Raw genomic sequence first — 72,089 nt, forward strand, 5'->3', positions numbered from 1 at the left:
TGTGCAAGGTTTTTTGTCTACATGTCACCATTATACAAATTATTGTATACTCCATTAAAAGAAATAACCGATCTGCAAGGTACTTCACCTGCATGTAACCATACAGACAATTTAATGTAAGTTCTAACAAAAAGACAGAAATACCCGATGTGCAAGGTTTTTTGTCTACATGTCACCATTATACAAATTATTGTATACTCCATTAAAAGAAATAACCGATCTGCAAGGTACTTCACCTGCATGTAACCATACAGACAATTTAATGTAAGTTCTAACAAAAAGACAGAAATACCCGATGTGCAAGGTTTTTTGTCTACATGTCACCATTATACAAATTATTGTATACTCCATTAAAAGAAATAACCGATCTGCAAGGTACTTCACCTGCATGTAACCATACAGACAATTTAATGTAAGTTCTAACAAAAAGACAGAAATACCCGATGTGCAAGGTTTTTTGTCTACATGTCACCATTATACAAATTATTGTATACTCCATTAAAAGAAATAACCGATCTGCAAGGTACTTCACCTGCATGTAACCATACAGACAATTTAATGTAAGTTCTAACAAAAAGACAGAAATACCCGATGTGCAAGGTTTTTTGTCTACATGTCACCATTATACAAATTATTGTATACTCCATTAAAAGAAATAACCGATCTGCAAGGTACTTCACCTGCATGTAACCATACAGACACTTTAATGTAAGTTCTAACAAAAAGACAGAAATACCCGATGTGCAAGGTTTTTTGTCTACATGTCACCATTAGACAAATTATTGTATACTCCATTAAAAGAAATAACCGATCTGCAAGGTACTTCACCTGCATGTAACCATACAGACAATTTAATGTAAGTTCTAACAAAAAGACAGAAATACCCGATGTGCAAGGTTTTTTGTCTACATGTCACCATTATACAAATTATTGTATACTCCATTAAAAGAAATAACCGATCTGCAAGGTACTTCACCTGCATGTAACCATACAGACAATTTAATGTAAGTTCTAACAAAAAGACAGAAATACCCGATGTGCAAGGTTTTTTGTCTACATGTCACCATTATACAAATTATTGTATACTCCATTAAAAGAAATAACCGATCTGCAAGGTACTTCACCTGCATGTAACCATACAAACAATTTAATGTAAGTTCTAACAAAAAGACAGAAATACCCGATGTGCAAGGTTTTTTGTCTACATGTCACCATTATACAAATTATTGTATACTCCATTAAAAGAAATAACCGATCTGCAAGGTACTTCACCTGCATGTAACCATACAGACAATTTAATGTAAGTTCTAACAAAAAGACAGAAATACCCGATGTGCAAGGTTTTTTGTCTACATGTCACCATTATACAAATTATTGTATACTCCATTAAAAGAAATAACCGATCTGCAAGGTACTTCACCTGCATGTAACCATACAGACAATTTAATGTAAGTTCTAACAAAAAGACAGAAATACCCGATGTGCAAGGTTTTTTGTCTACATGTCACCATTATACAAATTATTGTATACTCCATTAAAAGAAATAACCGATCTGCAAGGTACTTCACCTGCATGTAACCATACAGACAATTTAATGTAAGTTCTAACAAAAAGACAGAAATACCCGATGTGCAAGGTTTTTTGTCTACATGTCACCATTATACAAATTATTGTATACTCCATTAAAAGAAATAACCGATCTGCAAGGTACTTCACCTGCATGTAACCATACAGACAATTTAATGTAAGTTCTAACAAAAAGACAGAAATACCCGATGTGCAAGGTTTTTTGTCTACATGTCACCATTATACAAATTATTGTATACTCCATTAAAAGAAATAACCGATCTGCAAGGTACTTCACCTGCATGTAACCATACAGACAATTTAATGTAAGTTCTAACAAAAAGACAGAAATACCCGATGTGCAAGGTTTTTTGTCTACATGTCACCATTATACAAATTATTGTATACTCCATTAAAAGAAATAACCGATCTGCAAGGTACTTCACCTGCATGTAACCATACAGACAATTTAATGTAAGTTCTAACAAAAAGACAGAAATACCCGATGTGCAAGGTTTTTTGTCTACATGTCACCATTATACAAATTATTGTATACTCCATTAAAAGAAATAACCGATCTGCAAGGTACTTCACCTGCATGTAACCATACAGACAATTTAATGTAAGTTCTAACAAAAAGACAGAAATACCCGATGTGAAAGGTTTTTTGTCTACATGTCACCATTATACAAATTATTGTATACTCCATTAAAAGAAATAACCGATCTGCAAGGTACTTCACCTGCATGTAACCATACAGACAATTTAATGTAAGTTCTAACAAAAAGACAGAAATACCCGATGTGCAAGGTTTTTTGTCTACATGTCACCATTATACAAATTATTGTATACTCCATTAAAAGAAATAACCGATCTGCAAGGTACTTCACCTGCATGTAACCATACAGACAATTTAATGTAAGTTCTAACAAAAAGACAGAAATACCCGATGTGCAAGGTTTTTTGTCTACATGTCACCATTATACAAATTATTGTATACTCCATTAAAAGAAATAACCGATCTGCAAGGTACTTCACCTGCATGTAACCATACAGACAATTTAATGTAAGTTCTAACAAAAAGACAGAAATACCCAATGTGCAAGGTTTTTTGTCTACATGTCACCATTATACAAATTATTGTATACTCCATTAAAAGAAATAACCGATCTGCAAGGTACTTCACCTGCATGTAACCATACAGACAATTTAATGTAAGTTCTAACAAAAAGACAGAAATACCCGATGTGCAAGGTTTTTTGTCTACATGTCACCATTATACAAATTATTGTATACTCCATTAAAAGAAATAACCGATCTGCAAGGTACTTCACCTGCATGTAACCATACAGACAATTTAATGTAAGTTCTAACAAAAAGACAGAAATACCCGATGTGCAAGGTTTTTTGTCTACATGTCACCATTATACAAATTATTGTATACTCCATTAAAAGAAATAACCGATCTGCAAGGTACTTCACCTGCATGTAACCATACAGACAATTTAATGTAAGTTCTAACAAAAAGACAGAAATACCCGATGTGCAAGGTTTTTTGTCTACATGTCACCATTATACAAATTATTGTATACTCCATTAAAAGAAATAACCGATCTGCAAGGTACTTCACCTGCATGTAACCATACAGACAATTTAATGTAAGTTCTAACAAAAAGACAGAAATACCCGATGTGCAAGGTTTTTTGTCTACATGTCACCATTATACAAATTATTGTATACTCCATTAAAAGAAATAACCGATCTGCAAGGTACTTCACCTGCATGTAACTATACAGACACTTTAATGTAAGTTCTAACAAAAAGACAGAAATACCCGATGTGCAAGGTTTTTTGTCTACATGTCACCATTATACAAATTATTGTATACTCCATTAAAAGAAATAACCGATCTGCAAGGTACTTCACCTGCATGTAACCATACAGACAATTTAATGTAAGTTCTAACAAAAAGACAGAAATACCCGATGTGCAAGGTTTTTTGTCTACATGTCACCATTATACAAATTATTGTATACTCCATTAAAAGAAATAACCGATCTGCAAGGTACTTCACCTGCATGTAACCATACAGACAATTTAATGTAAGTTCTAACAAAAAGACAGAAATACCCGATGTGCAAGGTTTTTTGTCTACATGTCACCATTATACAAATTATTGTATACTCCATTAAAAGAAATAACCGATCTGCAAGGTACTTCACCTGCATGTAACCATACAGACAATTTAATGTAAGTTCTAACAAAAATACAGAAATACCCGATGTGCAAGTTTTTTTGTCTACATGTCACCATTATACAAATTATTGTATACTCCATTAAAAGAAATAACCGATCTGCAAGGTACTTCACCTGCATGTAACCATACAGACAATTTAATGTAAGTTCTAACAAAAAGACAGAAATACCCGATGTGCAAGGTTTTTTGTCTACATGTCACCATTATACAAATTATTGTATACTCCATTAAAAGAAATAACCGATCTGCAAGGTACTTCACCTGCATGTAACCATACAGACAATTTAATGTAAGTTCTAACAAAAAGACAGAAATACCCGATCTGCAAGGTTTTTTGTCTACATGTCACCATTATACAAATTATTGTATACTCCATTAAAAGAAATAACCGATCTGCAAGGTACTTCACCTGCATGTAACCATACAGACAATTTAATGTAAGTTCTAACAAAAAGACAGAAATACCCGATGTGCAAGGTTTTTTGTCTACATGTCACCATTATACAAATTATTGTATACTCCATTAAAAGAAATAACCGATCTGCAAGGTACTTCACCTGCATGTAACCATACAGACAATTTAATGTAAGTTCTAACAAAAAGACAGAAATACCCGATGTGCAAGGTTTTTTGTCTACATGTCACCATTATACAAATTATTGTATACTCCATTAAAAGAAATAACCGATCTGCAAGGTACTTCACCTGCATGTAACCATACAGACAATTTAATGTAAGTTCTAACAAAAAGACAGAAATACCCGATGTGCAAGGTTTTTTGTCTACATGTCACCATTATACAAATTATTGTATACTCCATTAAAAGAAATAACCGATCTGCAAGGTACTTCGCCTGCATGTAACCATACAGACAATTTAATGTAAGTTCTAACAAAAAGACAGAAATACCCGATGTGCAAGGTTTTTTGTCTACATGTCACCATTATACAAATTATTGTATACTCCATTAAAAGAAATAACCGATCTGCAAGGTACTTCACCTGCATGTAACCATACAGACAATTTAATGTAAGTTCTAACAAAAAGACAGAAATACCCGATGTGCAAGGTTTTTTGTCTACATGTCACCATTATACAAATTATTGTATACTCCATTAAAAGAAATAACCGATCTGCAAGGTACTTCACCTGCATGTAACCATACAGACAATTTAATGTAAGTTCTAACAAAAAGACAGAAATACCCGATGTGCAAGGTTTTTTGTCTACATGTCACCATTATACAAATTATTGTATACTCCATTAAAAGAAATAACCGATCTGCAAGGTACTTCACCTGCATGTAACCATACAGACAATTTAATGTAAGTTCTAACAAAAAGACAGAAATACCCGATGTGCAAGGTTTTTTGTCTACATGTCACCATTATACAAATTATTGTATACTCCATTAAAAGAAATAACCGATCTGCAAGGTACTTCACCTGCATGTAACCATACAGACAATTTAATGTAAGTTCTAACAAAAAGACAGAAATACCCGATGTGCAAGGTTTTTTGTCTACATGTCACCATTATACAAATTATTGTATACTCCATTAAAAGAAATAACCGATCTGCAAGGTACTTCACCTGCATGTAACCATACAGACAATTTAATGTAAGTTCTAACAAAAAGACAGAAATACCCGATGTGCAAGGTTTTTTGTCTACATGTCACCATTATACAAATTATTGTATACTCCATTAAAAGAAATAACCGATCTGCAAGGTACTTCACCTGCATGTAACCATACAGACAATTTAATGTAAGTTCTAACAAAAAGACAGAAATACCCGATGTGCAAGGTTTTTTGTCTACATGTCACCATTATACAAATTATTGTATACTCCATTAAAAGAAATAACCGATCTGCAAGGTACTTCACCTGCATGTAACCATACAGACAATTTAATGTAAGTTCTAACAAAAAGACAGAAATACCCGATGTGCAAGGTTTTTTGTCTACATGTCACCATTATACAAATTATTGTATACTCCATTAAAAGAAATAACCGATCTGCAAGGTACTTCACCTGCATGTCAACATATATACAATTTAATGTAAGTTCTAACAAAAAGACATAAATAACCGATCTGCAAGGTACTTCATCGGAATTTCACTATATTTACAATTTATTGTCTGCACCATCCAGAGTTGGGGTAATTGTAATTGTAATCGTTAATCAGCTGTAATTGATTACAATTCTTCAAGTAATCATTGTAATCATTAATCAGCCAAAAATCTGATTACTTGTAATTTAATTTAATCAATTACTTTCAAAATACCCTGTAATCCTGATTACTTTCTGATTACATTCTGATTACAATGAAAAAATCTTAAACTGTGTTTATGGTCAATAAAGGAAACTTTTTGTTTTTCTTATTTAATTTATATTGAACATGTTAAGATAGTTTGGTTTACTTTATTTTTTATAAAACATGAACATTGGTTTGTATACTTCAGTAAAAAATAAACTGTTACAGTATTGAAAAGTCATCAATAGCCTAAGAAGAGACATATAATACAATTATATGTTTCTGGCCTTAGTAAAAGATATTGTACATAGTATTCACAATTTAAAGATGTTGATAATAACTGTTATATTCAAGTAATACTTTTCTTTAACCCTTAATTATAATCTTTTGTTAATGTTGTGATTTTTGCCATCTTTGAATTGACAGGTAGGAAATCAATTAAGGTTTGTTTTTATTGCAATTACCAACTGAGTATAGCTGTAGGACAATATACATGTATATGGTAAAAGATAAATCAGACAAGTGATAATTTATCCAATTAGCACAAAATTAATTAAAAGTTGGACAAATATCTTGTTCAAAATAAGCAAATTTTTGTATGTATTTGGACTTGACATGTTAAATGCAATGATTTATAGCACTTGTATTTTGTTTACAATTTGATTAAACTGGTACAATTTCATCCATATTTTAACTACCATAAACTGTACCTTGAAACAAATATAAATTAAAGTCTAGAATATGTCAGAAGACAAACAGCAAATGCTTTTTATAAAGCTATATTCAATTGTGAAGTCAAAATAATTCAGAGATTAATGATGATAAAGTGCATTGGGTCGTAACCAGTGACACAATGTTCATGTATTTATGAAGTTAACTTTTGAGGTTTATTAAATAGATGAAGTTTGAAGTTATCATTTTATAATATAGCAAACACAATACTTTCTAAAAAATGTTATATATAAAACGTTTATTCATTCACATCATGCAAAATGTTTTTTTTAATTCATTGTAATCAGATGTAATCATGATTACTTTGCCAATGTAATCATTAATTTAATCAAACACTTTCAGAAATGATGTAATCATTAATTTAATTTAATCGTACAAATGACAAAGTAATTGTAATTTAATCAATTATATTGAAAGTAATCGGACCCATCTCTGGCACCATCAAAAGGAAAGAAATAACCGATCTGCAAGGTACTTCACTTGCATGTCATCATATATACAATTTAATGTTTGTTCCATCAAAAGTACAGAAGTAATTGATCTGCATGTTATCCATTCACTTGTCACCATATACTATACCGTGTAGAACGCCACATGCGGAGTGTCTGCTATGTTTGACACGGGGTGGCAATTTCGAAGCGTAGAAAAATTATCAAAGTTCAAGTATCAACATTTCTTAATTTAGAAGTCTTAGTACCATATAATGTACTGCACGGAAGGAACTGAAACACAATCTATTTCCTGCAAGCAAAATCATTCATTTGCTAATTTCTGGATAAAAAAACTACTTTAGACGACTTCCCTCTGCATCATTTATATAGAATTGGATTTCTATTATGGAATTAAACCAAATACTAGCTTCATACTCAACATTAATTGGTTTTAAAACTAGTTTTTCATCAAAATATAAAGTGTCGCTCGGGGTGTCAGATTTTGCATCTCAAGGGGTAGAGGCTTCCAATACAAAACGAATAGATTTGCAGATAAATCATGTATATCGGTCTTCATCTGATACTTTTTTATACAAACACATCTGCTGTATTATGATAAAAAATAAAAAAACTGAAAGTACTTCATTTTGCCCGTGTTTTAATCATATAAGACAGGTGCTTTTGATTTCACAAATAGTAAAAATTGACTCAAAATTAAAAAATTAAAGTCAGAAATTTATTCCTTTTTTTCCAGTCACTATATATCATAGTCAGATAAAAGTCACTGATGTGGCTCAATGCACTGCAACATGAAGAAAAATCATAGAGCAGACCTTCATATAAGATTTTGCCGAAGCCACCAACAGTAAAACTCATTGGCATCCTCATCAGGTTCCACTCAAAAGCGCGTGTGCATGCTGCAAACACTACTCACTCCGAAACGAAATTGATTACTCTTGCAATGAAATACTCATCGGCATCTATATCATCAAATGACAATACTGCTTGAAGGAGACCTGAAGCTGATGACACTCTATTCTCAATAATATTAAAAAGCGATTCAAAATCTTAAAACAATTGTGAATGGCTGTTGATTTTCTATCTTTTATCCGCATGGTAAAAGCAAATAAGTATCCTTTCGACAATATTTCTCTTCGACGTTTCTTTGGAAAGGTCAGATTTATAATAAAAAGAAATTATAACATCGGAAATGTGTTCGGGAAACAACTAAGAGGTTTTGGAAAACTGGCTTTTTCTCGGTAAATTTTATATTTTAAGGGTGGACCAAAAATTATTGTATACATCACCGAAAACTTGTGTGAACGCGATATGCGCGATCCCCAAGATTCAAGAATTAATTATGCAGTTCCAAGACAAAAGATACTATCTGACTTCATCGCCATGGACATTGATATCCTAAAGTGTGACCCCTGCTTAAGATATATTGGTTTTAATTTTCTCCAGGCATTCTTTATCCTGTATTGAATGTGTTAGGTAACCAACAAAATTATGAGTTTATGATATATACATGTATGTGCTGACGGTTTCGAAGATGAAAGAAAAATCAACGAAAGAAAAACACTACTTGAAGACCAAATAAATTCAAAGCAAACAATTATTGGGTAAAGACAAGTTTTTGGAACGTTTTCTTTATAAAAGAGCATATGAGGCGTTTACAGATTTAGGTCTACGGTTGAAGGCCCGTAAAGAGCAGGCAAAAATTTGGTCTTAAAAAGTTTGAAGGAATGGTGGGTGACAATTGGCATTGATCGAAATTTTTGTTTGTGGTCAGAGGTTCATTTTTGCAGTTAACGGAACTTGGCAACTCGGTTCTTTTTAGTGCCAGTGACATATTTGGAACACAATTACATTATGTAAATGAAAGCACTGTAGACATCTTGTATCAAAGAAACCATGTCAGCCTCATGGAACATGATGAAATGTTTCAATGTTAGAACCAAGAAATCTTAAACAGAGGTCAGACGTTATGATACTAAGTATTAAGGTCAATGGCGATGACGTCTGATAGTATATTTTGGCTTGGAACTGCAATACTTATTTCTTCGTCTTAAGGGTCGGCCATTCTGCACTCACATAAGCTTTCCGTAATATGTTCAATACTCTTTGGTCCACCTATAAAATTTACCATTTGGATAAAAGTAAGTGGCTTCGGCAAAATCTTATATGGAGATCTGCTCTATGATTTTCTCCATGTTTCGGTGCATAAAGCCACACCAGTGACTTCTTATCTGACTATGTTAATGACTGGAAAGGAAACGGAATCGAAAAATGTCTCGATATATACAATTGAATGTATGCTCCACCAAAAAGACAGAAATAACCTATCTGCATGGTACTTCACCTACACGCCTCCATATTTACAATTGAATGTATGCTCCACCAAAGGACAGAAATAACCTATCTGCATTACATCACCTACACGCCTCCATATTTACAATTGAATGTATGTTCCACCAAAGGACAGAAATAACCTATCTGCATGGTTCTTCACCTACACGCCTCCATATTTACAATTGAATGTATGCTCCACCAAAGGACAGACATAACCTATCTGCATGGTACTTCACCTACACGCCTCCATATTTACAATTGAATGTATGCTCCACCAAAAGGACAGAAATAACCTATCTGCATGGTACTTCACCTACACGCCTCCATATTTACAATTGAATGTATGCTCCACCAAAGGACAGAAATAACCTATCTGCATGGTACTTCACCTACACGCCTCCGTATTTACAATTGAATGTATGCTCCACTAAAAGGACAGAAATAACCTATCTGCATGGTACTTCACCTACAAGACTCCATATTTACAATTGAATGTATGCTCCACCAAAGGACAGAAATAACCTATCTGCATGGTACTTCACCTACACGCCTCCGTATTTACAATTGAATGTATGATCCACTAAAAGGACAGAAATAACCTCTCTGCATAGTACTTCACCTACACGCCTCCATATTTACAATTGAATGTATGTTCCACCAAAGGACAGAAATAACCTATCTGCATGGTACTTTACCTACACGCCTCCATATTTACAATTGAATGTATGTTCCACCAAAAGGACAGAAATAACCTATCTGCATAGTACTTCACCTACACGCCTCCATATTTACAATTGAATGTATGCTCCACCAAAAGGACAGAAATAACCTATCTGCATGGTACTTCACCTACACGCCTCCATATCTACAATTGAATGTATACTCCACCAAAGGACAGAAATAACCTAGCTGCATGGTTCTTCACCTACACGCCTCCATATTTACAATTGAATGTATGCTCCACCAAAGGACAGAAATAACCTATATGCATGGTACCTCACCTACACGCCTCCATATTTACAATTGAATGTATGCTCCACCAAAAGGACAGAAATAACCTATCTGCATGGTACTTTACCTACACGCCTCCATATCTACAATTGAATGTATACTCCACCAAAGGACAGAAATAACCTATATGCATGGTACCTCACCTACACGCCTCCATATTTACAATTGAATGTATGTTCCACCAAAAGGACAGAAATAACCTATCTGCATAGTACTTCACCTACACGCCTCCATATTTACAATTGAATGTATACTCCACCAAAGGACAGAAATAACCTATATGCATGGTACTTCACCTACACGCCTCCATATTTACAATTGAATGTATGTTCCACCAAAAGACAGAAATAACCTATCTGCATAGTACTTCACCTACACGCCTCCATATTTACAATTGAATGTATGTTCCACCAAAGGACAGAAATAACCTAGCTGCATGGTTCTTCACCTACACGCCTCCATATTTACAATTGAATGTATGTTCCACCAAAGGACAGAAATAACCTATCTGCATAGTACTTCACCTACACGCCTCCATATTTACAATTGAATGTATGTTCAATCAAAAGGACAAAAATAACCTATCTGCATGGTACTTTACCTACACGCCTCCATTTTTACAATTGAATGTATGTTCAATCAAAAGGACAAAAATAACCTATCTGCATGGTACTTCACCTACACGCCTCCATATTTACAATTGAATGTATGCTCCACCAAAGGACAGAAATAACCTATCTGCATGGTACTTTACCTACACGCCTCCATATTTACAATTGAATGTATGCTCCACCAAAGGACAGAAATAACCTATATGCATGGTACTTCACCTACAAGCCTCCATATTTACAATTGAATGTATGCTCCACCAAAGGACAGAAATAGCCTATATGCATGGTACTTCTGCTACACGCCTCCATATCTACAATTGAATGTATGCTCCACCAAAGGACAGAAATAACCTATCTGCATAGTACTTCACCTACACGCCTCCATATTTACAATTGAATGTATGCTCCACCAAAGGACAGAAATAACCTATCTGCATAGTACTTCACCTACACGCCTCCATATTTACAATTGAATGTATGTTCCACCAAAGGACAGAAATAACCTATCTGCATAGTACTTCACCTACACGCCTCCACATTTACAATTGAATGTATGTTCAATCAAAAGGACAAAAATAACCTCTCTGCATAGTACTTCACCTACACGACTCCATATTTACAATTGAATGTATGCTCCACCAAAAGGACAGAAATAACCTATCTGCATAGTACTTTACCTACACGCCTCCATATTTACAATTGAATGTATGCTCCACCAAAAAGACAGAAATAAACTATCTGCATGGTACTTTACCTACACGCCTCCATATTTACAATTGAATGTATGCTCCACCAAAAAGACAGAAATAACCTATCTGCATGGTACTTCACCTACACGCCTCCATATTTACAATTGAATGTATGCTCCACCAAAAAGACAGAAATAACCTATCTGCATGGTACTTTACCTACACGCCTCCATATTTACAATTGAATGTATGTTCCACCAAAAGGACAGAAATAACCTATCTGCATAGTACTTCACCTACACGCCTCCATATTTACAATTGAATGTATGCTCCACCAAAAGGACAGAAATAACCTATCTGCATGGTACTTCACCTACACGCCTCCATATCTACAATTGAATGTTTACTCCACCAAAGGACAGAAATAACCTATATGCATGGTACCTCTCCTACACGCCTCCATATTTACAATTGAATGTATGTTCCACCAAAAGGACAGAAATAACCTATCTGCATAGTACTTCACCTACACGCCTCCATATTTACAATTGAATGTATGCTCCACCAAAGGACAGAAATAACCTATCTGCATGGTACTTCACCTACACGCCTCCGTATTTACAATTGAATGTATGCTCCACTAAAAGGACAGAAATAACCTATCTGCATGGTACTTCACCTACAAGACTCCATATTTACAATTGAATGTATGCTCCACCAAAGGACAGAAATAACCTATCTGCATGGTACTTCACCTACACGCCTCCGTATTTACAATTGAATGTATGATCCACTAAAAGGACAGAAATAACCTCTCTGCATAGTACTTCACCTACACGCCTCCATATTTACAATTGAATGTATGTTCCACCAAAGGACAGAAATAACCTATTTGCATGGTACTTTACCTACACGCCTCCATATTTACAATTGAATGTATGTTCCACCAAAAGGACAGAAATAACCTATCTGCATAGTACTTCACCTACACGCCTCCATATTTACAATTGAATGTATGCTCCACCAAAAGGACAGAAATAACCTATCTGCATGGTACTTCACCTACACGCCTCCATATCTACAATTGAATGTATACTCCACCAAAGGACAGAAATAACCTAGCTGCATGGTTCTTCACCTACACGCCTCCATATTTACAATTGAATGTATGCTCCACCAAAGGACAGAAATAACCTATATGCATGGTACCTCACCTACACGCCTCCATATTTACAATTGAATGTATGCTCCACCAAAAGGACAGAAATAACCTATCTGCATGGTACTTTACCTACACGCCTCCATATCTACAATTGAATGTATACTCCACCAAAGGACAGAAATAACCTATATGCATGGTACCTCACCTACACGCCTCCATATTTACAATTGAATGTATGTTCCACCAAAAGGACAGAAATAACCTATCTGCATAGAACTTCACCTACACGCCTCCATATTTACAATTGAATGTATACTCCACCAAAGGACAGAAATAACCTATCTGCATGGTACTTCACCTACACGCCTCCGTATTTACAATTGAATGTATGCTCCACTAAAAGGACAGAAATAACCTATCTGCATGGTACTTCACCTACAAGACTCCATATTTACAATTGAATGTATGCTCCACCAAAGGACAGAAATAACCTATCTGCATGGTACTTCACCTACACGCCTCCGTATTTACAATTGAATGTATGATCCACTAAAAGGACAGAAATAACCTCTCTGCATAGTACTTCACCTACACGCCTCCATATTTACAATTGAATGTATGTTCCACCAAAGGACAGAAATAACCTATCTGCATGGTACTTTACCTACACGCCTCCATATTTACAATTGAATGTATGTTCCACCAAAAGGACAGAAATAACCTATCTGCATAGTACTTCACCTACACGCCTCCATATTTACAATTGAATGTATGCTCCACCAAAAGGACAGAAATAACCTATCTGCATGGTACTTCACCTACACGCCTCCATATCTACAATTGAATGTATACTCCACCAAAGGACAGAAATAACCTAGCTGCATGGTTCTTCACCTACACGCCTCCATATTTACAATTGAATGTATGCTCCACCAAAGGACAGAAATAACCTATATGCATGGTACCTCACCTACACGCCTCCATATTTACAATTGAATGTATGCTCCACCAAAAGGACAGAAATAACCTATCTGCATGGTACTTTACCTACACGCCTCCATATCTACAATTGAATGTATACTCCACCAAAGGACAGAAATAACCTATATGCATGGTACCTCACCTACACGCCTCCATATTTACAATTGAATGTATGTTCCACCAAAAGGACAGAAATAACCTATCTGCATAGAACTTCACCTACACGCCTCCATATTTACAATTGAATGTATACTCCACCAAAGGACAGAAATAACCTATATGCATGGTACTTCACCTACACGCCTCCATATTTACAATTGAATGTATGTTCCACCAAAAGACAGAAATAACCTATCTGCATAGTACTTCACCTACACGCCTCCATATTTACAATTGAATGTATGTTCCACCAAAGGACAGAAATAACCTAGCTGCATGGTTCTTCACCTACACGCCTCCATATTTACAATTGAATGTATGTTCCACCAAAGGACAGAAATAACCTATCTGCATAGTACTTCACCTACACGCCTCCATATTTACAATTGAATGTATGTTCAATCAAAAGGACAAAAATAACCTATCTGCATGGTACTTTACCTACACGCCTCCATTTTTACAATTGAATGTATGTTCAATCAAAAGGACAAAAATAACCTATCTGCATGGTACTTCACCTACACGCCTCCATATTTACAATTGAATGTATGCTCCACCAAAGGACAGAAATAACCTATCTGCATGGTACTTTACCTACACGCCTCCATATTTACAATTGAATGTATGCTCCACCAAAGGACAGAAATAACCTATATGCATGGTACTTCACCTACAAGCCTCCATATTTACAATTGAATGTATGCTCCACCAAAGGACAGAAATAGCCTATATGCATGGTACTTCTGCTACACGCCTCCATATCTACAATTGAATGTATGCTCCACCAAAGGACAGAAATAACCTATCTGCATAGTACTTCACCTACACGCCTCCATATTTACAATTGAATGTATGCTCCACCAAAGGACAGAAATAACCTATCTGCATAGTACTTCACCTACACGCCTCCATATTTACAATTGAATGTATGTTCCACCAAAGGACAGAAATAACCTATCTGCATAGTACTTCACATACACGCCTCCATATTTACAATTGAATGTATGTTCAATCAAAAGGACAAAAATAACCTCTCTGCATAGTACTTCACCTACACGCCTCCATATTTACAATTGAATGTATGCTCCACCAAAAGGACAGAAATAACCTATCTGCATAGTACTTTACCTACACGCCTCCATATTTACAATTGAATGTATGCTCCACCAAAAAGACAGAAATAAACTATCTGCATGGTACTTTACCTACACGCCTCCATATTTACAATTGAATGTATGCTCCACCAAAAAGACAGAAATAACCTATCTGCATGGTACTTCACCTACACGCCTCCATATTTACAATTGAATGTATGCTCCACCAAAAAGACAGAAATAACCTATCTGCATGGTACTTTACCTACACGCCTCCATATTTACAATTGAATGTATGTTCCACCAAAAGGACAGAAATAACCTATCTGCATAGTACTTCACCTACACGCCTCCATATTTACAATTGAATGTATGCTCCACCAAAAGGACAGAAATAACCTATCTGCATGGTACTTCACCTACACGCCTCCATATCTACAATTGAATGTTTACTCCACCAAAGGACAGAAATAACCTATATGCATGGTACCTCTCCTACACGCCTCCATATTTACAATTGAATGTATGTTCCACCAAAAGGACAGAAATAACCTATCTGCATAGTACTTCACCTACACGCCTCCATATTTACAATTGAATGTATGCTCCACCAAAGGACAGAAATAACCTATCTGCATAGTACTTCACCTATACGCCTCCATATTTACAATTGAATGTATGTTCCACCAAAGGACAGAAATAACCTATCTGCATAGTACTTCACCTACACGCCTCCACATTTACAATTGAATGTATGTTCAATCAAAAGGACAAAAATAACCTCTCTGCATAGTACTTCACCTACACGCCTCCATATTTACAATTGAATGTATGCTCCACCAAAAGGACAGAAATAACCTATCTGCATGGTACTTCACCTACACGCCTCCATATTTACAATTGAATGTATGTTCAATCAAAAGGACAAAAATAACCTATCTGCATGGTACTTCACCTACACGCCTCCATATTTACAATTGAATGTATGTTCCACCAAAGTACAGAAATAACCTATCTGCATGGTACTTCACCTACACGCCTCCATATTTACAATTGAATGTATGCTCCACTAAAAGGACAGAAATAACCTATCTGCATAGTACTTCACCTACACGCCTCCATATTTACAATTGAATGTATGTTCCACCAAAGGACAGAAATAACCTATCTGCATGGTACTTTACCTACACGCCTCCATATTTACAATTGAATGTATGTTCCACCAAAAGGACAGAAATAACCTATCTGCATAGTACTTCACCTACACGCCTCCATATTTACAATTGAATGTATGCTCCACCAAAAGGACAGAAATAACCTATCTGCATGGTACTTCACCTACACGCCTCCATATCTACAATTGAATGTTTACTCCACCAAAGGACAGAAATAACCTATATGCATGGTACCTCTCCTACACGCCTCCATATTTACAATTGAATGTATGTTCCACCAAAAGGACAGAAATAACCTATCTGCATAGTACTTCACCTACACGCCTCCATATTTACAATTGAATGTATACTCCACCAAAGGACAGAAATAACCTATATGCATGGTACTTCACCTACACGCCTCCATATTTACAATTGAATGTATGTTCCACCAAAAGACAGAAATAACCTATCTGCATAGTACTTCACCTACACGCCTCCATATTTACAATTGAATGTATGTTCCACCAAAGGACAGAAATAACCTAGCTGCATGGTTCTTCACCTACACGCCTCCATATTTACAATTGAATGTATGTTCCACCAAAGGACAGAAATAACCTATCTGCATAGTACTTCACCTACACGCCTCCATATTTACAATTGAATGTATGTTCAATCAAAAGGACAAAAATAACCTATCTGCATGGTACTTCACCTACACGCCTCCATATTTTCAATTGAATGTATGTTCCACCAAAGGCCAGAAATAACCTATCTGCATAGTACTTCACCTACACGCCTTCATATTTACAATTGAATGTATGCTCCACCAAAGGACAGAAATAACCTATCTGCATGGTACTTTACCTACACGCCTCCATATTTACAATTGAATGTATGCTCCACCAAAGGACAGAAATAACCTATATGCATGGTACTTCACCTACAAGCCTCCATATTTACAATTGAATGTATGCTCCACCAAAGGACAGACATAACCTATATGCATGGTACTTCTGCTACACGCCTCCATATCTACAATTGAATGTATGCTCCACCAAAGGACAGAAATAACCTATCTGCATAGTACTTCACCTACACGCCTCCATATTTACAATTGAATGTATGCTCCACCAAAGGACAGAAATAACCTATCTGCATAGTACTTCACCTACACGCCTCCATATTTACAATTGACTGTATGTTCCACCAAAGGACAGAAATAACCTATCTGCATAGTACTTCACCTACACGCCTCCACATTTACAATTGAATGTATGTTCAATCAAAAGGACAAAAATAACCTATCTGCATGGTACTTCACCTACACGCCTCCATATTTACAATTGAATGTATGTTCAATCAAAAGGACAAAAATAACCTATCTGCATGGTACTTCACCTACACGCCTCCATATTTACAATTGAATGTATGTTCCACCAAAGGACAGAAATAACCTATCTGCATGGTACCTCACCTACACGCCTCCATATTTACAATTGAATGTATGTTCCACCAAAGGACAGAAATAACCTATCTGCATAGTACTTCACCTACACGCCTCCATATTTACAATTGAATGTATGCTCCACCAAAAGGACAGAAATAACCTATCTGCATGGTACTTCACCTACACGCCTCCATATTTTCAATTGAATGTATGTTCCACCAAAGGACAGAAATAACCTATCTGCATAGTACTTCACCTACACGCCTCCATATTTACAATTGAATGTATGCTCTACCAAAAGGACAGAAATAACCTATCTGCATGGTACTTCACCTACACGCCTCCATATTTACAATTGAATGTATGTTCCACCAAAGGACAGAAATAACCTATCTGCATTTTACTTCACCTACACGCCTCCATATTTACAATTGAATGTTTGCTCCACCAAAAGGACAGAAATAACGTATCTGCACGGTACTTCACCTACACGCCTCCATATTTACAATTGAATGTATGCTCCACCAAAAGGACAGAAATAACCTATCTGCATGGTACTTCACCTACACGCCTCCATATTTACAATTGAATGTATGCTCCACCAAAAGGACAGAAATAACCTATCTGCACGGTACTTCACCTACACGCCTCCATATTTACAACTGAATGTATGCACCACCAAAAAGGACAGAAATAACCTATCTGCATGGTACTTCACCTACACGCCTCCATATTTACAATTGAATGTATGCTCCACCAAAAGGACAGAAATAACCTATCTGCATGGTACTTCACCTACACGCCTCCATATTTACAACTGAATGTATGTTCAATCAAAAGGACAAAAATAACCTATCTGCATGGTACTTCACCTACACGCCTCCATATTTACAACTGAATGTATGCTCCACCAAAAGGACAGAAATAACCTATCTGCATGGTACTTCACCTACACGCCTCCATATTTACAATTGAATGTATGCTCCACCAAAAGGACAGAAATAACCTATCTGCATGGTACTTCACCTACACGCCTCCATATTTACAACTGAATGTATGTTCAATCAAAAGGACAAAAATAACCTATCTGCATGGTACTTCACCTACACGCCTCCATATTTACAACTGAATGTATGCTCCACCAAAAGGACAGAAATAACCTATCTGCATGGTACTTCACCTACACTCCTCCATATTTACAATTGAATGTATGCTCCACCAAAAGGACAGAAATAACCTATCTGCATGGTACTTCACCTACACGCCTCCATATTTACAATTGAATGTATGCTCCACCAAAAGGACAGAAATAACCTATCTGCATAGTACTTTACCTACACGCCTCCATATTTACAATTGAATGTATGTTCCACCAAAGGACAGAAATAACCTATCTGCATAGTACTTCACCTACACGCCTCCATATTTATAATTGAATGTATGCTCGATCACAAGTACAGAAATAACGTATCTGCATGGTACTTCACCTACACGCCTCCATATTTACAATTGAATGTATGCTCCACCAAAAGGACAGAAATAACCTATCTGCATGGCACTTTACCTACACGCCTCCATATTTACAATTGAATGTATGTTCCACCAAAAGGACAGAAATAACCTATCTGCATGGTACTTCACCTACACGCCTCCATATTTACAATTGAATGTATGTTCCACCAAAGGACAGAAATAACCTATCTGCATGGTACCTCACCTACACGCCTCCATATTTACAATTGAATGTATGTTCCACCAAAGGACAGAAATAACCTATCTGCATAGTACTTCACCTACACGCCTCCATATTTACAATTGAATGTATGCTCCACCAAAAGGACAGAAATAACCTATCTGCATGGTACTTCACCTACACGCCTCCATATTTTCAATTGAATGTATGTTCCACCAAAGGACAGAAATAACCTATCTGCATAGTACTTCACCTACACGCCTCCATATTTACAATTGAATGTATGCTCCACCAAAAGGACAGAAATAACCTATCTGCATGGTACTTCACCTACACGCCTCCATATTTACAATTGAATGTATGTTCCACCAAAGGACAGAAATAACCTATCTGCATTTTACTTCACCTACACGCCTCCATATTTACAATTGAATGTTTGCTCCACCAAAAGGACAGAAATAACGTATCTGCACGGTACTTCACCTACACGCCTCCATATTTACAATTGAATGTATGCTCCACCAAAAGGACAGAAATAACCTATCTGCATGGTACTTCACCTACACGCCTCCATATTTACAATTGAATGTATGCTCCACCAAAAGGACAGAAATAACCTATCTGCACGGTACTTCACCTACACGCCTCCATATTTACAACTGAATGTATGCACCACCAAAAAGGACAGAAATAACCTATCTGCATGGTACTTCACCTACACGCCTCCATATTTACAATTGAATGTATGCTCCACCAAAAGGACAGAAATAACCTATCTGCATGGTACTTCACCTACACGCCTCCATATTTACAACTGAATGTATGTTCAATCAAAAGGACAAAAATAACCTATCTGCATGGTACTTCACCTACACGCCTCCATATTTACAACTGAATGTATGCTCCACCAAAAGGACAGAAATAACCTATCTGCATGGTACTTCACCTACACGCCTCCATATTTACAATTGAATGTATGCTCCACCAAAAGGACAGAAATAACCTATCTGCATGGTACTTCACCTACACGCCTCCATATTTACAACTGAATGTATGTTCAATCAAAAGGACAAAAATAACCTATCTGCATGGTACTTCACCTACACGCCTCCATATTTACAACTGAATGTATGTTCAATCAAAAGGACAAAAATAACCTATCTGCATGGTACTTCACCTACACGCCTCCATATTTACAACTGAATGTATGCTCCACCAAAAGGACAGAAATAACCTATCTGCATGGTACTTCACCTACACTCCTCCATATTTACAATTGAATGTATGCTCCACCAAAAGGACAGAAATAACCTATCTGCATGGTACTTCACCTACACGCCTCCATATTTACAATTGAATGTATGCTCCACCAAAAGGACAGAAATAACCTATCTGCATGGTACTTTACCTACACGCCTCCATATTTACAATTGAATGTATGTTCCACCAAAGGACAGAAATAACCTATCTGCATAGTACTTCACCTACACGCCTCCATATTTATAATTGAATGTATGCTCGATCACAAGTACAGAAATAACGTATCTGCATGGTACTTCACCTACACGCCTCCATATTTACAATTGAATGTATGCTCCACCAAAAGGACAGAAATAACCTATCTGCATGGCACTTTACCTACACGCCTCCATATTTACAATTGAATGTATGTTCCACCAAAAGGACAGAAATAACCTATCTGCATGGTACTTCACCTACACGCCTCCATATTTACAATTGAATGTATGTTCCACCAAAGGACAGAAATAACCTATCTGCATGGTACCTCACCTACACGCCTCCATATTTACAATTGAATGTATGTTCCACCAAAGGACAGAAATAACCTATCTGCATAGTACTTCACCTACACGCCTCCATATTTACAATTGAATGTATGCTCCACCAAAAGGACAGAAATAACCTATCTGCATGGTACTTCACCTACACGCCTCCATATTTTCAATTGAATGTATGTTCCACCAAAGGACAGAAATAACCTATCTGCATAGTACTTCACCTACACGCCTCCATATTTACAATTGAATGTATGCTCCACCAAAAGGACAGAAATAACCTATCTGCATGGTACTTCACCTACACGCCTCCATATTTACAATTGAATGTATGTTCCACCAAAGGACAGAAATAACCTATCTGCATTTTACTTCACCTACACGCCTCCATATTTACAATTGAATGTTTGCTCCACCAAAAGGACAGAAATAACGTATCTGCACGGTACTTCACCTACACGCCTCCATATTTACAATTGAATGTATGCTCCACCAAAAGGACAGAAATAACCTATCTGCATGGTACTTCACCTACACGCCTCCATATTTACAATTGAATGTATGCTCCACCAAAAGGACAGAAATAACCTATCTGCACGGTACTTCACCTACACGCCTCCATATTTACAACTGAATGTATGCACCACCAAAAAGGACAGAAATAACCTATCTGCATGGTACTTCACCTACACGCCTCCATATTTACAATTGAATGTATGCTCCACCAAAAGGACAGAAATAACCTATCTGCATGGTACTTCACCTACACGCCTCCATATTTACAACTGAATGTATGTTCAATCAAAAGGACAAAAATAACCTATCTGCATGGTACTTCACCTACACGCCTCCATATTTACAACTGAATGTATGCTCCACCAAAAGGACAGAAATAACCTATCTGCATGGTACTTCACCTACACGCCTCCATATTTACAATTGAATGTATGCTCCACCAAAAGGACAGAAATAACCTATCTGCATGGTACTTCACCTACACGCCTCCATATTTACAACTGAATGTATGTTCAATCAAAAGGACAAAAATAACCTATCTGCATGGTACTTCACCTACACGCCTCCATATTTACAACTGAATGTATGCTCCACCAAAAGGACAGAAATAACCTATCTGCATGGTACTTCACCTACACTCCTCCATATTTACAATTGAATGTATGCTCCACCAAAAGGACAGAAATAACCTATCTGCATGGTACTTCACCTACACGCCTCCATATTTACAATTGAATGTATGCTCCACCAAAAGGACAGAAATAACCTATCTGCATGGTACTTTACCTACACGCCTCCATATTTACAATTGAATGTATGTTCCACCAAAGGACAGAAATAACCTATCTGCATAGTACTTCACCTACACGCCTCCATATTTATAATTGAATGTATGCTCGATCACAAGTACAGAAATAACGTATCTGCATGGTACTTCACCTACACGCCTCCATATTTACAATTGAATGTATGCTCCACCAAAAGGACAGAAATAACCTATCTGCATGGCACTTTACCTACACGCCTCCATATTTACAATTGAATGTATGTTCCACCAAAAGGACAGAAATAACCTATCTGCATGGTACTTCACCTACACGCCTCCATATTTACAATTGAATGTATGTTCCACCAAAGGACAGAAATAACCTATCTGCATGGTACTTCACCTACACGCCTCCATATTTACAATTGAATGTATGTTCCACCAAAGGACAGAAATAACCTATCTGCATGGTACTTCACCTACACGCCTCCATATTTACAATTGAATGTATGTTCCACCAAAGGACAGAAATAACCTATCTGCATGGTACTTCACCTACACGCCTCCATATTTACAATTGAATGTATGCTCCACCAAAAGGACAGAAATAACCTATCTGCATGGTACTTTACCTACACGCCTCCATATTTACAATTGAATGTATGTTCCACCAAAGGACAGAAATAACCTATCTGCATGGTACTTTACCTACACGCCTCTCCATATTTACAATTGAATGTCTGTTCCACCAAAGGACAGAAATAACCTATCTGCATTACATCACCTACACGCCTCCATATTTACAATTGAATGTATGCTCCACCAAAGGACAGAAATAACCTATCTGCATGGTACTTCACCTACACGCCTCCATATTTACAATTGAATGTATGCTCCATCAAATGGACAGAAATAACCGATCTGCAAGGTATTGCACCTACATGCCTTCAAATATTCTAGTAAAAAATAATGTAAGTTTTATCAGAGGCAGACTACAGGACATGCATACTTAGAGAAACTTAGAAATCAAAAATAGTCTCGTCTGTATATCATACATGTTTGTGTGACTATTACGATGATGTGATGGCCAATTCACATTTCTCCTTCCCATTTGAAAACGCCAAAATGAGAAACCGAAAAATTGAAAGATCGTGAAATCGAGAAAGCTAAATCGAGAAGTTGAGAAATAGGGAAATCGGGAAATCAAAAGTTCAAAAACGCAAAAATGCGAAATCGCGAATTCTATTTATTCTCTGCTTTCTTGCTTTCTCGATTTCTCAATTTCCCGATTTCTCGATTTCTCGATTTCTTGATTTCTCGACCTTTCGATTTCTCGATTTCTTGATTTTCTTGATTTCTCGATTTCTTGATTTCCCGACATCTCGATTTCTCGAATGCGCTTGAAATTGAAAGGAGAAAACGCAAAAACGCGACATGGCCGCATCCAACAACCATACTTTGACACGTTTTTACCATTTTTTAATATTTGTTTTTTTGCCCTCGTTTTTGGGATTGATGTGAACTACTGTATATTCTTTTACAACTCGACCTTCCGTCGATCTCTATATTTTAGTTTAAACTAAAAGCTTTTTACATGTCACTTTAATATAAGAAACTAACACAAACATATTTATTATTTGAATTCCAAGAAAAGAGAAAAAAAACCTACAACGAACGTAAAAGGGGATTTTGTCATACCATCTTGTATCTTTTTGTGGTTAAAATAATTAATAAACGTTTGTAAACATGTAACGTTATAACCATTGTATGAAAAGGAAACTAATGACAAATGTAATTAATTACGTAATGTATTGCGATCTATCAAAACATTTAATAGTAAACAACTTTTGTCTGCCTGTATAAATAAAGACGTTGCGACCATTACGACAACTGAATTACTACTAAGCAGCGAAAATGAACACTTTATTTATTATTGTATTCTTTGGTATTGTAGGTCAGTATAACTTTTATATTTTCTTTATTTATATCATACATACCTAATTTTCATTGTTTATATATGAAGTACATATAAATGACATAATTCCTAGTTTCTGTGCATGAATAAAAAAGATATATATATAGGTATTTTAAGAGGGTCTGGACTGAAAGTATATTTCTGTATTCTTTCATTTTTTTGACCATTTTATATTTTTTCTTTTAAATTAATTTTTTGGCTCATATTTCTCTTTTCTTTATATCTTGTCTATTATTCTCCATTTCTTATGTTTCAGTACCCCATATGTTTATATTCTATTTTTGGTATCTTATTTTCTATTCTTTCAATCAATTTGTGGTAATGTACCATTATTCTTATTCTGTAAACCCCAATCATGCTCTCATCTACTACCGTGGTGGATCCAGGAGGGTCGGTCTGGTGTTTGGAACTCCCCCTTTTTTTGACAATTCATGCATTTGAATGGGGACATATAGATGGAACCCCTTTGTCCTGGGTGAGAACCTCCTTGTTAAAATGGCTGCATCCGCCACTTTACAATAGGGATACATATTGATTGAAGTTTTCTTAACGTCCAGTATTAAGATAAAAAGTCACAACGATTATAACTTAATTTTAATTCTTTTAATTTGCGTCTGGGGCAAACATAAAATTTCAATCCTCGTATCTTTGATGAATTTATTTACAACCACTGGGACGGTGCCACTGCTGGTGTTTTCCCAGAGGATAACACCAGCCCAGTAGGTAGCACTTCGGTGTTGACATGAATTATTATTGATATGGTCATAACTGTAAATTATTTTTTTAAAAAGCTTTGATTTTTTTAAATACTAAAAGCTGTTCTACCTCAGGAATAGATAACCTTAGCTGTATTTGCCAAACTTTTAGGAGTTTTGGTTCTCATTGCAATGCTCTTAAGTTTCGTTCTTTATTTTTAGCTTTTTTAACACTTCTAATACGTCTCGTTATCGTTAAAGTTAATGTCCTTAAATATTTTTCATATTGCTTGTCTGACAGTGAAGGCGTTGAACAATTTCTAACTATATATATACTTCCTAAAAAGACATGTCTAATTATCAGCATAATATTTTTTACCAAAGATCACACCAATCTTAGTTTCAAGTTTCAAAACTGTTTATACAAACAGAGACAAACATAAGCTCTAATCAGCTTTTAACCGTCGTATGAGACCTATTTAACAAAACAACATTTATAACAATACATCACATAATATAGATGGAATAAAATTCACAGCAGAACAATGAAACACTAAAATCAGAATATAAGCATAAGCTAGGTATTAAAGTTTAAAGCATATAAGTGTAAACTAGGCGTTAAAGCTGACACAATGCAGAGAATATAATGCAATGTTCCAGCAATGTCAAGCAAAAGATCTGTCGCTTATTTACCCAATCGGCAATCTTCGGTTGACTCCGCTGGTACGGAATTGGCCGAGTTGGGACGATTGTTATTTACCAAAATGCTAAGTATTTAGGGTTGGAACAGATCGGTTCGGAATAATAAAAATGTTTCTGAAGAAAGCATAATCATATATATTTTGTTTTCGTTAACACTGTTTCATATTTTCACATGTAGGTGCCTTTAATGGTGACCATATGTATGGGTTGGCTCATATTCTAAAGCCATACGGTAACCTATTAGAGGGGGCAGGATTTTTTTTCTGGACGTTGGGATTATGTGTTTTATGCTCGGGGTTTCGGGATTGAACCTTCCGAGATACGGGATTTCTTTTTTCGAATTTCGGGATGTCGGGTTTATTTTTTCTTAATTCGGGACCTCGGGATTTCATGTTTTTATGTCCGGGATTTTGGGATCAGGACCCCTACTATCCCCCTCACCTATGGTTGCCAATACACGTCATTTGAAGTTTGATAGATGGAAAAGAATATCAGATATTTTTTTACTATTTTATATAGTGATTATTTCTCTTTCCCAATTGTACAGCTCCCCTTCCTAAATGTTATGTTTGTTTGCTTCGAACAAACATAATGCGGGTCTAACTGGGGTTTACAGAGCAGAGAATAAAGGGAGGTAATACAGAACATAAAACAATAAATATATAAAAAAAAATAAAGAATAGAAAATAATTAAGTGATAAAATCTAAAGAATAGAGAAAGCAACTGCCTAAAATCTAAAGAATAAAGAAATGAAGCCCCCTTTCCTCTTTCCATGTATATACTTAGGCACATGTGTCCAATGTTACTCTGGTCTCACTTATGTGTTCATAGTTAACACATTTTAATCAACGATAACTCTAATATCTTCTGAATTCGTTAGCTTACATGTTTTAGGTATTTCACTGAGTTGTGTACCATGTAAGAGAGACCGTGACTGTAAATGTGGTGGATCTTACCGATCTTACAGCAATTCAACTCCTCACTGTCATAGATTTGACAATAAACGATGCTGTTACTGTGAAATTCCAATTGAATGTACACCTCGTCCCTATAACACCGGCTGTCCATCAGGTTGTGATTGCGTTCCTGAGCATTCTCATCACCACTGCAGATGTCAACAGTAGAGGTAAATACCATCAAAGCACAGGTCAAAGTTGTGTATGTTTTGTTTTGCTTTGTTTTTTCTTTATACACACCGATTGTGTGCGGTTTAAATATTTAGGCCTTATTTCTTTTTTTTTATTCGAACATCCCTGATGAGTTATTTGTAGAGAAATGCGCCTCTGGTTTACAAAATTGTATGTGTCATGATTATAAATAAGAAGATGTGGTATAAGAACAAATGAGACAACTCTCCATCCAAGTTAAAATATGCAAAAAGTACACAATTATAGGTCAATATCCGGCCATCAACATGGAGTCTTGGTTCACTCGATATCGTAAACTTGTCAATTCTATCATTGATTCAAGGATAATATTTGTCAATATAAATCAATGTGCAGACATCTTATACGTTCAGGTATTTCACATTCCATGTTTTATGGTAACATCCCATGCAAAGCACAAAAATATCGACATTCACCTCGAAAGCTTACAAAACCTTTAAACAGACTTATTCAGAGAGAATATAGTTGCGATAGTGTTTTCGGGTCATTAAACATTGCATTTTTTGGAATTGATTATTTTACTTATTTAATTACTCACTATTCGGAAACCCTACTCACACCCATAATGATACGACTCACTCAGAAAGAATACTGATGATAAAATAAAACAATCTTCACAACTCGGCCGATTCCGTACCTCATCTAACAAGATAGAAGGAAAGTAGCGTAGTCACCCGAGGTTTGCCGATTGGATAAAAAAAAAAAAAGCTTTTATATTTTATTGTTAATACTTATATATGTATATGGACATATATTGTAAAGCGCTTAGGGTAATTTTAATATTATATAATGCGCTGTTATAAATACTGTATAATAATAAAATGATAATATTGTTGTACTATAGTTTCTTGTCCATCCATGTCTACATTTCTCAACTGTGTTCTTCAACAATGGGTAAAACTATACCGTGAAAAGCAGTATAATAGTCAGAACTGGACAATACATATCAAAATCAGCAGATGTGGTATGAAGGCCAATGCACAACTCTAGGTCCCCGTATACGACCTTCAACAAAGAAACTATGAACAAGCATATGTTCAGGAAAAGTACAGAACCTTATGATATTGAAGTCCATTTGACAACAAACAACACACACTGATATTTGTTAAAAGATTAATGAAAAAGTTGTATAACTATATTTATATTTGGTCTTCATATTTCTTAATTCTTTTGTAGGAGAAGATTAAATAGAGAAGATCTACAAAAACAAACAAGGCGTTTTCTACTTCCACAATAAAGTATTAAATATAAAACTGTTTTGTTTATTCTTGACAGCCATTAGAAAGTATAAAGCTTCTAAAAAAAACATGAACTGGCCTGTTAAATTTTAACGAAAATCGAAGCGACATAATGATAGACCACTTTTGACTCCGGAATTTATTTTTTTCGACAGTTTACCTTCTCTGTGATTGGACACCCTGGTACTCAAGTTATGCGAGAGCAGCGTCAATAAGTAAATTCTGAATTTTAATCGGTACATCTTTAGAGAAAGTTACTTTTAAATGCTTTATATGACCAAATCATCAGAAATCAGTTCCGTCTATAAACTTTCCCCCAATAATGCACCGTTTATATACTAGAATTTTAAATTTCCTCATTTATGTTGCTCGTAATTGACCGAGTACCAGGATGTATTTAAACTGTCGGAGAAAAAAATAGAACACGGAGTCAAAAGTCAGTACTAGGATATTAGTCACTGGCGGATCCAGCCATTTTAAAAAGGGGGGTTCCCAACCCAGGACAAAGAGGGTTCCAACTATATATCCCCATTCAAATGCATAGATCGGCCAAAAAAAGAGGTGTTCCAACCCCCAGAACCCCCCTCCCCTGGATCCGCCAATTGGCTTCGTATGTGCAAAATCAATTCAAGTTTTTACAGGATAGCGAAAGAAATACAGTCAAAGTAACTGACAACACGAATCCGATATTAAAATGACAAAAGTGACTTTGTTGTAAAAATCGGACATATTTTGATTTATTTTACTCACTGCTAGGAATAAGTTAGAATGGTGAAGACTGGATTCTATTTCTGTTCAGAAACACAAGCTTTACCTTCCTTTAGATACTGTAATAACTTTTTCAAATGATTAAACATTTGTAAATTTGTGGAAATTACAAACACTCGACCAGTATCCAATTTGATGGCAATTTAACGGTGGCAGAGGAGTATGCTCAAAAGTGTGTGCGTGTGTGTTGTAAAGGGTCAATCATCTGAAAGCGACATACCAAAAAACTTTTCAGAAGTCTAATGCCACAAACCGGAGTAAAAGTCATAAAACTTTGCTCAGTGCTCGGAGCATACTAATCATGCTCGAAACATGAAATCCAGCATTTTGATTAGTTGATTTTGGAGTATGAGTACCAAAAACTGACTCGAAACTTTTATGACTTCAAGGTACCACGAATGGAGCAGGATTTACTTACCAAAATGTCATGAATTAATTACGGTCATGAATATCAGTGAAGTTATTCCTATAGATGAAAAAAACAAATATGTAGTCATGGGTTGGGGTGGTCCGAGTTCATCTGGTAGTGACACGAGATACGTACACACTGTGTTAATACCCTCAACTCATTTAGAATAGAGTCGGTTAAAAGAGAGATAAGTCATATTAATTAAGAACCAACCAAATATTTCTCTTTTCCGGATCGGTTGATAAGCTACTGTCTATATAAATAACCAACAATAAGTAAAAACTTGCCAAAGATACTAAGTTTATGCTTTGATACGCTTTAAAATTACTCTTAATTTATGGAGTTTTAGTATATTCGGTCTTAATACTTGTTGTGGAAAGAGCCCTTTTAATTTGATATTGTAGTTAAAAACAAAAGTTCCATACGACACCCCAATCATAAAATAATGAGGCTTTGGGTATTTCGCTGTATCATACTTTTTAAAAAGTAAGATGTGATTGCTAATTACGAATTGGAAAGGGGTTATTTACATCCTTTGTGCACATACTCATACGTTTTGTAGTTTAATACAAACAAAGAAGATGTGGTATGATTGCCAATGAGACAACTGTCCACAAGAGATCAGAATGACACAGACATTAACAACTATATTCACCGTACAAACTTCAACTATAAGCAAAGTCCATAACGTATAGCCAGCTATAAAAGGCCCGATAAGACAATGTAAAACAATTCAAACGAGAAAATTAACGGCCTTATTTATATAAAAAAAAAATGAACGAAAAACAAACATGTACTACAAAAACAAACGACAACCACTGAATTACAGGCTCCTGGCGCGGGACAGACACATACATAAATAATGTGGCGTGGTTAAACATGTTAGCAGGATCTCAACCCTCCCCTAACCTGGGACAGTGGTATACCAGTACAACATAAGAACGAACTATAAAAATCAGTTGAATAGGCTTAACTCATCAGATGGACAAAAATACAAGTGGAAGTGGCGACAAAGAGCAGGCTAATGCCGCTACAAGGCAGCACTCGCACCCGCAAAGTGGAAAGGGATAATTTAAGGTGTAATGACTGTTTCTCAATCCACTATGAATAAATATGTTTATAAACTAAACATATGTTCAAGTGCATTAAAAACTACCCGTCATGGCATGTATGTTTCTTTACTTATGAGATTATAATGTAAAGCTACTTTTGCTATTGCTATAGAAGTCGATACCTGGGTTGATGATTAAAAAATGCTAATTACAGTTAACACAGTGGGTTGAAAACAGTTAACAGTTTAAATTTATCTTAGATAACAGTTAATAACACCTTCAAAAAGGCCAGAACAGGTTAACATAAAAAGGTATTGCTCCCTCCCCCCCTAATGGTAGTATAGATGGAGTCCTTCATTTCTCTATTCTCTATTTTTTATGGCCATTTTGCATTTATAAAGGAAAATAAGAGAACGGTGAAAGTGACGCCACCCAAATTCGTATTTGATCTGTGTTTTGTAAAGTTGAGAATGGAAATGGGGAACGTGTCAAAGAGACAACAACCCGACTATAGAGCAGACAACAGCAATGGGTCTTCAATGTAGCGAGAAACTCCCGCTCCCGGAGATGTCCTTCAGCTGGCCCTTAAATAAAAAGTGGTATGTATACTAGTTCAGTGATAATGCACTACATACTAAACTCCGAATTATACACACAAAACTAAATTTTAAAAAACCATACAAGACTAAATAAAGGCAACAGTAGTATACCGCTGTTCAAAACTCATAAATCCATGGACAAAAAACAAAATCGGGGTAACAAACCAAAACCGAGCGAAACGCATTAAATATAAGAGGAGAACAACGACACAACACCGAAACGCAACACACACAGAAACAGACCCATCATCAGACAAAACACCACGAGAATAACAAATGTAACATGAAAACCAAATACATGAATTTGGGATAGACAAGTACCGTGCCACGTCTTATCTCAATATCTCAAAAATAAGAGAAAACACAAACGACTCAACGTTAAAATGCAGCACAAAGAGAAACGAACAATATTATAACAATGACCATCTTCCTGACTTGGTACAGGACACTTTTAAAGGGGAATAAAGGCCAGGGCCTCCAGACTTGGGACAAGCGCCAAAATGCGGCGGGTTAACATGTTTTGTGGAATCTCAACCCTCCCCCTATACCTCTGTCCAATGTAGAAAAGACATACGTATATACAACAATACGAACTGTAAAACTCAGAAGTTCGAATCTGATGTCAGAAAAGGTTACAAAAAAAAATTTAAAAAAAATGACAATAATACATATAACAGTGGCGGATCCAGAAATTTTCAAGAGTAGGGGCCCACTGACTGACCTAAGAGGGACCCGCTCCAGTCACGCTTCAGTGATTCCCTATATAAGCAACCAAATTTTTTACCAAAAAGGGGGGGCCCGGGCCCCATGGCCCCCCTAAATCCGCCTCTGATATAAAACAACAGACTTCTAGCAGTAACTGACATGCCAGCTCCAGACGTCCATTAAATTGATTGAAAGATTATGTCTTCATCCTATGTATATCAAGCACAATCCTTCGGTGGAATAAGCATTGTTGTATAGGGTTCATATTTGGTTTACACAAACTAATGTAAGAGAACAGAAATCATTTATACAGAAACACGGACAAGAGTAAACTGATGATGCCCTTTCGTCTAGCGTTCAGGGGCATACCAATCAAAAGGGTCTGTCAAATTGAAGCCTTGGAATTTAACAGCTAGGCATGTTTTCATTATTTGAATATGGAAAATTAAATTGAAAGAGAAGAGACTGACACATGAAATCCAAATTGAAGCGTTTTCATATTAATCTTTTAGAATATTCAATGATATAGTTGTCAGTTAATCAGAAATAAAATCAAATTTGATTTATTGCAAGACGTACACGTTAATAGACGAATCTGATAGCTTATCAGAAAAGGAGAGATAACCTGAATTATTTTTAAATCATCAACAACAAGTTATTGCAACTTATGTTAATCTCTTTCCACTTTGCGGGCGCGAGTGCTGCCTTGTAGCGACTTATCCTGCTCTTTTCCTGAGCAGGCTTAAACTACAAAACGTACGAGTATGTACCCAAAGGATGTTCTCCTTTCCAATTCGCAAGCAACCACATTTTACTTTTAAAAAGAATGATACAGCAAAACACCCCAAAGCCTTTTAGAAAGCTAAAACTCATAATTTTATGATTGGGGTGCCGTATGGAACTATTGTTTTTACCTACAATATCAAATTTTGAAATCTCAAGGGCTCTTTCCAAAACATATCTTAAGACCGAAGATACTAATACTCTAATGAAATTAAGAGTAATTTTAAAGCGTTTCAAAGCATAAGCCTTGTATCTTTGGTGAGTTTTCACTTATAATTGGTTCATATATACACAGTAATTTATTGGCAGAGAAAAGAGAAATATTTGTTTGGCTCTTAATTAATATGACTTATCTTTCTTGGAACGACTCTATTCTAAATGAGTTGAGGATATAAACACAGTGTTTACGCATCTCGTGTCACTACCAGATGAGCTCGGACCACCGCAACCATAAATAAAGAAACCTGGATACCTGCATTATGCGATGCATGTTGAAGCTACCGAAATTGATAAATGAAGTACACTGGTACAATCCTTTGTTGAGAACATGGAGTCCGCCGACTCACATAAAATAGATCCCGAAGATAAAACGCCATGTTATTACGTTTGTATTTTTGTTTGTTTACTTAGTTTGCTATAAGTATGATTTATAAGTAGATGCTTACTAATACAACTTGTTCTTCCACAGTTGTGTCTATTTCTAAAGTTTGATGTTAGATGCAGGGCAGGTTTTCAATTTGGTAGGGTTTTTATATTAATGTACGCATAAAGTTAAAAATGATATGTTTGAAAATCGAAGATGCTTGTATTTACGTCGAACTGGAGTAAGTTACATAAGTATGTATTCTGTTGCTGGTACGTTTATTATCTATTTATAATTAATCTATTTGTTTGTCTGTATTTATATTTAGTGTATTTGTTTGGCTTTATAATATTTTGATATGAGCGTCACCGATGAGTCTTATGTAGACGAAACGCGCGTCTGGCGAACTTAATTATAATCATGATACCTTTGATAACTATTTACACCAGTGGGTCGATGTCATTGCTGGTGGACGTTTCGTCCCAGAAGGTATCACCAGCCCAGTAGTCAACACTTCGGTGTTGACATGAATATCAAAAGTGTGGTCATTTTTATAAATTTCCTGTTTACAAAACTTTTAATTTTTCGAAAAACTAAGGATTTTATCATCCCAGGCATAGATACCCTTAGCTGTATTTGGCACAACTCTTTGGAATTTTTTATCCTCAATGCTCTTCAACATTGTTCTTGTTTGGATTTATAATATTTTGATATGAGCGTCACTGATGAGTCTTATGTAGACGAAACGCGCATCTGGCGTACTAAATTATAATCCTGGTACCTTTGATAACTATTTATATATTGTTTTAAAATGTTAAAAATATGTCCTATTAATCAAAGTAAAAAAATGCATCGCAAGAGAAACTATTATTTTACTATGAGGAATTATTCCTATTTCTGTATTTGTCTTGTCTATAGCCACTTAAATTTAAGGCAGCAGGACATCAGATGTCGCTTTCAGATGTGTGACCCCTAACAACACGCTGTGACGCATCCACTTTTGAGTCTATTCTGTGGAACGCCATGACTGCCTTATGTTAATGATCAGCATTATATTCAGCGCTCACAATATTATATGCAGTGCTCACAACATTAATAAAAGTGCTCACAACATTATATTAACTGCTCACGACATTATATGCAGTGCTCACACCATTATATGCAGTGCTCACATCATTATATGCAGTGCTCACATCATTATATGCAGTGCTCACTACATTATATGCAGTGCTCACAACATTATATTAAGTGCTCACAACATTATATTAAGTGCTTACAACATTACATTTAGTGCTCACAACATTAAATGCAGTGCTCACAACATAAAACGCAGTGGTCCAAACATTATATGCAGTGGTCATAACATTATATGAAGTGGTCAAAACATTATATGAAGTGCTCACAACATTATATGAAGTGCTCACAACATTGTACGTTTTTTGTTGTATGATGAGATTGATGTATGGTGAGATTGATGTATGATGAGATCTTTCGGTAAACTTCGGTTTTTTTCATAATTACGGTAATGCCCAGCAAACAAACAAACAGTTATTAAAGTCATGTTATCATATGACAGTATACACTATTTAAAACTGATTAAAATAAGTAAGGAGAATATGAAAATAAGAGGTGAATGATTGAAGTAGTTCTGTTCGTCGTTAGAAATACGAATGGCAAAATGTTTATCACTATTCATATAATGTTTTGACCACTTCATATAATGTTGTGACCTCTGCATATAATGTTTGGTCCACTGTGTATAATGTTGTGAGCACTTAATATAATGTTGTGAGCACTTAACATAATGTTGTGAGCACTTAATACAATGTTGTGAGCACCTAACATAATGTTGTGACCACTGCATATAATGTTGTGACCACTGCATATAATGGTGTGAGCACTGCATATAATGTTGTGAGCACTGCATATAATGCTGATCATTAACAAAAGGCAGTCATGGCGTTCCATACTATTTTTCTGACACTGTTTTAATTGTCATCAAACTGGATACTGATCGAGTGTATGTATCACTAAGTCATATACAGATTTTTTATCCTTTGAAAAAGTTATAACAGACTCAGTATTTAAAAAGTAGAAACACTGAAACATATTTTACGCACTTGTCCGCATGGTAAAGCTCGTGTGTTTGAACAGAAAAAACAGAAAAGTCTTCACCATTCGAACTTAACCCTAGCGGAAGCAGTGATTAATAAAATTCAATATATTACCGCTATTTCATTTTTTTTTTAACAACGAAGTAATTTTTTTCATTTATAGATCAGATTCATGTTATCAGGCACTTTGACTGTTTTTTATTGCTTTACTATATGAACTGGAATTTTACTTGCACTTACGGAGCCCATGTAATAGTCCATTCGTTTTCATATTAACTAGTTTTGACTTCGGATCCTATATTTTTTTCAACATCCTAGTACTCGGTTAGTTACGAGCAAGCAAAAGAACTAAATTCAAATATGTAAACGGTGCAATTTGAGAGGGAAAACATACTGCTCTCTGGTGATTTAGTTTTTAAGTATTTAACAGTAAACTTTCTCTAAAAATGTACCGATTACAATCTAGAATGTAGTTATACATGCATGTACGTTGCTCTCGCATAACGGAGGGTGCGTAATAACAGAGAAGGTAAACTGTCGAAAAAAACAAATTCCGGAGTCAAAAGTAGGTACATGTAGTATCAAAATGGTCTATTATAGATATCGCTTCTATTTTCGTTAAAACTTAACAGGTTAGTTCATTTTCTTTTAGAACCTTACTACTTTCTAATGCCAGTCATGTAAAAAAATAGTTTTATATTTGATACTTTATTATAGAAGTACGAAATGCCTTGTGTACTTTTGTAGATCTTCTCCATTTAATCTTCTACAAAAGAATTAAGAAATATGAAGAACAAAATATAAAATATAGTTATAAAACTTTTGCATTAATCTTTAAACAAACTTCATTTTGTCTTGTTTGTTGTCTAATGTACTACATTATCATAGGGTTATGTACTTTTCCTGAACCTATGCTTATTGTAAGTTCCTTTGTTAGGTATATAGTGTGCTTTCATAGTGTGTCTTGTTGAAGGCCGTATACGGTGTCATATAATTGTTAACTTCTATGTCGTTTGGTCTCTGGTGGAGAGTTGTTTCATTGGCCATCATACCACATCTTCTAAGTTTGACATTTATTGTCAAGTCCACAGCTTTTATATTGCATTTTACGGTATTGTTTTACCCATTGTTGAAGAACGCAGTTGAGAACTGTAGACATGGATGGACAAGTGATGATAATACAACTATATACCAGATAACAGTCGTTTATCATCAGTATCCATTCCGAGTGAGTTCATTATGGGTGTTAGTGGGGTTTCAGAATAGAGAATAATAGGCAAAAAAAAAAACAAAAAAAAAAAACAAAACAAACAAAAACAGACGAAAGATAAAATTGAGAATGGAAACGGGGAATGTGTCAAAGACAAGAGTTAAATTTTGAAAATATAATTTGATTGATAGCGTCGAAAAACTAAAAAAGAAATATTTTTTTTTGACGCAGACAAAAAACGATAACCCCCCTTGAAGTAAAATGGTTGCTCCCTTATAAATAAAATCAAAGAAATAAAAGTTGGCGCCAGTTAAAACGTTTAAACCCGCTGCTTTTGTATCCACCTGTCCTATAAAGTCGGGAGCATATTGTTCAGTGTTTGTCGTTTGTTGGTGTGGTTTATAAGTGTTTCTCGTTTCTCGTTTTTTATATAGTTTATACCGTTGCTTTTCCTGTTTGAATTGTTTTACACAAGTCATTTTGGTGCCCTTTATAGCTTGCTGACTGTGTGAGCCATGGCTCCGTGTTGATGGCCGTATTTTGACCTATAATTGTTTACTTTTTACAAATTGTGACTTGGATGGAGAATTGTCTCATTGACACTCATACCACATCTTCTATTTATAATCATCACAGATACCATGCTTACAATTTTGTACGCCAGACGCGCGTTTCGTCTACAAATGACTCATCAGTGATGTATGAATAAAAAAAAGTAAAAAAGACCAAAAGATTCAATCGATGCGTAAAAAGGAAAACAAAACAAAACAAAACAAAAACAACTTTGACCTGTGCTTTGATGATTTTTACCTCTACTGTGGACAATCGCAGTGGTAGTGAGTTTTCTCACGAACACATCGACAGCTTCTTGAAGGACAACCGTTGGGATAGCCTCTAGGTTTACATTCAATTGGAATTTCACAGTAACAGCATTTTTTTCCATTGCCAAAATTATGACAGTGAGGAGTTGAATTGCTGTAAGATCCACATCTGCAGTCTTTGTCTCTCTTACATGGTACACAACTCAGTGAAATACCTACAAGAAAAACAAACTAAATCATAATTCAGAAGAAATAAGATTATCGTATGAAAAAAGGCTGTAAAAGAGAGGTGAAAGATACCAAAGGGATAAATAAAAAATAAACTGAATATGTCATGGCAAGAAAAAACAAAAAAACAAAAAACAAACGAAAAACGAGGGAATTATCTCATGTGCTCCGGAAGTCTAAGCAGATCCTGCTTCACTAGTGGTACCCGTCGTGTTAACTGCGAACAAAGAAATGACACACGAGTAAAGTTGGACGCACGTACCTTCTGATCGAAGCAAACGAACATTTCATTTAGGAAAGGAAAATATACAAGAAAAATGATCTCATAATACAAAAATAAGAAGATGTGGTATGATTGCCAACTATCTATCAGAGTCCAAATGAGGTGGATTTTAGCAATCATAGGTCACCATATGGCCTTCGAGTATGTGCAAAAATCATACCGTATAGTCAGCAATGAAGGCCCGACATTTGAAAATATGAAACAAATGTAAGTTTTGATTATGATTCTTGATAATCATATTTATTATTCTGAACCGCTATGTTCTTTACCCTAAATAACTAGCATTTTGGTAAATAAGCGGCAAACCCTGTCTTTGTCATTGTTGGAACACGATCTCCAGCATCCAACCCGATGGAACAGTTTTGAAACTTGAAACTTAGAATGTGTGCGATAGCATCAGACTGCTATAGATATGTTGCTTAGTAACAATTATGTGGATAATTATAAATGTATATTTTAGTGTTTTTACGAAGTCTATCATGTATAATTGGAAAATCCTACATTGGCTTCACTGTAAGACAAGCAAATATATGGTCAACCCTAATGATAACAAGGCGTAAAAGTGTGTATGTCTGAGGCCTGTTTCGTTTACACAAAACTCAAACATTTTGAAAGCCAAAGAGCATAAGTTAAAAAAAAAAAAGCCTGACACCATATCCAAAAAAGGTACACGTGAATCGGAGAATGGACAAAACCAGAAATAACTAAAAATTTCACAGAGTCTGAAGATTGACCACAGGAAAAACACAAAAATCGGGGTAAGCTCAGGTGCGGCGGAACAATAATTTAAATTCGCCGTTTCAGAATCAAATGCATTCTGGGTAATATTTTCAAAAGCGCACACCAAAACGTTGTGATTGGTTTTAAACGTCCTAAACAATGGAAATTCAACCAATGACGTAACGTTATTTTCATTTTGGTGTACGAACAATGAGATTACCCATAGTCTTTTTTGTTCTGAAAAGGCGAATTGACTGTTGTTCGCTTAACGTCCAGTGGCAAATATGTCATGCATGTTCCCCATCCAGACCTGCTTAAAATACCTATCTTTTGAATTAATTCATAATAACTATTAATTGTATGTACTATTAACAAAGTTAAGAAAAGATGTATAATATAAGTAAAGAAAATATAAAAGGATAGAAAAATTAGCAAAATAGGTCAAGAATAAATAAAAATGGTCTAAAAAGTTAAAGAACACAAAAAGAAATTTCCCACCCAGACTCTAAAAAGCTTACATTTAAATTCCATCACAGAAACTCGGAATTGTATAATTTATTTGTACAATGTACTATATATATATATATATAAGCAATGTAAATAAAATATGTATGATATAAATAAAGAAATTATAAAAGTAATACTGACCTACAATACCAAAGAATACAATAATAAATAAAGTGTTCATCTTCGCTGCTTAGTAGTAATTCTGTTGTCTTAATTCTCACAACGTCTTTATATATTCAGGCAGACAGAAGTTGTTTACTATGAAATGTTTTGATAGATCGCAATACATTACGTAATTAATTAAAGTTGTCATTAGTTTCCTTTTCAGACAACGATTAAACACGAAAACATTTATTAATTATTTAAACCACAAAAAAGATACAAGATGGTATGACAAAATCCCCTTTTACGTTCGTTGTAGTTTTTTCTCTTTTTTTCTTGGAATTCAACCGCATTATTATGTAAAAAAATATGTTTATGATAGTTTCTAATATCAAAATAACAATTAAAAAGCTTTTCATTTAAACTAAAATGTTATAGAGACTGAAGGTCGAGTTGTAAAAGAATATACAGAAGTTCACATCAATCCCCAAAGAGAGTACGAAAAAACAAAGATTAAAAAATTGTAAAAATGTTTCATGGTATGGTTGCTGGATGCAGCCATTTCGCCTTTTCGCGTTTTTGTGTTTTCTCCTTTTACTTTCAAGCGCGATCCAGAAATCGAGATGTCGGGAAATCAGGAAATCGAGAAATCAAGAAATAGAAATCGAGAAAGCAAGAAAGCAAAAACGCCAAAAACGTGAGGTGGCAACGCTAAAACGGGACATATTTTTTTCTCGATTTCTCGATTTCGCGTTTTTTGCTGTCTTGATTCTGATTTCGCGTTTTAGCTTTCCCGATTTCTTGATTCCCGATTTCCCGATTTCCCAATTTCCTGTTTTCTCATTTTTTTCGATCTAGCACGATTTCTCGTTTTTTGGATTTCTCATTTTTGCGTTTACAGATGGAAAGACAGGTGAAATGGCCGCATCCGGCCACAATATGATGGTAATAGTCGCACAAACATGACTGATATACTGTAACAGACGGGATTATTTTTTGAATAATTATTTTGCCTAAGTGTGATGTCCTGTTATCTGCTTCTGATAGAACTTACATTTACTAGAATGTTCGGAGGCATGTAGGTGAAATACCTTACAGATCGGTTATTTCTGACCATTTGATGGAGCAAACATTAAATATTATATATGGTTGCCTGTGAATGGAATACCATAAAGATCGTTTATTTCTGTCCTTTTGATGGAACATACATTAAATTGTATATATGGTGACATGTAGACCAAGAACCTTGCAGATCGGTTATTTCTGTCCTTTTGATGGAACATACATTAAATTGTATATATGGTGACATGCAGATGAAGTACTTTGCAGATCGGTTATTTCTGTCCTTTTGATGGAACATACATTAAATTGTATATATGATGACATGCAGCTGATGAAGTACTTTGCAGATCGGTTATTTCTATCATTTTGATGGAACATACATTGAATTGTATATATGAAGACATGCAGATGAAGTACTTTGCAGATCGGTTATTTCTATCCTTTTGATGGAACATACATTAAATTGTATATATGATGACATGCAGATGAAGTACTTTGCAGATCGGTTATATCTGTCCTTTTGATGGAACATACATTAAATTGTATATATGGTGACATGTAGACCAAGAACCTTGCAGATCGGTTATTTCTGTCCTTTTGATGGAACATACATTAAATTTGATATATGATGACATGCAGATGAAGTACTTTGCAGATCGGTAATATCTGTCCTTTTGATGGAACATACATTAAATTGTATATATGGTGACATGTAGACCAAGAACCTTGCAGATCGGTTATTTCTGTCCTTTTGATGGAACATACATTAAATTGTATATATGGTGACATGTAGACCAAGAACCTTGCAGATCGGTTATTTCTGTCCTTTTGATGGAACATACATTAAATTGTATATATGGTGACATGTAGGCCAATAACCTTGCAGATCGGTTATTTCTGTCCTTTTGATGGAACATACATTAAATTGTATATATGGTGACATGTAGGCCAATAACCTTGCAGATCGGTTATTTCTGTCCTTTTGATGGAACATACATTAAATTGTATATATGGTGACATGTAGACCAATAACCTTGCAGATCGGTTATTTCTGTCCTTTTGATGGAACATACATTAAATTGTATATATGATGACATGTAGGCCAATATTCTTGCAGATCGGTTATTTCTGTCCTTTTGATGGAACATACATTAAATTGTATATATGGTGACATGTAGGCCAATAACCTTGCAGATCGGTTATTTCTGTCCTTTTGATGGAACATACATTAAATTGTATATATGGTGACATGTAGGCCAATAACCTTGCAGATCGGTTATTTCTGTCCTTTTGATGGAACATACATTAAATTGTATATATGGTGACATGTAGACCAATAACCTTGCAGATCGGTTATTTCTGTCCTTTTGATGGAACATACATTGAATTAAACATATGGTGACATGCAGATGAAATACTTTGCAGATCGGTTATTTCTGTCCTTTTGATGGAACATACATTGAATTGTTTATATGATGACATGCAGATGAAGTACTTTGCAGATCGGTTATTTCTATCCTTTTGATGGAACATACATTAAATTGTATATATGATGACATGCAGATGAAGTACTTGGCAGATCGGTTATTTCTGTCCTTTTGATGGAACATACATTGAATTGTATATATGATGACACGTAGACCAAGAACCTTGCAGATCGGTTATTTCTATCATTTTGATGGAACATACATTAAATTTGATATATGATGACATAAAATTGAGAATGGAAATGAGGAATGTGCCAAAGAGACAACAACATAGGTTAAGAACCTTGCAGATCGGTTATTTCTGTCCTTTTGATGGAACATACATTAAATTGAACATATGGTGACATGCAGATGAGATACCTTGTAGATCGATTATTTCTGTCCTTTTGATGGAGACTACTATTAACTTATATATGGTGTTGTGTAGATGAAATTTCTTGTAGATCGATTATTTCTGTCCTTTTAAAGGAGCATACATTACCTTGATGTTCATTTGTTAAATGTGTTTAAGCTTTTGATTTTGACATTTGATAAGGGATTTTCCTTTTTGAATTTTCCTCGGTGTTCAGTATTTTTGTGATTTTACTTTTTCGTAAATATTGTGATGTAGGTGAAATACCTTGCAGATCAGTTATTTCTGTTCCTCTGGTGGAGCATACATTTAATTGAAAAAAAAACAGAGGCATGTAGGTGAAGTACATTGTAAAACGGTTAATTTTGTCCGTTTGATGGAGCACACAATACATTGTATATATAGTAACATATAGGCCAAGAACATTGCAGATCGGTTATTTCTATTCATTTGATGGAACATACATTAAATTTGAATATATGTAGGTTAAGAACCTTGCAAATCGGTTATTTCTTTCAATTTGATGGAACAGACTTTAAATTGTATATATGAGGACATGCATGTGAAGAACCTTGCAGATCGGTTATATCGGTTCGTTTGATCGAACATACATTAAATTGTATGTATGGTGACATATTGGTGAAGAACCTTGTAGATCGGGTATTTTTGTTCTTTTGGATGAAGTACATTGCAAATCGGTTGTTTTGAGTCCTTTAATGAAGAAAACAATACGTTGTAAATATGGAGGCATGTAGGTGAAGTACATCGAGATTGGATACTTTTAGTACTTTTTGAGAAGTTTGATATATTGTGGCATGTAGATAGTAAACCCTGCTGATCGCCTATATCTGTCCTTCTGATAGAGCTTACAATATACTATGTATATGGTGGTTCATAGATTGAAAACCTTGCTGGCTGGCTTTATCTGTATTTCTTCGTGGAACATACGTTTTGATGTTAATTTAAATACCTCCTACACACATATTCAATAAAACACAAAAAGACCAGCCCTAAGAAAAATACACAACCAAACACAAGGAATACCAAAAAAAAAAAACCACCCACAAAAAAGTGAAATGTGTGTGATGAATAGACAATTGTATATAAACTACGAACAAAATTTTTCTTTAATACAAAATGATATCGATTAAGAGAAAGTTTCTGACTTGTGGTTGAAAACATGTATCAATGGAGGCTACATATTACTCAAAATAAAGTTAAAAATATTTAATCTTTTAACAAATGGTCCGAGACCACAATTGATTTTCGTTGTTCACAAATATAGTCCCTAGTGTTGACAGTGGGTTACTTGCCATTAATTTTTATACCCCTTCCAAATTTATTTCACCATGTTTAATGCCTCAAATTACAAGAAGGGGGTGAAATTACACTGTAAAAAAAATTGGGTTCAGAATTTTAAAGGAAAGTAGTGATTTGGTCCAGCTGAAAAAGGTTGAAAGTTAGCACTTCTGAAGCTGTCAAAAGATTTCAAGACGCACTAAACATAGAATTGTCCATATTTTGAGTTAGAGCCGATGAAATTTTCTATAATATTGATATAATTTGTCCCAAAAGTAGTACAACACACTGTAAAAATTTCATTGAGAAAGCGCAGGTTGGATTTTTTTAATTTTCATTTATCTTCTAAAAGAAATGCACTACGAACTAATTGTGGTCTCGGACCAAATACATGCCATGCATCTTGCGTTCTTATATATGCCGATGTACTTCCAATATGTGTTAAAATAAAAAAATAAAGTATAGTCCAAATAACTGGATAATGTGCAATTCGTCGAAATTAGTTTGTTTATAGAATTTGGTACCAGAGAACGCAACAACACCACATTTGTCTTTCTTTAAAATCATTTCAAGAATGTTTTCTCTTCATGACATTGTTTGTCAGTAAACAAATATACCATCATCCGCAGATACATCCGTAAATGCCGGTGTAAGGAAACAAAAACCACAATTTCATATTTCTACATCGCATTAGTGCCCTTTACTAGGACACGTTTATTTTCAACACATCATTAGTCATTCTTTTTTCACCTTTAAATCCTTATTTAATTTATCTTTTGAACATTTACATGTACTAAAAGATGAGAAATTTAGACTGTTTGGTTTTATAATTTTTCAGTAGATTGTTTTTCACTACGACTGTACGATTTAAAAACGAATGTGGTAAGATCGGTAATTAGATAACCAAAAGTTTTTAATTATTTTAATATTTAACGATAATTTTGATCTTTAAATCATCTACAATTTTTAAAAACTACGTCAGTTTTCATTGAGATATCATACTTTTTGTAGTAACTTCAATACAGTAAACATTTCCTTGCAGTCACATTCGTCACAACAACTCGGCCGATTCCGGAGAGTAGCGGATTCACCCGAGGGTTGCCGATTGCTTGCAGTCCATCCATTACTTGTCGGTTATTTTTGAGACAAACCAGTAAGTTGTGTGTATGTGTGTGTGTAGTGTAGGAAGTCAAATGAGAAGCGCTGTGATTGGATATAAGGGTACAATATATTTTTTATTTATCTATGAATAACTGCAGTGTGTATATTTACAATATAAATTTTGAAACCTATTGAAATATTTCTAGAGAATTATTCGTAAAGGCTTAAAAAATTTCATAAGTTCGGTGCAAATTGACGGTGGGCATGGATAACATTAACAAGCTCTGTTGGAAATTGGTCATGATACTATTTGCCTTTAATTTTTAAAACAGAATAATAAAGTGCTAACACAACATATAATTGTTTTATCCGAGTTTTTATCTTAAAAAGTGGTAAATTTAGAAAATGTTAATATTGTTGCCTATGGCAGAATAAATAGTACCGTTTTCCTTATAGGCACAAGGTAAAATAGAATATATATTATATATTTTTTTAAACCTAATGGAATGGAGAAGTTTTTTCTCCTATAAGATGAGACACGTGTTAAATTGATAAGTAAGGGAGATAAGTACAAATTACGTTAAAAAAAAGCCACGATAACTCATGCTTTTTGGACCAAAAACCGTCTGTGCTAAAGAAGGTCTAATTTTGAACGTCTGTTTCTAAAAAATAACATTGACAATAACCATTTTACTGCATAAGATTTAATATGTTACTAATTGCCAAAATTGATAAGCACCAATGTTTAGACGAAACGCGCGACTGGCTTATATTCAAAATTTAGCCCTGGTATCTATGATGCGTTTATTTACAATTTTTACTGACAATTAGGAATCCGGAGGTGCTATAATAGTTTGATGTTCCATACATTTGAAACGATGTTTCCTTTTACTATAAGACATATGACTTTGGTGTCTTTCATCAACAATATAGTAGTTATCATCATTGAAAGACGTCTTTTACTGGATAATTATATTGTCACTCAGACCGAGAAGATAATTTTGATAGGTAGAAGACAGTTTGTCTTACGAAAAAGTTTATTAAAAAATAAGAATATCGGCAAGTAATCTTTTAATAAAACATCCTAATGTGTATCAACATATAATTATACAATATACGTATAGTGTCTTGAAATATGAAATTTATTTGTATGAGGCTTAGAAACGGGGGAAATGCGAGTTTGTACCGAGCATTTTCCCGTTTCTTGCCGAATACAAATACATTTCATATTTCAAAACACTATACGTATATTGTCTTTATACTGAAATCGATAAAAAATAAAACAAAAATAAAAAAATATGTAACAAATTGTGGTTAAAAAAAAGTGTTTGGAATTTCCCTCATGGGGTACCATTTTGGGGGGTATTTCCCTATGAGCGTAGTCCTGGCGGTAAGACATTGACATTTTAAGGAATTAGAAAGGGAAAATGAACTTAATTAATAACATTTAATAAACATGGTACAATGTATATAAATTACCAATTTGAAGACATAACAAGTTTAAATTCATAAAAGTTTGACCATTGTTACTACACGTTGTCATGGTTGTGACGTGACGTTGTTGATGAAATACAGTAGTTCTGGTAAGTAGGCGGGGCTTATAGGTTAGTTGAGATCATTGACGTATAAAGCTAACGTTTATACGTATAGTTTTATCTGTATAGCAAAATAGCTGATTGCAGTATAAATACAATTAAACTACCAAACATTATATACTTAATCCGGAATATTCTCAAACGTAACTCCGGCGTCTGCAAAATTATAAAATAAATCAGAAAACTTTCATTTTAAAACTTTTAACAGATTATCGAAAAAGTTACAAATGATATGATAAATAATTGTCTATAATTGATAAAATCGATCCTTGAAAATAACATTGGTGTAGGTCTGAATCTGTGTGTAACCAGTTCTGTCATTCATCACCTTATAATAATAATAATAATAATAATAATAATAATAATAATAATAATAATAATAATAATAATAATAATAATAATAATAATAATAATAATAATTATAATAATAATAATATAGGGTTATTGCATGTATATTGGGGAATATTGTCCCAAGACGAAATTTATATTGCATAAGCTTGCGAGTGCAATATATGTTCTACGAGGGACAATATTCCACAATATTCATGCAATAACCCTTTTATTGTATAGCAATATAATATTTGAAAGTAAAAATTGGTTTAAACTAAGATTTTGTCGTTGATGACGTCATGAATTTTGAAGATTTATTGCATTAGTGCAATATTAGAATTTATTGCACGCTAACTTCTGGTTACTTTCTGTGGGAAATATTATATTGCTATGCAATAATAATAATACTAATAATATAATGATAATACAGCGGTTCATTCCCTCTATTCCCACTTTTTAAAAATCTGGTAAGAAAAGGTAAAATTTCATGTGGGAATAGGAGGAAAACTTGTGCAAACAAAGGATTATACTGTATAACATTTTTTAATAAACTGTTAATTGTCCAGTGTATTTTTTATTAGAACAGGTAATTAATAAGTTATTTTTGCATCTGTATGAATTCTGTTTTTTTAAACAAAATAAATAGAAAAGAAATTAAAACAAATATAATATAAGTGAATTATTTTATTACTTTAATAACACAAATTCAACTGTAGATTCAAGCAAGCATAATATAACACAAATTATACAACAGCATTAAATCAAATCACACATTGTAGCAAAAACATTAGACAATCACTGTATACAAGTCTATTAAAGTTTATCAATCTATTCCACGTGAAGAAGGTGGGAGACTGTATCACCAAACTCTGCTGTTGTGACTAATTCCTGGTTGCATGTTTAATCTTAAGTTCGTCTAATCTGTTTTTGATTTCTATATACTTCTTTTTGGGGGCCACTCTCTTCCCACCGGCTGCATACATTACTGGATCATGGTCAGGGTGTTGAAGACTTCCTCATGTTTCAGAAGTTTAATTTGTTTGGATGTGGATGCGTGACATGTTTCTTCAGCTTGCTGTGCCATCCCTCTAGACGATTTGTTGTCCTTTGTCCTTGTGTTAAGTAGTGGTTCCAAAGGTGACTGTTCTGTTCAACCCAGTATGTTGTTACATAGTCTGTAAAGGCTGTGTAGTTGATGTTGGTATCAATCTGATCTATGTCTGTGAGGGCATTAAACCACATATCTTCCAGATCATCAAAGGGTATAAGTGGAAGTACAGCAGCACGGCGTACTAGTTGATGAATATTGTCGTTATCCTTGTAGTGGAAGAAACAGCCTTTTGCGTTGATGCCAGGAAATACAGAGTATGCTGCATTTCGTATTGCAACTTCATAGTCCAGGAAGATAGTGGTAGGCTGAAGTTGTAGTTGGTGTTAGTGGCAGATATCTGTAAGTAAAGCCAGGAACCTAGTTATGTATAATATACTAGTTCACTCTTGGTTAGAAGTAAACTGTGCACGAGTGGATACATTGCACCGTCAACTATTGCGTGAAAAGTTAACAGTTGGAAAAATAGGCTTGGACAGGTGTAAAATGTACCATCACCATATATGATATCTGCCGCTGATCAGTGTGTTAGATTCTTCTGCGTATACTGAAGATTAGCACACGCCCTACTGTGTTGTCGTCTGTTAGTTGATTATTGGTCCAAGTAATTATCTTTTTAGAGTATACTTTTATTCAACATCTTAAGATTATACTTGGTTATAATATTATTTGTATCATGATTTTATTAGTACAGCAGACAATTTTTTAAGGTTACAAATTGATTTTATTTTAAAATAAATCTAACTCCAATCTATTCATCGTGATGTTTCATTATTTTTAAGTACAAATTCAAAAATTTAAAAATAAATCTTACCTCAATCTATTTATCATATTGTTTCTTATTGTTAAGTATTTCTTTGATGAAAAAAGAAACATACTACAAATAAACAAGATATTATACAAAAACTTTGTTCCAAATATGTTATGCTTTTTAAAAAAATACAGGTAAATATAAGATGAAATTCTAAATAACCTTGATTGTTTTAAAAACAAATTATTTATCATAAAATCCATTGTTATTTGCATGTGGTAATAGAAGGAATAGTATTTTTAAAAAGTGGGAATAGGATGAAGACACCAATACAGCAAATCCTAAAACTATACCATTTAATTTTATATGTTTGTGTTTAAAAATACTTGTCAACTAGTATATCATTTATTTGTGCTAAGATAATGTCGTTTTTTGTTTGTGTATTTTTCAAGTACCAAGTCAGGAATATGGCAGTTTATTTCTGTTGTTCTTTTCTATGTATGTTGGCGTTTATTTCTGTTGCACTTCAACGGTCCTTTGTTTTCCTCTTATAGTTGTTGTGTTCCCTTAGTTTTGGTTTGTAACTCTGATTTGTTTTCTCTCAACCGATTTATGACTTTTTAAACATCGGTATACTTCTAATGTTTATATTCCCCCCTCCAACTCCAATGTAGTGATTATTGTCGCAAATTCAATGTTTGGAAACGAAAATTAAATCTATGATGTTGTATGTGTAATTAAATCTATAATGTTGTATGTGTAATTAAAGCTATGATGTTGTATGTGTAATTAAAGCTATGATGTTGTATGTGTAATTAAATCTATGATGTTGTATGTGTAATTAAATCTATGATGTTGTATGTGTAATTAAATCTAAGATGTTGTATGTGTAATTAAATCTATGATGTTGTATGTGTAATTAAATCTATGATGTTGTATGTGTAATTAAATCTCTGATGTTGTATGTGTAATTAAATCTCTGATGTTGTATGTGTAATTAAATCTCTGATGTTGTATGTGTAATTAAATCTCTGATGTTGTATGTGTAATTAAATCTCTGATGTTGTATGTGTAATTAAATCTCTGATGTTGTATGTGTAATTAAATCTCTGATGTTGTATGTGTAATTAAATCTCTGATGTTGTATGTGTAATTAAATCTCTGATGTTGTATGTGTAATTAAATCTCTGATGTTGTATGTGTAATTAAATCTCTGATGTTGTATGTGTAATTAAATCTCTGATGTTGTATGTGTAATTAAATCTCTGATGTTGTATGTGTAATTAAATCTCTGATGTTGTATGTGTAATTAAATCTCTGATGTTGTATGTGTAATTAAATCTCTGATGTTGTATGTGTAATTAAATCTCTGATGTTGTATGTGTAATTAAATCTCTGATGTTGTATGTGTAATTAAATCTCTGATGTTGTATGTGTAATTAAATCTCTGATGTTGTATGTGTAATTAAATCTCTGATGTTGTATGTGTAATTAAATCTCTGATGTTGTATGTGTAATTAAATCTCTGATGTTGTATGTGTAATTAAATCTCTGATGTTGTATGTGTAATTAAATCTCTGATGTTGTATGTGTAATTAAATCTCTGATGTTGTATGTGTAATTAAATCTCTGATGTTGTATGTGTAATTAAATCTCTGATGTTGTATGTGTAATTAAATCTCTGATGTTGTATGTGTAATTAAATCTCTGATGTTGTATGTGTAATTAAATCTCTGATGTTGTATGTGTAATTAAATCTCTGATGTTGTATGTGTAATTAAATCTCTGATGTTGTATGTGTAATTAAATCTCTGATGTTGTATGTGTAATTAAATCTCTGATGTTGTATGTGTAATTAAATCTCTGATGTTGTATGTGTAATTAAATCTCTGATGTTGTATGTGTAATTAAATCTCTGATGTTGTATGTGTAATTAAATCTCTGATGTTGTATGTGTAATTAAATCTCTGATGTTGTATGTGTAATTAAATCTCTGATGTTGTATGTGTAATTAAATCTCTGATGTTGTATGTGTAATTAAATCTCTGATGTTGTATGTGTAATTAAATCTCTGATGTTGTATGTGTAATTAAATCTCTGATGTTGTATGTGTAATTAAATCTCTGATGTTGTATGTGTAATTAAATCTCTGATGTTGTATGTGTAATTAAATCTCTGATGTTGTATGTGTAATTAAATCTCTGATGTTGTATGTGTAATTAAATCTCTGATGTTGTATGTGTAATTAAATCTCTGATGTTGTATGTGTAATTAAATCTCTGATGTTGTATGTGTAATTAAATCTCTGATGTTGTATGTGTAATTAAATCTCTGATGTTGTATGTGTAATTAAATCTCTGATGTTGTATGTGTAATTAAATCTCTGATGTTGTATGTGTAATTAAATCTCTGATGTTGTATGTGTAATTAAATCTCTGATGTTGTATGTGTAATTAAATCTCTGATGTTGTATGTGTAATTAAATCTCTGATGTTGTATGTGTAATTAAATCTCTGATGTTGTATGTGTAATTAAATCTCTGATGTTGTATGTGTAATTAAATCTCTGATGTTGTATGTGTAATTAAATCTCTGATGTTGTATGTGTAATTAAATCTCTGATGTTGTATGTGTAATTAAATCTCTGATGTTGTATGTGTAATTAAATCTCTGATGTTGTATGTGTAATTAAATCTATGATGTTGTATGTGTAATTAAATCTATGATGTTGTATGTGTAATTAAATCTATGATGTTGTATGTGTAATTAAATCTATGATGTTGTATGTGTAATTAAATCTATGATGTTGTATGTGTAATTAAATCTATGATGTTGTATGTGTAATTAAATCTATGATGTTGTATGTGTAATTAAATCTATGATGTTGTATGTGTAATTAAATCTATGATGTTGTATGTGTAATTAAATCTATGATGTTGTATGTGTAATTATATGATGTTGTATGTGTAATTAAATCTATGATGTTGTATGTGTAATTAAATCTATGATGTTGTATGTGTAATTAAATCTATGATGTTGTATGTGTAATTAAATCTATGATGTTGTATGTGTAATTAAATCTATGATGTTGTATGTGTAATTAAATCTATGATGTTGTATGTGTAATTAAATCTATGATGTTGTATGTGTAATTAAATCTATGATGTTGTATGTGTAATTAAATCTATGATGTTGTATGTGTAATTAAATCTATGATGTTGTATGTGTAATTAAATCTATGATGTTGTATGTGTAATTAAATCTATGATGTTGTATGTGTAATTAAATCTATGATGTTGTATGTGTAATTAAATATATGATGTTGTATGTGTAATTAAATCTATGATGTTGTATGTGTAATTAAATCTATGATATTGTATGTGTAATTAAATCTATGATGTTGTATGTGTAATTAAATCTATGATGTTGTATGTGTAATTAAATCTATGATGTTGTTTGTGTAATTAAATCTATGATATTGTATGTGTAATTAAATCTATGATGTTGTATGTGTAATTAAATCTATGATGTTGTATGTGTAATTAAATCTATGATGTTGTATGTGTAATTAAATCTATGATGTTGTTTGTGTAATTAAATCTATGATGTTGTATGTGTAATTAAATCTATGATGTTGTATGTGTAATTAAATCTATGATGTTGTATGTGTAATTAAATCTATGATGTTGTTTGTGTAATTAAATCTATGATATTGTATGTGTAATTAAATCTATGATGTTGTATGTGTAATTAAATCTATGATGTTGTATGTGTAATTAAATCTATGATGTTGTATGTGTAATTAAATCTATGATGTTGTATGTGTAATTAAATCTATGATGTTGTATGTGTAATTAAGTCTATGATGTTGTGTGTGTAATTAAGTCTATGATGTTGTATGTGTAATTAAATCTATGATGTTGTATGTGTAATTAAATCTATGATGTTGTATGTGTAATTAAATCTATGATGTTGTATGTGTAATTAAATCTATGATGTTGTATGTGTAATTAAGTCTATGATGTTGTGTGTGTAATTAAGTCTATGATGTTGTATGTGTAATTAAATCTATGATGTTGTATGTGTAATTAAATCTATGATGTTGTATGTGTAATTAAATCTATGATGTTGTATGTGTAATTAAATCTATGATGTTGTATGTGTAATTAAATCTATGATGTTGTGTGTGTAATTAAGTCTATGATGTTGTATGTGTAATTAAATCTATGATGTTGTATGTGTAATTAAATCTATGATGTTGTATGTGTTGTATGTGTAATTAAATCTATGATGTTGTATGTGTAATTAAATCTATGATGTTGTATGTGTAATTAAATCTATGATGTTGTATGTGTAATTAAATCTATGATGTTGTATGTGTAATTAAATCTATGATGTTGTATGTGTAATTAAATCTCTGATGTTGTATGTGTAATTAAATCTATGATGTTGTATGTGTAATTAAATCTATGATGTTGTATGTGTAATTAAATCTATGATGTTGTATGTGTAATTAAATCTATGATGTTGTATGTGTAATTAAATCTAAGACGTTGTATGTGTAATTAAATCTCTGATGTTGTATGTGTAATTAAATCTATGATGTTGTATGTGTAATTAAATCTATGATGTTGTATGTGTAATTAAATCTAAGACGTTGTATGTGTAATTAAGTATTTGAGATACGAGAATCTTGATGAAGTTTACAGAAAACAGAATAACGAAAAAAAAAAGAAAGTATGAAAAAATCGTATTTTAGAAAATCGTTTGGTGCTTAAATATAAAGAAAAGAATTAAACTTGCAAACTAAAATAAGGATACATTTGCGTTAAAATAAAAACAATGACAAACACTTTACAGTGGAATCACCATCTATTTGGATATAAGTAAACAGTAAAATAACAAAAATAATGAACTCTAAGAAAAATTCCAAACTGAATGTCCGTAATAAAATAATAAAATTCCAAAATTAAAGACTCAAACACATCAAACGAAAGGATAACAACTGTCATATTTCTGACTTGGTACATGCATTTTGTAGAAATTGGGGATAATAGACTTGGGTCAGAGATAAAGAAGAGCAAAAAGTAAGAAATATGAAAAAAATAACCCCAAGAATCTGATTTTTGAAATGATCATCCCCGTAATAATACTACTGATTTATCAATTAAAGTTACCTTTATTGTGGACACATGCAGTGATGATGTTCTCCTTCTGGTTCACAAATACAGTTTGCGGGACAAGCAATCGTAGCATTACTTGGATGACATTCAATTGGAATTTCACAGAAACAGCAGTTAGCGGTACTATTATGATAATGACAATGGGGAGCTCCTCCACTTTTACAATGTGAGGAACAGTCATCACTGTGTAAATTACATGTTGTACAACTCAGTACAATGCCTGAAAAAAATCATGTGTATATATATAGGAAGATGTTGTGTGAGTGCCAATGAGACAACTCTTCATCCAAGTATCAATTTATAAAAGTAAACCATTATAGGTCAAGGTACGGCCTTCAACACTGAGCTTTGGCTCACACCGAACAGCAAGCTATAAAGGGTCCCCCAAAATTACTAGTGTAAAATCATTCAAACGGGAAAACCAAAAATCTAATCTATATAAAAACGAGAAACAGGTATAAACCACACAAACAGACGACACCCACTGAACATCCGATTCCTGATATGTATATTAAAGGCTGCACTGCTTTCAACGAAATAAGTATTGATACCTCCATAGTTGTATACTAAATTTTATTTCGAGAAGACAAGAGTTCCTAATTTTATGCAGCCGATAGTATATACAAACTACACAACAATTATTGAAATTATCAGGGCTAATCTACATAAAATTTAGCCGTATTTGGCACATCTTTTTGGAATGTTTGATCCTCAATGCTCTTCAATTTTATACTTGATTGGATTGATAACAATTTTGATATGAGCGTCTCTGATGAGTCTTATGTAAACGAAACGTGCGTCTGGCGTACTAAATTATAATCCTGGTACCTTTGATAACTATTTGATAGTAGGTAATTGAAAGTGTTGATACTTTTTTGAAAATTTTACAAAAAAAACAAAACAAAACAAAACAAAACACTACACAGAACACTTAAGTTCTACAAGATTAGTCATATGATGGAGGGTTATCTCATTTGCACTCATACCACATCTTCCTATATCTGAATATGAAAGTTGTAGGAAAATCCTACTCCACGTGTCAAATCTGTCGAGTTACATCGAAAAAAAACTTTGCTTATAAACGTAGCAAATTGAAACATAATCGATAAAGCTGAATTAAACAATAATAAACCTCTACTTTAGAAAATATTTCTCGTTTACCGAGGTTTAAACATTAGTAAACAACTGTCACCTTTTTCTGGTCAAAACATATTGTGTATGGACATTGAAGAAATAAACTTTTCTCAAAATAGAATGAAAGAAAACTTACCATAAAGACAAACGCATACAATCCCAACAAGCAAGAGTTTCATATTCAATGTCAATGTGATTAGATTATTATTTTAACCGCTTACATGTTCTATTTATACCAGTTAGTCATTTTTTTTTAAAACTTATTTAAAATAATTGTTTACTAGATTGCTATACATCGTGCGTAATTCAATTTTTAAAATAAAAACATTAAATTAACAAACATACTCAGTTTATCCTTTATGAACAGGATAGTAAAAACGTTTTAGCCGCAATACATTAATATCATTTGTTATTACATGAAAATAACATCATGTCAAATTAATTGCATCATTTCTTCACGTATCCAAAATAAACATCCGTTTACTATGAAAACTAAATTGAACATTCCCTATATTTGGATGTGGTTCAATTTAAATGTCCGTCACTTACTATAACACAGAGTCATTAACATAAACATTCGGCAATCCTCGGTATAATCCGCTAGATGAGGGAACGGAATCGGCCGAGTTGAGACGAGTCATTAACATAAACATTCGGCAATCCTCGGTATAATCCGCTAGATGATGGAACGGAATCGGCCGAGTTGAGACGAGTCATTAACATAAACATTCGGCAATCCTCGGTATAATCCGCTAGATGAGGGAACGGAATCGGCCGAGTTGAGACGAATGTAACATAAAAGACTGATTCTTAGTAAACGCAAATGGAATTATAATAAACTTTTAGAAAAATATATATAAATAAATAAGATGTAACAGCAATCAACATTTATATTTCGTACAATTTTTATATTGATATACTTATTGTGTTTGTTTTCATAACGACCTTTACAAACCCATATTTGTATCTTTGATACATGTTATTAATATAATGTGTAATTTGAATACTTTTATAAATATACGAACCATAATGATTCAATAGATGTACATATGTTGCACTGTTACACCACTTTACAAGGTAAGGGGGAGGGTATGGATCCCTCTTACATGTTTAACCCCGTACATTTTGTATGTATGTGCCTGTCACAAGCAAGGAGCCTATAATTACCATTTGTTGATGTGTTACATATTTGTTCTTCGTTAATTTGTTTTGTACATAAAAGTTTTATTCCGGGAGGTAACTCTGTGCATGAATAAGAAAATTAGTTTTCTCGTTTGAATTGGTTTACATTGTCATTTAGAGGCCTTTTATAGCTGACTATGCGGTATGGACCTTACTTTTTGTTGAAGGCCGTATGTTGACATATAGTTGTTAATTTCTGTGTCATTTTGGTTTCTTGTGGAGAGTTATGTCCTTGGCAATCATATCACAACATCTTTTTTATGTATACAACTGAAATCATTAACAAAATAATAAACTCATTTAAAAAAGTTGAATATAAAAACAGATTAAGGATAGTTTTGTATGAAAATGAAATCCCTTTTTTGCAGTAAATTGGTATGTTTTTTGTTGTTGTCGGTTATGTTTCCTTGGCTTAACATCTTGTTCCCTCTGTCCTTATACTGTAGTTGTGATTAAGGTTTTCACGATCATAATTTTTGCAATACGTCAGTTATTTCGTTACCACACATTTATCCAAACATTTGAAAATCTTTCTATTAGTGAACTAATCTAAAGATCTTTTAAATAGTTTTATAAAAAAACGGAAAATCATATTTCATTATAAAGGGATGTTGTCAAAGAGCCCGAAAATTTAGATATGATCCATGTACACTGATTAATTTTTAAAACCCCAACTAAATGTCAGGGTTATCATTCAACACAGTAGTTTCATTTTAACATATTGTCTTTTCGGTACTGTTATTGATTATAGGTGTAATACCACCATTGATTTTCTCTAATTAGTCTTTGTTAAATTTGAACTTTTCGAAAAAAAATGTTCATAATTTATCTTTGTTTCAAATAATGGAATACTCGGCATGAGTGAAGTTTTATCAAGTCCAGTATTATAGAAAACATTATAAGAAAATAACCCTCGAATTTCTAACCTTATTTTATGTGTGTACAAGGTGAAGTCACCATGTAACCTCAAGATTACAAAATATTCTATAGAAATCCCAAATAAAAAAATAATTGTGTTTTGAAATACCCAAGACAAATGTTTATAACACAGAAATGTTTAACTGGAATTAAATGTAGGATCAATTACCTACAGCTGTCATATCCAAGTTTTTTTTATTTGCCTACTTTCGTATACGACCGGAAGTGACGTACCATGATTTTGGTCGTTTAACACCTATATTTTTGAAAATTATACATATATTGCTTTGAATATTTACTACTCATACTGAAATATCCTGTCGATAAAGTGTACGTTTAATCTGGCATTAAACAATGTCATACGTGTCTCACACTAATAATGCCAATTTTTGTCCTGTCTTGATCGATCAGTATATCTTGTAAAAGATTATTTATCTATAAGTTGCAAGTAGCTTTGAACCAGCCTTCAATTTCTGTGAATACTCTTATATCGTCCAATTGTTTAAATATTAGTTGCTGTCATCTTCTAACGGTGTTAGAGAGTTAGACATTTGTGATTTATCTGTTCTTATGTTTTACGGCTGCACAATTGTCCCGGGTTAATTTTTATTATATTTTCTTAAAATGTCCTGTACCAAGTCAGAAAAATGACAGTTGTTATCAAATAGTTCGTTTCTATGTTTATGTATGTTGCATTGGCTTTTGATGTGTTTCCCTCAGTTTTAGTTTGTAACACGGATGTTTCCCCAATCGAATTTTGAATTTCGAACAGCGGTAAAGTATTGTTGACCTTAGCTGTGTTTGGCAAAACTTTTAGGAAGTTAGGTCCGCAATACTCATCAACTTTGTTCCTTATTTGGCCTTGTTAACTTTTTTGGATTCCAGCGTCACTGATGAGTCTTTTGTAGACGAAACGAGCATCTGGTGTATATATAAAATTTAGTCCTGATATGTATGATGAGTTTATTGATATTCATACAATAAGTTAAGTTGTGGTCTGAAGCTGACATGTCAGTAACTGCTAGTTGATTTATATTTCTTTTGAACAGAGTTATACTGTGCATATTGCCTTGAATTTGCTTTTTCTACATTGAGATATATAAAACAAACATGTTAAACCCCGCCGCCCCATGTCTTTGATAGTCTGGTATGATTTTTAATTTTTAGTTCATTTATATATTTTGGAGTTAGGTATAACGTCCATTACCACTGAACTAGTACACATTTTTGTTTAGAGGTCAGCTGATACACGCCTCCGGGTAATTTATCGCTGTATTGAATACCCATTGGTTGCCTTCGGCTTTTGTCTGCTCATTGGTCGGGTTGCTGTCTTTTTGACAAACTCCCTTTATTCATTTTCTATTTTATTTATTGAAAAAATAGGCTATAACAGCATTACGAAAACAACAAAAATTGAAAGCAATTATAGGAACATAAACGGCGTGCACAAAGCTAAGTCCACAAACGTAACGTCTTCAAATTACAAAAAAACATTTACGACGTCGGCAATTTTCCCCCAGAAAACCTTAGCGTAACAATAATACTGGACACTTAGTTTATCACATAACTTTAAACATTCACATTCAAACATATTTCTTTTTTTTCGAACAAAAAAGTGCAGCAAATGCACATTCTGAAAATATAAATAAATAGATGTTAAGAGCAGTGTAATGGAAATAATATGGAGAATGTCGTGGATCCTTTTCAGAAAATAGCGTTAAATCGTAATTTCTTTAGATTGTAACATAACAGCTGGACTTTTACAAATTTAAGGTGTTCAGTCCTGACTATCGAATCATTCATATGTTGCAGATTATATTAAACCTCGGGTTATGCACATTAGGAATACTAAGTTATTTTGAAAATAAAAAGATTGCAACTGCAAATATTTTCTTACCGATTCTTCATTTTGATTATTAGTTCTTTCACATTACTACTTCTTACATATAACGAAGACCATTCCAAACTTATCTACGATGGTCTTTTTTGATTTTTTGTGCGGTGAATTTCATAAGATTTCCGAGTCCGAATCTGAACAATTCTATTATACGAAAATGCGAGAAAATATGTTGAATTTGTATAAGTTTTAGGTCAAAAGCTCTATTTTATGCTAATTTAATGTTACAAGTTACACCGTATTTTTGCCGTTTTCTATATGTCCGTTTCATGCTTTATAGATTAAGTTTTAATTTACCTTACAAGTAATGTAGATTTAAATGGCATGCATTCATAATTTTATCATTAAAAAAAATCTTCTTCAAAAAATATTATCAACACAGATGTATGAAACTATTTAAAAAGCACATTTTACAGCAACTTTGTTCACGCCGTCATAGCAACCGAGCGATATCAGAAATAACATAAGGCTTTTTAATATGAAGTAAAACCGGACATTGCAGTAGCGGTAAATATAATCAACACCATCTGAGTAAAACACATAAATAATTATCTACAAATTATTTCAAGAATACAACTATTGGATAACAGCTGCAATAAGATGCAATCTAATCCAAAAAACAAAGTATCAAAAGACAGTAGAAAGTATAAAAAAGGAAATTAACAATACCGAACTGCAAGGAAAATAAAAAACGAAATGTCCTTTAATAGAGGGGCGAAAAATACCACAGAGACATAACATTGAAAGCTAAAGACTAAGCAACACATACCCATCCAAAAACTATGGTGATCTAAGGTGCTCCAGAGTGGTAAGCAGGCTCTGCTCCATATGTGGCACCCGTCATGTTGATCACGTTCTTACAAACCCGGTAAAAAGCCTATATCGGTAGGTCACATTCGTGAAAGGTGAATGAAATTGTAGTTTAGACATAAGGAACATATCAGATATCATCTGTGAAACTGATTTTCCATTAAAGGTCAACCAACTCATGATGGAGTCGGTAAACTTTAAACTGACCATATGGAACTCTTGATTTACCAACTATCAAAGAAATCATAATAAGCAATACAAACTCGGGAATAACGGGAATACTAATCAATTGGTTATTGTATACTCCGTATGCAGGCACTGCTGGTCTGTTGCTGGTCTGTTGCTGCATAGAAATGAAATGTTCACAATTTTAAGCGAAAAATCATGTCTTTTGTCGTATGGTTTTGTTTTGAATCGATCATCATTGTTCATCTCTTGTTGTAAGTAAAAATGAGTGGCCGACTTAACTGTATGTGTTATGTCTTTAATCTTTAGTTCGATTGGGTAGATGGGTTCGCCAAATTTTGAAATTATTTAGTGAGATAACATCATCTATATAGCGGAGACGAATTGCAGTTGAAGAATATTGATTTCTTTTGTTTCATCCTAATAAGTTCCTGTATTGGTGGGTCTCATAGGATTAAAGTAACATGTCGGCAAGAAGAGGAACACAATTGTTACCCTTGAGAATGCTGATAGCTTGTTAAACAACCCGTCCTTCAATTTGGACAAATATGTTGTTAATCAAGAAATCAAGCATCTCTTCCGGAGCACCTGAGATCACCCCTAGTTGTTGGTGGGGTTCGTGTTGTTTATTCTATAGTTGTCTATGTTGTGCCATGTGTACAATTGTTTGTATGTTTGTTTTTTTCATTTTTAGCTTCGGCTTTGTAAGTTTGTTTTATATTTATGAGTTTGACTGTCCATTTGGTATCTTTCGTCCCTCTTTTAATAATGTCAGTTTCAGAGAAATATTTGCTTGAAGCAGAGTGAATTTTTACACAGTATATATATATATATATATAAAGTAGGATTAATTCCTCCCTAAGAACAGATAGTTGTATCTACGTTGTCCATTCTTGTTTTATGAAACAAAGCAATACCATATCTATCAAAATTGTCTATAAGTTTGGAATGGGGAACACTTGTGTAAAGTTTTAGAAAACTAAAATTATTTAATACTGTTGTCCGATCAACTAATTATCGAAGGTACCAGGATTATAATTTAATACGCAAGACGCGCGTTTCAGGTTCGTAAGACTCATCAGTGACGCTCAGATCAAAACAGTTTTAAAGCCAAACAAATACAAAGTTCAAGAGCATTGAGGACCCAAAATTCCAAAAAGTTGTGCCAAATACGGCTAAGGTAATCTACTCCTAGGGGTAAGTAAATCCTTAGTTTTTCGAAAAAATCAAAGTTTTTTAAAACAGGAAATTTATAAAAATGACTATATAATTGATATTCATGTCAACACCGAAGTTCTGACTACTGGGCTGGTGATACCCTCAGGGACGAAACGTCCACCAGCAGTGGCATCGAGCCAGTGGTGTTAATAGTTATCAAAGGTACCAAGATTATAATTTAATACGCCAGTATACCGTTGTTCAACTTGTTTGTAAGGACACTCATGTCGTTTATGTATCCAATACAGTGATGAAAGATCCAGTTCATAAACTTTGGTTGGAATTCCAAACGAACCAAGAACAGAAGATCATCCAGGATTTCCGTTTTAGTAAGTGGTGTGAGGGTATACGTTGAGTTTCACTAGACGAAATCCCGGATTTGAAGAGGTACGCAAATGTTATGTAAATGTCTTCAGAGACCGACATTTACATATATTTACAAACCGCTGCATTTAGTTTATCTTGTCTTTACATGCAGTAAATATCAGTATTTCTTGTACTATACCCTCCTATGGGCGGTTATGAGAGACCGCGGTTTATAAAATATATAAACACCTAATCAAACCATTTTGAAGTTTAGAATTTATATATATTTATGACCGTCGCAAAACTTTATCAAACCTATGTATTTGTATACCTCTGCAAATGGAAATCTTTGTCATGTATTTGTCTATGATGTAAATTTATCCGCGAATGTGTTTCTTTGTCCAGGTAGCAAAGTATCATCATTCAAATGATTTTAATGGGTTTATAAAGTGTAAGGTGCATTTACATTTTCCTGGTATGTAAACCAATTCAAAACGAGAACTTTATAGAGGGGTGTAAAGCATCAATTCCTTTAATCTGCAGAGACCTGTCAAATGTATTGTAAAGAAATAATTTTGTTAGTCTTTATTGTCAACTGAAATGTATGTCAAATCATAACATATCAAAAGCCTTTGAACATATTCCGAAATGTATGGTAAATACATAGATTTGCAGACAATTTGTTGAACTGAGAAAGGTGGTCAAATGATAAAATCAATGACATGTGTAAATATATTGGGCATATGAAACTTTGAATACATATGCAAATAAATGATGAAGAAAGATATTTCAGACAGCTAGAAATGTATGTGTAAATATATTGGGCACATGTTACTTTGAATACATATGCAAAGAAATGATAAAGAAAGATATTTCAGACAGCTAGAAATGTATGGTAAATAGATATATTTGCTTTTAATTTGCTGATATATTTGAAAGATGCAGATTTCATTGACAAATATTGCCATAGCTTTACTGGTCAAGCTATGATATGACAAATATAGTTGATTTGGGATTGGTTCTGGCATATAGGTAATATCATTTATTATACATGTATTTTAACAATTTCGTTTTAATAATAATAAAAAAGTCGGATCTACATGATCGGTTCTTGATCTCTTCTCGAGCTCTGTTTGATGTACTGCGTAAATTTCTTAACCATCAAATTTTTATTTAAAGAGACATATGATACAACAATATGTACTATATATGTTACTGCAGAGTATATATACTATACACATATTAAGCCTTAACAATACTAGATATACGGCCTCAGTATCAAATTTAAATCGGTACCATTCGGAAGGTTACCGATCGATTTATCAAGTTTTTATAAAAAGTCCAAGTTTCTGAAATAGAAATATTCTTTCATAATATTTGACACAAAACACATTGAGAGAATGTTTTTTAAGAATCGGCTAGTTTGCACAACTACTCAAACGTTAAATCTATTTACGAATATTTCACTTTTGTAATATTTGTTTTCCTTATCCGTTAAGTCCAGTCACGAGATGTTGAACTCCGTGTGCTACATGAAGCTCTCTCTGCAAAATCAGTATTGAGTGTGAGGATGAACGTTAAACATTACAAACAAAGTAACCAGCGAGTCACGTGTCATAATTGACACACAATTTACCAATGAAATCAAACAAAGTCGAAAGATAATATCATTCCATCGACGAGATGTCGCCCTTCCTCCGATCAACGGGGTTTATCAGCAGTGAAATGTGACAATTATCACCTTTTACAGAAAGATCTGGCCCGAAAAGATCAATAAAAGATTACCGCTAGTATCAATATCCATCAATATAAGGCACAAACAATTATCATATCTGTATGATTTATAACATTATACATTGTCCGAAAACAATGCTCCAGTTGTAATTTGATTGTTTGTTTTTAAATACGCAAAACTAAAATAAGTTATCGAACTATCCGTCATTCGATATTTCATTTATCTCCTATTCTATCCTAAAATTTTACAGCTTTCATATGTACTTTGACAGGAATTGTATCTTGTCTCTCATGATCAAATAAGTTTTTTTTTTTTTTTGGCAATAATTACATTTAACATATACTTTGCACACTTTTTTAATTGAAATAACAAGAATGGATGTGACAAGTCATTTTGTTTTAACATAATTCAAGAAGATTTTTAAACGACAAATACATATTATACAATTACTCTTCAATCTTTTGACTCTCTCTGGCAAATTTCAAACAAAAAGAAAAGTTATAAAAACATTTTTTAGACTTGGATCAGCATCTCAAAAACTTACGGGTCTACACAACATATACTATACACACAACACAAAAAAGCAAATGACAGTCACAATACAAGTACATGTAACTTACTCAAACAGAAGGTACACAGACCTATCTAATAAAAAAACCATGGAAAACATTTCTTTAAAGGATAAAAGGCAATTGTATACCCTGTACAACAAGACGAATTCTAGACTTATAGTTTTAGAGGAAATGACAGTTATATGATTCGTGTTTGAACAATGGAATATCTTGCACTTCTTTCTTAAAAATATTTTACGCAAAGTCGTAAAATAACTACATGTATCATTTGTACTTTATCAGTGGAGTCGGAAACATGTATCATTGTACTTGCTTTCCATACAGGCGGGAAAAAGGAAAGAGGGGCAAAGTACACGAACTATCGTTATATTCAAATCGCATTGATAAATGTTTAAAACTCTAAATAAGTCGAAATATTAAAGAATATTTTCCAATAAAAAGATAAACAAAAAAGTGACAAGCTTCTGTGTCTATGAATATATCAAGTAGATATGGGAAGATGTGGTGTGAGTGCCAATGAGACAACTCTCCGTCCAAATAACAATTTAAAAAGTAAACAATTATAGGTTAAAGTATGGCCTTCAACACGGAGCCTTGGCTCACACCGAACAACAAGCTATAAAGGACCCCAAAATTACTAGTGTAAAACCATTCAAACGGGAAAACCAACGGTCTAATCTATATAAAAAAACGAGAAACGAGAAACCCGTATATATTACATAAACAAACGACAACTACTGTACATCAGATTCCTGACTTAGGACAGGTGCAAATTTCTGATATTACAATCTTTAACGCGCATCATGCTTTGGTACCTGGTGGATAAAAAGTATTCGTCCCATTGGCTATCATACAACATCTTTTTTTTACATACAACTTCTCCGTTAACGATGTTGTAATACCTATTTAGGTTGGACTTCAATTTAAATATAAAAAAGAAGATGTGGTATGATTGCCAATGAGACAACTATCCACAAAAGACCAAAATGACACAAACACTAACAACTGTAGGTCACCGTACGACCTTCAACAATGAGCAAAGCCCATACCGCATAGCCTCAGCTATAAAAGGCCCCGATAAGACAATGTAAAACAATTCAAAAGAGAAAACTAACGGCCTTATTTAACAATGCACACAAGTTATGGACTAGTACTGGACCCGTATTAACTAGCATTGGGGATCGCATGTCATTGTCCAGATACATTTGTACTAGCAATAGCGTTTTTTTTTTATTGTAATTTTGTGTGTGTGGGGGATGTTTTTCTTTGTTCTTTTTTTTTGGGGGGGGGGGGGGGGGGGGGGCTGTAAAATACTGCTTTCCTGTGATGCATCAACTTATTAGGGTCTAGTTTAATTGTTATGACAAGTTATGCGCTCGAAAAACTGCAGTTGCTATTTTCAACAACTAAGATAAATATTGGGATGCCCCTGACCACTATTACAATTTTTCAGTAAAAAAAAATGTTGACACACATCATATGCTATGAGAATTCAAAGACGATTCAAATAGATCAAATTAAAAAAAATACCGAGCGTTCCGAGAAGGATCAAAAGTAATATATATATGATAAAAGAGGGCTTAGAAAAGGAGGGAGGTGGGTGTTCTTTAATTCTTAATATTATTTACGCCATAGTTTTCTGTATTCTATACAAATTTTGCATGTTATTCTCTATTCTATATATTCTAGAGGCCCACTATTCTTTATACTTAAACTGTTAGCCTATCTTTTTCTCTTTCTATTCTTTATTTTTTTCATTTTCAATGCAGTTTTGTGTTCCCCTGCAAGTGGGCAATTTTTCTTCGTATTCCAAATAAAATTAACGGTACCAATTTTCTTGCACCAGATGCGCATTTCGACAATACATGTCTTTTCAGTGATGCTCGTGGCCAAACTATTTGAAATCCAAAGCTTATGTTAAAGATGAAGAGCTTTAATCCAAAAGGTCCAAAAAGTATAGCAAAATCCTTGAAAGGAATCAGAGCTTTGCACAACTGTGTACTAATATCAAGAAAAACGATACCGAATGGCATTTCTCCCGATTTCTAATTTTTTTAACACACTTTTACTTTTAATCGAGTTACATCGGAATGAAAAAGATATTCAAAATTGAGAATGGAAATGGGAAATGTGTCAAAGAGACAACAACCTGACCACAGAAAAACCAACAGCAGAAGGTCACCAACAGGTCTTCAATGTTGTGAGAAATTTCCGCACCCGGAGGCGTCCTTCAGTTGGCCCCTAAAAATACATGTATATACTAGTTCAGTGATAGAGAACGCCATACTTATTTCCAAATTGTACAAAAGAAACTATAATTAAAATAATACACGACTAACAAAGTCTATTGTTGTAAACTACATGTATATAAAGCAATATATGGAATTGCGAAAATAAGGTCCACATTGGTCAATTTTCATTTGTTGTATATACTTATAATATAGAATAGAATAGAATAGAATATTTTTATTTACCAAATTAGGGCCCCAGGAGGGCATATAGCATACCGACAATAATATTATAAACAATAACATATGCAGAACACTGACAATAAAAGATATGTAACAAGTGTTATAAAAATAATAGAATAAAAGCAGCAATGTATTATTATTATTATTGTTGACATCAGTGACTCGAAGTGCACCCGGTAAGTGTATTTTCACTTTGAAAAGACAAACAAGAGGCATGAGTAGTTTGTGGGGAGAAAATATAAAGAAAATGCAAAAAAAAAACCACAATTTAAGCACTTGCGAATTTAACTATGAGGTATACTGCAAATAACAAGTATTATCTCACAAAGGATATTTAATATGACTTATCTGCGGAAAGCACAAAGCGTCGGTGCTTAAAGGGAAGTCCCTACTTGTACTTAATGCAGATGAGTCAAAGTCCTAAATTTTCTAAAATATATTTTAAATACATATTTTTAGTGTTATAGATTCTGGGTCCAGTCAGCAAGGATCATCAAGGGACAGTACCAGAGAATTTGAAATTCTTCTTATGATCTGTGCAGGCTTAACAGGGTATCCAAATTCATATTAAAGAGTTATATTGAGATTAGATATTGCAGATTATATTGTCCTTCAATTCATAGTATCTTCTATATATTTATGAAATGCAAATAGTACATTGGGATCCTCATTATTCATTATCCAAATTAATTTGTTATTAATATTTAAATTTTGAAAGTTTGGACATGATTTAAATATATTTTGCATCAATTTCTCTCTTTTTAATAAATGCGTGTCACATTTAAATAAAAAATGAACTTCATCCTCAACCTCACCTGAGGTGCACCTGAGACAAATTCGGTTATGTCGAAGAGTACCCTGGTATCTACCAGATTCAATTTGCAATTTGTGAGCAGATATTCTTAATCTAGTAATACAAGTTCCTTTGCTCAAAATGTCGCATTATTGACAAATAATTTTCAAAACCGAAGTTGCACTAGAATGTTACATAAGTTTGTAGTTTACCATCTTTATGTATATCTAGCTGTTGTTTCCACAATGCAGTATAGTATCCCTTAATAATCAGACCACAGTGTAGTTTAAATGTTGAATATTTTCAGGAATATGCTTTTCCATGCCTGACATGTTTTCCCTTAAAATACTATTGATCCATACCAAGATTTTTTTTTTAATTTTTCAATAGATGGCTTTGTTCTTATATACGGAGGAGAAAGACTAAAAACTAACGTAATATCCAGGATTGTTTACTGAATCCATGCATCTAAGATGCATGCTTTTTGTATTAGTTGTTATTAGCTTTTAACCAATTGTCAGTAACTGCGAGTAGTCTAAGATCTGTACTTAAAGTATTTTGGTTGTTCGGATGTACATGTATAAGTTCCTTTGCATGTCCACTCTGTTTTTGTTAGATGTATTCTAGTTGTATCCATCTGATGAGTTAAGCCTTTTTAACTGATTTTTTGTTTATTCTTATGTTGTTAAATTACACCGCTGTCCCATGTTAAACTGGTCCGCCATTCCATCTTAAGCTTCGCAGCGTTAGTTAAGCGACGAGTGAACACAACAGGGATCCAGTTTATGCCCCAGGTTGGGAAGGATTGCCTCCTATAAACGTGTTTAACCTCGACACATTCTGTATGTTCATGTCCCGGGTCAAGTAGCCTAAAATTCAGTTGGTTGTTATGTAACATATTTGATTTTCGTTCATTATTTTGGACATAAATTAGTTCGTAAGTTTTCTCGTTTGAATTGTTTTATATAAATTTTATGTCATTTCGGGGCTTTTTATAGCTGACTTTATGCGGTATATTCTTTGCTCATTGATGAAGGCAATTCATTGACCTATTGATGTAAAGGAGTAGGTCCAGTAATACCCTTTTTTGGCCCATAAATATTACAGTTTTACAAAATTGTTAAAATGTAAACTTTTAGTTATTTATTGGTCAGTAAAATGCTTCTGTTACATAAAAATGGGCTGTTTTTGACAATACAATGCACATATATCGGGTACTAGCACCATTAAGTCATAATAATTTACTGAGAACTTCACAATTCTAGCATTTTAGTTAAATTTTAGACGGTTTTCGTGTAAAACGAAAGTGGCCGCATTCGTGTACATCCTTAATAATAATATTGAAATGGAAGTTGAATTTTATGATAATACACAACATATATAAAGGTTGAGGATGAACACGGATGCGGCGACTTTCATTTTTGAGATAAAAAAAAAAACATCTGAAAATGAATTTTTTCAGCATATTTGGTAGATTTTTCGTATTTCAGCTTGAATCGGTGCGTTTTTTTATGACTTAGTCAGTTAAAATCTTTCACTTTAACTAATTGATTTAAATAAAATAGACACTTAAGTGTTTAAAACGTGGTCAAACTGATCTTTCGTTCGATGAATCTGAAATTTGAGGCCAAAATCGGCCCTTACCGGACCAACTCAGGCCTTTCATTGTCACTTGGTCTCTTGTACGGAGTTGTCCATCAAACCACATTCCCTTATTTATATATATATTCATTAAATAAAATAATAAAATAAGTAAAAAGTTAACAGTTAACAGTTACGCCTATATATATATATATATATATATACAACTCGTCTAAACATCAACCAAACAATGTTAGATCTGTAAATTTGCTTTCGCAAATTTTTGGTTCTTCCCTCGCCGGGATTCGAACCCATGCTACTGTGATATCGTGACACCAAATCGCCTGCACTGCACCCGTCCCGCTAGACCACACGACCACCTGGGCTCTAAAAAAAGAGCTTTCGCTGGCCATGTGTTACCTTTCCACGTCAGTTTTAATCTAGCGGCGTACTACAGTACATGATATATAAGGCATGAAGATGTTATTGTTACAGATCAGCTAAATTATCTATAGTAAAGGATCCTACAAATTAATGTAAGATACAGTCACAGAAAATAATTATATTCATAAGTACGTCTGAGTCAGTGACAACCCTACAACAGATGTATCCATCGGATCGCCATCAATGATGGTGATACATGGCTGTGTACATAATGTATATACAACTCGTCTAAACATCAACCCAACAATGTTAGATCTGTAAATTTGCTTTCGCAAATTTTTGGTTCTTCCCTCGCCGGGATTCGAACCCATGCTACTGTGATATCGTGACACAAAATCGCCTGCACTGCACCCGTCCCGCTAGACCACACGACCACCTGGGCTCTAAAAAAAGAGCTTTCGCTGGCCATGTGTTACCTTTCCATGTCAGTTTTAATATAGCGGCGTACTACAGTACATGATATATAAGGCATGAAGATGTTATTGTTACAGATCAGCTAAATTATCTATAGTAAAGGATCCTACAAATTAATGTAAGATACAGTCACAGAAAATAATTATATTCATAAGTACGTCTGAGTCAGTGACAACCCTACAACAGATGTATCCATCGGATCGCCATCAATGATGGTGATACATGGCTGTGTACATAATGTATATACAACTCGTCTAAACATCAACCCAACAATGTTAGATCTGTAAATTTGTTTTCGCAAATTTTTGGTTCTTCCCTCGCCGGGATTCGAACCCATGCTACTGTGATATCGTGACACCAAATCGCCTGCACTTCACCCGTCCCGCTAGACCACACGACCACCTGGGCTCTAAAAAAAGAGCTTTCGCTGGCCATATGTTACCTTTCCATGTCAGTTTTAATCTAGCGGCGTACTACAGTACATGGTATATCAGGCATGAAGATGTTATTGTTACAGCACGTCTAAACATCAACCCAACAATGTTAGATCTAACATTGTTGGGTTGATGTTTAGACGAGTTGTATATACATTATGTACACAGCCATGTATCACCATCATTGATGGCGATCCGATGGATACATCTGTTGTAGAGTTGTCACTGACTCAGACGTACTTATATATATATATATATATATACCCCCAATTGGGACATTAGCTGTACGGTGGTACAAACCTAGATTAAGTGGACTTTTTGAAAACTAAATTTTTTGGGTGTGTGGACCAGATAGGCAATCCATATTAAGTATTTTTCGGTAAATTCATTGTAAGAATCGAATGTTAGAAAAATTTTTCTAAATAATTTTTTTTTGGGAGAGATAGGTTTCTGAATCCTTATTTGGTATTATCAAAAAGCCACTTTAACTTTGACCTGAATTTAGAAAGCCACTTTACTAGAATGCTTTAGCGAACCTACAACTGGCACATAAAGTGGATTGTTGTCACGTGATCAGATAGGTACGATAGTAGATAAGGTGCACACAGATATACAGATTATGTGACGTCATTAAAAAATATTGGTAGATAAGGTGTACATCGTAGTTACAAAGCGAGTTAAAGTGGCTGTTATTCGAAATATATATATTATTGTGGAAATCCCAATACGTCACAAAGCAATATGGCGATTGTTTACATCAATGTTGACAATGAGTTGACGAAAAGGAAAATAGCTCTCGATAGTGAATAAACTGCATGCAAACGTAAGTGAATCTATATATCAGATATTTTATTTAGTATAAAAGAATGCAGTATTATTCGATTTTGTTTTATAAAGAATATCAATTGTGGTAAATATAAATAATGTGTGTTGCATGAATTTAATATTTAAAATTTCAATATTTTCACAACCATAAAAGAAAGTGTGTTTATTTATATATTGTGGAATCTAACATCTGAACAAGAATTTGTGTATTAATATTCATGTCACGTGATAAGATAGGCACGATAGTAGATAAGATGCACACAGATATACAGATTATGTGACGTCATTTAAATATATTGGTAGATAAGGTGTACATCGTAGTTACAAAGCGAGTTAAAGTGGCTGTGAATCGAAATATATATATATATTATTGTGGAAATTCCAATACGTCACAAAGCAATATGGCGATTGTTTACATCAATGTTGACAATGAGTTGACAATGAGATGATGTGTTGAAACACGAAAAGGAAAATATCTCTCGAATGTGAATAAAATGCATGCAAACGTAAGTGAATCTATATATCAGATATTTTATTTGATATAAAAGAATGCAGTATTATTCGATTTTGTTTTATAAAGAATATCAATTGTGGTAAATATAAATAATGTGTGTTGCATGAATTTAATATTTGAAATTTCAATATTTTCACAACCATAAAAGAAATTGTGTTTATTTAAATATTGTGGAATCTAACATCTGAACAAGAATTTGTGTATTAATATTCATGTCACGTGATAAGATAGGCACGATAGTAGATAAGATGCACACAGATATACAGATTATGTGACGTCATTTAAATATATTGGTAGATAAGGTGTACATCGTAGTTACAAAGCGAGTTAAAGTGGCTGTGAATCGAAATATATATATATATATTATTGTGGAAATTCCAATACGTCACAAAGCAATATGGCGATTGTTTACATCATTGTTGACAATGAGTTGACAATGAGATGATGTGTTGAAACACGAAAAGGAAAATATCTCTCGAATGTGAATAAAATGCATGCAAACGTAAGTGAATCTATATATCAGATATTTTATTCAGTATAAAAGAATTCAGTATAATTCGATTTTGTTTTGTAAAGAATATCAATTGTGGTAAATGTAAATAATGTGTGTTGCATGAATTTAATATTTAAAATTTCAATATTTTCACAACCATAAAAGAAATTGTGTTTATTTAAATATTATGGAATTATACATTTGAACAAGAATTTGTGTATTAATATTCATGTCACGTGATCAGATAGGTACATGGTAGATTAGGTCCACACAGATATACAGATTATGTGACGTTATTTATATATATTAGTAGATAAGGTGTACATCGTAGTTACAAAGCGAGTTAAAGTGGCTGTTATTCGAAAATATATATATTATTGTGGAAATTCCAATACGTCACAAAGCAATATGGCGATTGTTTACATAATAATAATAAAATTCTTTATTTAACGAAGGTAACACATTTAACAATTACATGTTAATCTTCAAAAACTATCAATACAAATAAAAAACGTACAAAAATACATACAATATAAAATACATAATACAGT

At 33.6% G+C, this 72,089-nt stretch overlaps 3 long non-coding RNA genes across 3 annotated transcripts; 1 reads left to right on the forward strand and 2 right to left on the reverse strand.

The window, feature by feature from the left end:
* Window positions 1–24,489: 24,489 nt before the first annotated feature.
* On the forward strand, window positions 24,490–28,476 carry LOC134705116 (uncharacterized). Its single transcript, XR_010105485.1, has 3 exons — window positions 24,490–24,637; window positions 26,951–27,182; window positions 28,399–28,476. It is a non-coding gene; the product is annotated as an uncharacterized LOC134705116 (long non-coding RNA).
* A 7,689-nt stretch (window positions 28,477–36,165) lies between these two features.
* On the reverse strand, window positions 36,166–39,542 carry LOC134705117 (uncharacterized). The gene is made up of 3 exons (XR_010105486.1): window positions 39,384–39,542; window positions 37,494–37,719; window positions 36,166–36,239 (listed from the first exon to the last, which is right to left on the reverse strand). It is a non-coding gene; the product is annotated as an uncharacterized LOC134705117 (long non-coding RNA).
* A 6,865-nt stretch (window positions 39,543–46,407) lies between these two features.
* Window positions 46,408–55,012, reverse strand: LOC134705118 (uncharacterized). The gene is made up of 3 exons (XR_010105487.1): window positions 54,882–55,012; window positions 53,606–53,831; window positions 46,408–46,568 (listed from the first exon to the last, which is right to left on the reverse strand). It is a non-coding gene; the product is annotated as an uncharacterized LOC134705118 (long non-coding RNA).
* Between the last annotated feature and the right edge of the window lie 17,077 nt (window positions 55,013–72,089).

Source organism: Mytilus trossulus, chromosome 2, assembly GCF_036588685.1.
Source record: "Mytilus trossulus isolate FHL-02 chromosome 2, PNRI_Mtr1.1.1.hap1, whole genome shotgun sequence".
NCBI classification, from domain to species: domain Eukaryota; kingdom Metazoa; phylum Mollusca; class Bivalvia; order Mytilida; family Mytilidae; genus Mytilus; species Mytilus trossulus.